The 72,089-nt window shown below is 42.1% G+C and overlaps 1 protein-coding gene across 5 annotated transcripts; it reads left to right on the top strand.

Moving 5' to 3' along the window:
- The first annotated feature begins 39,130 nt into the window (after positions 1-39,130).
- Positions 39,131-63,003, top strand: NUDT12 (nudix hydrolase 12). 5 transcript variants are annotated; one of them, XM_077817273.1, is made up of 10 exons: positions 39,131-39,181; positions 39,769-39,932; positions 42,388-42,601; positions 47,686-48,266; positions 49,722-49,889; positions 55,939-56,052; positions 58,331-58,375; positions 58,924-59,123; positions 60,049-60,141; positions 62,648-62,846. In XM_077817273.1, the coding sequence occupies exons 3-9, from the start codon at positions 42,396-42,398 to the stop codon at positions 60,103-60,105; spliced, it is 1,371 nt and encodes a 456-aa protein (XP_077673399.1). In that variant the 5' UTR covers positions 39,131-39,181; positions 39,769-39,932; positions 42,388-42,395; the 3' UTR covers positions 60,106-60,141; positions 62,648-62,846. The 5 variants fall into 5 exon arrangements, with proteins under 5 accessions (XP_077673399.1, XP_077673396.1, XP_077673398.1 ...); XM_077817270.1 differs by lacking the exon at positions 60,049-60,141 and having other exon boundaries at positions 62,648-63,003; XM_077817272.1 differs by lacking the exons at positions 58,331-58,375; positions 60,049-60,141 and having other exon boundaries at positions 62,648-63,003.
- The last annotated feature ends 9,086 nt before the right edge of the window (positions 63,004-72,089 follow it).

Here is a 72,089-nt window from a genome sequence, read left to right as displayed (position 1 = left end):
CACTGGTTAAAAATGCCATAGTACTAGCAGATGCTACAGAAGCTTCCCTGCAGAGCTCTGCCAATGTATCTCATTCCTGACCTATAACACTCCTGCTATTCCAGATCTGGACCTCTCCTGTGCAGAGACTGACATAAATTATCTGGTATTGTGGTTTTGTTATCTGGACAGATATTCACTAAGGAATAAATTGATATCACAAAACTCATTTTCACTTCTGAGAGAAGCCATATTTATGCCCAGATCTGCATTGCAAAAAGGTAATTACATTAACATTCTACATTACCTAGCCACTTATGGCAAGGCTGATCTACATGTGAGAATATTTTTAATAATGATTGTTTTTCACATGAATAATGGTATTTTTAATTAAAAGTGCAAAATCCAACTCTCATGTGGTGAAACCCATCATGGGCTGAAAGGGGGTAAAGAGCCAATTAGTTACACCTGCTGCACCTGTGCTGTAATTAATTAGCTGCTTCTCCGCTAAAGAGGCGGGATTAAGAGGCAACAGGTGATAATTTAATAGACACTTCGGTCCCATAGAAGGGAGTGAATTCTGTCAGGAAGGAGGAATTTCAGGGAGCAGTGGGATTCCTGTGAATGGGCTTGAGATGGGGCCTACAGGAGAACAGACACCACAGAGAGCTGCAGTCTGAGGAGCCAGTTCTCTAGGCTAGAGCTGGGGAAAGACTCTGGAGCAGCTAAGGAGTCAATTGAAGACACAGCCCAAAAGAAGGGCAGAGAGGTTGAGATACTTACTGGACACTTATTTGAAGTTTTTGTTGCCTAGACTTAGATGCTTCACTCAGCCCTCCGAGAGGGCTGAACTGTGCACAAAGACAGATTAGAGAGACAAGATAGGTGAGGTAATATCTTTTATTGGACCAGCTTCTGTTGGTGAGAGAGACAAGCTTTTGAGCTCACACAGAGCTCTTCTTCCTGTGAAAGCTTGTGCCAATGAAAGATATTACCTGTCACAGAGTGTGAGGGAGTCAGGGCCCTGCACCCCCAACTTCCTGCGATTCACCGTGACTCTCAGCCAGCCAGTAAAACAGAAGGTTTATTAGATGACAGGAACACAGTCCAAAACAGAGCTTGTAGGTACAGAAAACAGGACCCCTCAGTCAGGTCCATCTTGGGGGGTCGGGAGCCCAGACCCTGGCGCTAGGCCTCCCTCCATTTCCCCAGCCAGCTCCAAACTGAAACTCCCTCCAGCCCCTCCTCTGACCTTTGTCTCTTTCCCAGGCCAGGAGAGAGGGTGCCAGCCATTCTCTGTGCAGACAGCATCACATTGGCCCTCTCGGGCTCTGCAATGATCACGCACCCTTATTCCACCATCTAGGTACTTAAGAAATGCAGAGGGGAAACTGAGGCACCCACACAGTATTCAGAGAAAACATTAAGAATATTCCACTTCGTCACATTACCTAACCCACCTTTCCTTTCTAATATCCTGTAGACCCACTCAGCGACAACAACATTGCATACACAAAGGCAGATGACAAGCAGGAGGTATGGAAAATGAATTTCCTCCAGCATCCTGCCCTGTTACCAAGGGGTGCTCGAGTGGTTACTGTGGACCATAACATTGTCCTAATAAGAAATTCTCCTATTCTTCCACTGTGTGGATCTTTTCTGCACATTCGGAGCTCAGAAGTCTCATGGAGCTGTTCATCCTTCACAGTGAATAAGTATGTAATTGGGCTTGCCTGAGGGGTTGCTGAAGCGCTCTGGTGTATCAGATCTTATAAGCTCAGCTCCAATTAAAAGACTGTTTATTAGGGATAATAGAAAGAAAAGGGTGCAAGTACTCTAGCTACAATGGCTTAGTCAGTTACAATAGATGAACACCATAGTTTCTAATTTAGGCTCCAGGTGGCAGTTATATAGATGACAATAAGGGTAACCTCACCTCCAGGGGCTCCTCAGGCCAAGCACCTGTATTAGGATGCAATTACTTTTTTGCCTGTATGTCCCCTGCCTAGTTTCAATCCCATTGTCTGTTGTGTTACTGGGGGAGTCTTGATGTTGTCATCTAGCTGTAGCAGTTGCCTCACGCTTCCTACTTTCTGGCTGCATCTCTTGGGTGACAATTAGGTTACAATACCTCCTTACCATCCCGGTGTATTTATAACTACTCCTTTAACAACCCTTCAATATCTCTCCTTTGGGCCTAATGAACCATTAGATCACACCAACCCCCTCCCCCTTGTTAATTCCCCTGTGTCTGAGGCACCTTAGCTGCAACAGTTTATTTCAGATTACTCCATGGAGAGCTGCTTTCTCAGGACTCTCTGTCCTCTCAGGCCTCCTGCACCCTGTCTCTGCTACTTCCCCATAGGTTCCGTTCAGACTAAAATCCTGCTAGTTCTACCACTTCCTAATCACCTCACTGCTTCTCACTTGGCCTCTTTGTCCTGACTTTCAGGCTGTCTTCTAGCCTACTTGTTCCAGTTCCAGCTGCCTGATTCCGTTGCTGGCTCACCAAAGGAAGTTGTGGAAATCACATTATGTAAGACACTCAAAACTAGATAAAACACTAAAAAGTATCTCATAGGAAGCTGTGGTCCATTGGTGTAGAAATGGAGTGGATGACCTGATAGGTCCTTGCCTCCTCAGACTTCCCTGATCTTATGATATAGATCAGGGAACCTCTGCAGACTGTATGGGAAATGAACAAAAGCAGACAGATCTTCAGTTTGTATAAACTGTTGTAGTTCCATTGACTTCAGTGGAACTCTGACAGTTTATTCCAGCTGAGGATCTGCCCCATGTTTACCTATAGATAAGGGAACTATCATGTACATCAGAGGGAAGACTATGTCCCTTCAAAGTTTATTCTTCTCTCTATGTGCATGTGTATTTTACTTTTAGAAATGCAAACTAAGAAGACACCTTAACATAAAAAACATACCTTTTCCCTCCTGTTTTACTGTCATAAAATGGCAGATTGTTTTAGCATCTGAAGCCATTCCATTTCAAACAAAGGACTTCAAAATCCTTAATGAATGAGCTGACTCATTTCTGAAAAAACATGTTCCCAAGCCTATGTCTTCAATGCCAAATTTCTTTCCAGAGACTTTTTACAGCTAAATTATAAACCTATGAAAATAAATATTTACCAATGAAATATCCACAGATTTTAATTTATAGTTATGTGAATAGTGCCACTGCAATACAAGTTATTATTATAAATACACTAGATACAGGAGACGTTAGACAGGGACTAAACAGACACTTATAGTTAATACATATATACATAGAATAATGGGTTCAACATTGGCCAACAGACAAGATGCTTAATTTGAATTCACTGTCAATTACTACAAGTTCCACAATGAAGAAAGTTAATCCAGCAATTATTGTTTCTGGTTAATCAGTACAAACCAAACAAATATTATGAGACAACTCTCTGAATAAATGTTTATAGCCTGTGTCCATTTCTATAGCAAATAATACATGTTATGATTCATAATAGTGCAGGGTAGAAGATACATTGATTATACGCTGATAAAAATGTCACCCTGATCTTGTATTCTTTGCACACCCAAAACTCCCATTGGGGTGTGCAAGGAATTCACAACTGAAATCTATTCCTTTGTGTAATAATTCACTGTTATGAATGCCAAATACAAACTGGGAATTTTTCAGAACTGTTCTAAAGCTATTTGTGTTTTATCAATAATGTGCTATGCATGCTAATACTTACGCTGATTTTTATGCTGACATATTTACAATTGGATATTTTTCAGCTCTTTGTGAAGTATTGCATATAATTCAATAGATTATTTAATTTTTTGAATTATGGATGTTCAGAAAAGATGAGCTCTGATGATACTAAAATTCAGCTCCAGTGAATAAGGCAGTGATTGTTTCTGTAAATCACACACTTTAGCTTGACAACCTTTGTTTTAACCTTCTGCTCCTTGCTTTCCTAAATCCGAGCCTGTCTAGAATGGTATGGCATTCTTATTCTATTCTGATTACAATTCTTATCTTTAAAGGGTATCAATATTTTTAATACCAAATAAAATCTCTGAAAACTAGCAGCATAGTCCTTCATAAATTGTTATGGTATCTGGACATAACTGGTAAGGCAGTAAATTAAAGCCAGTTATTCAAAATATTTGAATATTTCAGAATATTTTTTAAAAGGCTGGGTTACTACTGAACACTGCAAAAATTCAAGGAAAAATCATTTTGATCTAACACTAAACAAAAAGTAAAATATTAATATGCTGTTGGCTTTTTTATTTAATCAGTCTTTCCTTGTGAGAATACCTGCATCAACATTCACAATTAACCAAAGCCTGTCTGTATGACAGTCTTTACAAGTGGTGGTGATTCAAAACAAAAGGGGCTTTAAGTCCATTTTGCTTTAGGAATTCCACTGAGTTTAACCTTGAAAGCTTTTTGCATTTTTTTATGCCTTTGTTTGCTTTCAGGAATTTACCTCCATTTTAACTTTAATCTTTTTATATCTCCTCCTTCATCTTTGCAATCCATAAAGCATGAGCATCAGTTGGGCTCTGCACTTTCTTCTCTCAAAATCTCCTGTTTATGAAGGTAGATAACATATTTAGATTGAAAAAGTTGGCAAAAAAACCTATAATAGTAAGCATTTTATCCATTAGATTGAAAAAATGAAACTCCCATTGTTCAAGAAATACTTGTAGCATATTAAGCTGCTACTTCACATAGGATGCATAACACATATCAGTTTCACTAGCCTCAAGATGACAAGTTTTTGTCTCAAGAAGTGCATTCATTTCAACCTGCGTTCTTTACAAAATGGTAATGTGTATTGGAATTGTAACACCATAATTTTCTCTAAAAGACCTACCACCCAATACATATCCAGAGATATATCAGGAATGGTAAAACAACCGGTTAGGTTAGCCTTCCCCAAATATTTATTATATGGTAGATATTAATTGCTACATGTTAGCAAAATAAGAAGTACAAACTATAAAGCTCTTTATAAATTCATAAGCAAAAATGAAAATATACAATATTAAAACAAACTTGTACACTGAAGGAACTTTGAATCAGACACCAGCCAGTCCAATGGAAATTCTGTTGTTCCAAAGTACAAACCCTTCACATTCTGCCATTCATCTTATTCTTTTCTCATTTTCTCAGAAAAATTATCAGAAATACTATCTTCCTGAACTGACCATAAAATGTTTTATATTGTCCCTGAATTTATTACAGGTAGTTTTATTACCTCTGTAAAGGATTTCTATTCTAAATAATTTAAACTTGGCAATAGTACATCACAGAAATTACTACAGGGAGGTGTTCTCATAAGACAACTTTTTTTATTAACTCAGAGTGTTCTGAACAATATATGAAGTCAGTTAGAAGACTATGAAAAAAGTTTATTTGGCAAGAGGCTATAGTTTTCTCAGTTTAGTCCCCACTTCAGGAAAGCACTTAAATACCTTTTTAGCTTTAAGTATATGCTTAAGTGCTTTCCTCAATCAGGGCCCAAATTTGTATTTGTTTTCACTAATTTTTATTCTTTATTTAAAATTCAATGTGGTTTCAAGGCCGTGCCTTGTAATTCAGTGTCTGATTTGAAGCTGCAACAGTCTGATGTTGCTTCCCATTTCACTGACGAGCTAGGCCTATATAATCTCTGCCTTAAAATTATCTGATTCCAAGAAGTAAGACTGTTGGTTCATAGTCACAGGGCTTTAATGAGAAAGATTTCATAATAGCACTGTGACACCGCATCCCTGAAATATGACTGCTTCTGCCTCAGTAACTTAGTTTCAATGTGCAAGGGGACCTGTGACATGAAAAGCTCAAATCTCACTTGTATCTTCACTGATGGAGTTAAGAAAACCCAAGAGAAAGAGGAGCAACCAGTTTATTAAAGTCAAAACACGGAGTTAAGTCGCTTGTTAAAGCTTCTGAAATATAGCTAAATAAATAAGTGTATTTTAGAGTTTGTGAAAGGTGCTGGGCTGACAGCCCTGGAGATGAGTCATCCACAAAACAGGTACAACAGGAGCAACAGAAGTGCAAATTTCCACACACATCCCAACTTTGTCCTTGAGGAACCATCACTAGAAATGATGGGTCTTGATGCTTCATTGCACATTGGATTTGCTGAAAAAATGAGAACATATGACAGCAGACCATATAAAACTAACTAAGACAGGTAGAATTGGGTCAGTTTATTAAATTTAGAGCAATCTTAAATTCTCCTTTCTTATGCTGGATATAGAGCACTATTCAAAAACCTAAAATGTTGAGCCTAAAACCCTGGATTGACTTAATCTGGATAGGAGACTAAGGAAAGTGTGGGAACTCATCCATGGAGATCTTGATATCATGTCAGAAGTGATCATTTAGTCTTAAAGGACAAAATAGAACATAGAATCCATTGGACAATTTTCAGTAGCAACCAAATATTGTTACTATGTGTTGGCTGTCTGGTGGTCTTGGTCCAGTTCCTAGCTTACAGATGTCCATGTTATGAAACCAACCTTCACATTTGACACCCTCATCGATAACCTCAGCAGAGAGTTAAAGGAAGGGAGAGCCAAATTCACTGATTGGACTGTTTGTAGGTGCACACTCTACAATATATGGCCAAGCAGGGAACCACAGCTTACAACAGTCACACCTCACACTCAGTCCTCCAAAGAAGCCTGTGGAACTCACACTCTTCAGGACCTCTGTAGCAAAACTCACAGTTAGGGCACCATAAGCAGCCCCAGGGGCCAAACAGCATGGTATGCACATTTTAGCACATAGCCCTCTGATTCCCTGGGTTGTGCCTGCCCCTGGAGTTATTTGTATTCCTGTGTGGCTGATGTGCAGGTGCTCTCAAGCCAGCCCCAGTAGGAGAGTAAAAAATGCTACTTTCGCTAAACTATTTTGACCATTTTTAAAGGCATTAGCAAAGGTGTCCTGAATTTTGTAGCTCTTAACATGGTCATCTGAAACAAAGACTTTTTGCTGATTTTTACTACGTTCTGCAACTTCAGTAGAGATAGATACTCCCAATTCTTGATGAATGTCCTTTGTTACTAGAGAGTGTTTCAAAATCTTCCAATGGCAGAAACAGCAGCAGCCTCAGAATTAAGTCTCCAGGAGATGACAGAGATGACAGAAAAATCTGCTTTTAAAGAGCTGTGCCTGTATCTTTAGTTATATTTTGTTGCTGACTATCTTAAATAAATGTATAGGTAACAAAGCAAAAGATAATAATTGGTGAAAATAATTTATCACAAACCATCTATAGCAAGCACTATATTGCTGATTCCATTTGAGAAAGGATTTGTCTTGAAAATAACCTTCTTTTTTCCTTACTCAGTTTGCTGGTGCAGCTGGAAACTCAGATGAAAAATTAGCTAACAAATAGTCCTCGAGACACATTTGTTCAAAACCTGCTTCATCTTCAGTGGACACCTGAGGAGAAACTAGTTAAAGGCTTGACAGATTCAACACATGGAAAAGCATCTTTTGTTCGCAGTGCTTTAAATTGCTATGGGGAGAAGGTGTATCAGTGAGTTCGAGGTCAAAACAAAAAAAAAAGCCCCTGTTAGCTCCATCTTAGAAAAGAATGAGGATGTGATGGAGAATCTGAAAGTTCAGTAAACTATTGCATTTTCTGAAGATATTCAGAAAACAAATCTTCTTAAGAACTTATGTTTATATGGAAACAACTATATTTTAAAAGCTGCTTCAGTAGCAGCGATAGTTTTGTGTCATAGTGTAGATAAAGGGACAGATTCTCCAACCCTAATTCCCACTGAGCAATACTTACCTCTTCAAGAGATGTCAAAGGACTACTCATAAAGTACAGTTCAAGTACTTATGGGTTGTAGAATTGGGACAGAAGGGTGGTACGACTGGAACTCAAAAGAAATTGAATTGATGACATGAAAGAGTCAACAAACCACAGTACATTTGTCAAGAATTAAAAGCAGGATCTCCTTGAATGACCCAAAGTGCTCTAGCAATACCGATGAATGAATTGTTGTGTCTGTTTCTTCTCTCATCTATTATTTAGGAACATGGGTTCAAAGTGTAACCAAGCCCATCTGGGACCTTCAAGCCTGAAAGGATGAGCCTAGAGTTTAAGGTCAGTAGAGATCATTGGCTCACCTAGTCTGACCATCTGTATATCACAGGCAAGAACTACCCTATCCATTTTGCTGGCCAAGGTGGAAAATTGGTGCCCCCTTCTGTGGGGGCAAACAAAAAAATCCAACCAATCATCAGCAAAACAGAAAACAGCCAGACCATCAGAGCAGAAAACGCACATACACAAAATAAAATAAAGATGAGTAGCACAGCAGTCTGGAACCCCCTGCTCGCCTGCCCCAAGAACCACCCCTGATCACTAGTCAATTAAACATCAGCAGTACCTCTGTATAGTGCTCAAGTGTTTGACTACTTGATTTAAAAGACTTAGGCTAGGATTTTCAAAAGGACATAAAGGAGTTAGGTGCCCAAATCCCATAACATTCCTTCCCCTCCCTTCAGCAACATGAGCCCCTCCAGAGATGGAATAGCCACTTCCAAAACCCCTAAATGCTGCTTCACAGTGGAATAAAGAAGGCCCTGTCACGCTGTACTCCATTATGCACAAGGGGTGCAATAATACCTTTCTGAAACCTGCCCTTCCTCCTTCCGTTCCATATACCATTCTGGTTGCACTGTGATCTGGGATTTCCTCCTAATGGACAAGAAGTATAAACTTAGAGGATAGGAAAAGTCAGAATAGTTCTAGTGAAGTCAAAATTATCTTCTCCTAAGGGGGATGGGGAGAGAACTGAAGGAACGTGATGATAGAGGGAATATATCAAACAAGTCTTCCCATCTTGCATGCTTTGAGTTATTCTTGCCTTCAAGCTGTGTAAATATGTGGCCCTTCATGAAAGCACTTTAAAACTTTCAGAATGTTCAAAGTAGGGTTGCCAGGCATGCCTGGTCAAAAAGGAACCCTGGCGGCTCTGATCAGCACTGCTGACCAGGCCGCTAAAAGTCCAGTCGGCAGTGCAGTGGGGCTTAGGCAGGTTCCCTGCCTGCCCTGGCTCCGCATGGCTCCTGGAAGCGGCAGGCATGTCCAGTTCCTAGGCACAGGGGCAGCCACAGGGGCTCCACACACTGCCCCTGCCCTGAGCGCCAGCTCCACAGCTCCCATTGGCTGGGAACTGCGGCCAATGGGATCTGCGGGGGCGGCGTCTGCAGGTGTGGGCAGTGCACAGAGCTCTCTGGCCCCTCCGCCTAGGAGTCAGACATGCCAGCCACTTCTGAGAGCCACCTGAGGTAAGCACCGCCTGGCTGGAACCCACACCCCAAGCCCCCTGCCCCATCTCTGAGCCCCCTACCGCACCCAAACTGCCTCTCAGAGCCAGCACCCCACACTCCCACCTGCACCCCAACCCCCTGCACCAGGTCAGAACCCCCTTCCGTACCGTAACTCCCTCCCAGAGCCCGCACCCCGTATCCCTTCCCATGCCCCAATCCCATACCGCAGCCCTGAGCCTCCTCCTGAACTCCAAACCAATCCCTGAGTGAGGGTGCGGGAGAGCAAGTGACAGAAGGAGAAGAGATGGAGTGAGCGGGGGAGGGGCCTCGGCGAAGGGGTGGGGCAGGGCAAGGGTGTTTAGGTTTTGTGTGATTAGAAAGTTGGCAACCCTAGTTCAAAGACTGCTATATTTCATAGTCTGGAATCTAGTAATTACCTGTTTGGAAGGTAAAAAGCTACTGCAACTCTTTGGCTGACCTCATGTAATCCAGTTTAGTAATGCTCTTTTTTGTGCTATTAGGTATTTGTTAATTCGCAATATAGGCCCAAGCCAGTTTTCCCTGCACATGCAGAACTCCCATCTACATTAGTGTGTATAATGAAATATAACTGCAATGATAACCATAATACATCCTCATACCCCTAGGTTTGCCTAGGTTTTAATTATGAGAACAAACTTTGTATCTACTATTCATACTAACACTTCAGGTAAAATGTATTGTTGGTCTAACGCCACTGAACTCAATGCGATTGACTACCTGTGCCAGCAGCAAATTTTGTCTTTTGTGCACCTGTGCTTCTGTAAAATAAAAACCACTTAAAAGCTCCTTCCTGTTCCCCCTTTGTTTATGCTACTTGAGATGTTCTATTCTGCTTTATTTTATTCTTACAGAGAAGAGAAACAATGAACAATTACAACTGCAAAGAACACCCATGTTTTCAGAGAGCAAGCCTACACAGAAAGGTGAGTTTTCACTCCCACCAAAGAAAGTGTAACTACTGCTTTACGTGAGATGACTGGCAGCCTAGCACTGGAGAATGCAGGTTCCATCTGAAACCTTGACACTCAGGATCTGGGAGGAAAGGTTGGCTCCATTCCAGTTTCTTGATGTAGAGTTCATTTATAATAGCATTACATTTAAATTGTGCTGTAATAAGTTTTCAATGGGTAGTTTTAATACAAAAATGTTAAAGCTGTTGGTATTAGCAGGTTTAGTGAAGGGGGGGTGAAGGTCAAAAGTTGTTCACCTGCTTCTCCTCATTAATCATAATGCACTTTAAATATTTTCACCATATGCATGGTTAATAAAAATTATGAGCAATCAGTGAATGACCCTGTAGTTTTAGGCAAGTCATGGGTAATATGTACATTTTAAAAATAAAATGGATATTAAATGTATTTAGTAAAAATGTTATGACCTATTTTTTTACAAATAGTCTTGTAAATTGTGTTACTCTTTCAAGGAGCTATGGCACCACATCTTAATAGCTTTTAACACAGTGAAATTATATCAAACTCATTCACCAAAATCTTTTCCCTACTCATTAGCATTAATAATTCTTATTAATAGCAATCATAATAATACTTTGCACTTATATAACACATTACACCCAAAGATCTCAAAACATTTCAGAATAGTTTGCTAATTCATCCTGACAAAACCCCTGTGAGGTTGGAAAAGGATATTTAGGGATCGCTTCACCCATCGGTGAAATACATCTTCCTCTGCAGTGCAACACAGCAGCTGCTTACCAGCTCTCAGCAGAACAATACTTGAGGTCTGATCCTGCCAGGTGCTAAGCACCCTCAACTTATTGGTTATGGGCTGTTCAGTGTCTTGCAGAGTAAGGCTGTTAGTGCTTTTGGAGAGTAAATAAATTAGTGTAAATGAGGTCAAGAGACACGTATGGATTTCTGTAGAAGGCAGAGATTGAAAAAGTAGAAAGGTGGAATTAAAATAGGCTATAAAAGGGCAGGTATGTAGGCCAGATGGCCTTTACTTGTTACTGAAATGACTTTTGCTGTGGTGGTTGTCACTGCTATATTCCATTCCATTCCAATGCAATTTTCACACTAGTAATTTATCTGTTACACCATCTTGCAAATGCTAACTTGACTTGTTAGCACATGGTGATATCTATTGGTTTACAAATGGTGTGGTGTGATGAGTCACGTTTCTAACAAGTGCATTAAAAACAAAATGTGTTGTCATTATGCAGACATGCAGCACAGTTATTGTAAATGGGATTTTCTGCATGAAGTACAATAGTGCAACAGACAGTGTTCTCAAACCATCCTACTTTGTAATAGCACAGCAACTCAGCCAAAGAAGTCCCACACTGTCAGAGTCATGCCCCTTTCTCAGGGAGAATTTTAAGGTACCAGGAAAAGAACTACTCTTAACTAAACTCTGGAAATATAACAAAAAGAGTTTCCTGTCTTAGAGTTTGTTCTAAGCCAGACACATAGAGTCCAGCCTCAGGTTGTTCAGCCATTTTGCAAAGCAGCCACATGCCCTGCTGAGTGGCACACTTTCCTGCCAGGTGCAGATCTGATAGTATTTATGTAAGAATGGAGTCATAGATTTTGTGCAAACTCCTCACCCTTCTCATATTTTGCCCCCATTGGGGCTGACCCCTTTGGTCTAGACTCTATTCTAGCCTCTTGAGAGAGGCTACCCAAGGGTATGTAGGAAAGGATGGGTTTAGATCACCTTTAATCAGTCTAGATTCTGAGCTACTTTAACTTATGGCAACCTCCTAGGTTTGCCTATGAGCTGTGCAGCAGTCCAAATCCCCAGCGTAATTAGACACTGGTCCTCCTGCTAGTCCTGACCCCAGTCTGTCCTCCACACCTCCTACCAGGCTTGAAAGGAGAAGCATCTTAGGGTCCATTATATAATCTCTACTTTGCTCCTGCACCAATGGAATTCTACCACTTACTGTTCTCAGACAGTCCCTACACACCAGTGCAGAGTATAGGGGTCACAGCAGACAGTCCTTCAGTTTTCCAGGCCTTTTTAGCTGCTGTGCCAGTCTTTCCCCACTCTCAATCAGCATTAATGGAAAAATCATCTACTGCCTGCCACTGAAAGCTCTGCACAAGGATTCGATGACTCATCATGGCAGGAGTGAGAGAAACACCAATGGTGAGAAACAGATGTGACCAGATGAAAGGCAGAAAGGGGGCTATGAATAAAAGCCAAGGAGCAGAAGAGTATTCAGGTGTTCCTCCCGCCTCTTATTTTCCCTAAATAATTTGCCTGACAGCTGTTCTCCATTTTCTGTTATTCCTCATTCTCTAAAGCAGTTCAACTCAAATCATGACTTTAAAAAAAAAGAAAGAAAGAAAGACTGTAAGAGGACAGCCACTGATTCTTTTCAGAAGAGAACAAGAAATATTTTCTCCCTCTGACCTCCCAAATCAATTATCAGGAAATAAACAATGTCACAGCGAACAGGAATTTTCTTGATTCTACTTCAATCATTTTTTTTATGTTGAAAATGTGTGTCCTGCTTTGATCTTCCTTCCCCCCTCCCCAAAACTGTTTGCTCTGTACTCTTGATAAAATGGTGTGTATTATTAATAGTCCTTAACTGACTGTTTAATAAAAGCCTGTAGTTTGAAACTGGAGCAGGTTACAAAAGAGGGGGAACTGAAGAGCTCAGGAAGCTGAATAATTATATCTACTGCCTTTCTCCTCTAGGTGACAAGTTCAAATCCACGTGAGAGTGATAATGACTAAATGTCATTACCATCTAGTGTATGGTTGGGGTTTTATATTAAATGAATTTGGTGACCCAGGTGTCCATTCCATATCAAGAAATCCACCATGACTGGTGTGAGTTACAATTGCTGGCAGTCTCGGTAGCATGGACAAATAATTAATGCACTTGGGAGATGAATCACTCGCTCAGCCCTGGAGCTGGTGCCTTCAGCTCAGAGTTTAGGTACAGTGGTTGAGCAGTAAAGGGAAGCTTTCACTATGGCCCTCCTTTCTGTGGATGAATAGAGGGCTTCCTTCTTCAAGGATGTTATAGCATCTTTTATACCACTAAATTCTCACATGGGATATTTAAAGGTAACTTACAAATGTAATTAATTGATTAGCACAAGAATATTCCTATTGTATGAACTTTTTAAGCATTAAAAATGTGAAATCAAATTGTTATAATTTTTGTTGTTTTTTCTGAGCAGTGTAAGACATTTCTATCTGTCAGAGTGTTCAAGCATCTTGAATTGAGTCCCTAATAATTTATTTTTAAGTGTAACTGCAGCTGAATCATGACTTTATGTCTAGCACACATGGCGGTGTAACACTGCCTCTTCCCCAACTGAGTTCTCAGCATGATTCCCCCTCCCCTCCCGCCAAATATCACCTCTCCTATTCTAAATTCTCAGTTTCTGCTCTGGTCCTTTCAATGCACTTTGGCTTTGGAAGTCAAATGGGCAGCATTTACTTCTGCAGCAAAGCAATAGGCACCATGCTATATCTGAAGAAGAAGAACTAAACAGAGTCTGCCTCTAAGCTAGAGATAAGCAGATATTTTATAACCCCAATAACAACTGCTGATCCACCAAGCTCCTGCAGTTTGACTTTAATCCTGTTCTATTTATCCCTGTTAGAAGGCTCCCACCCTCATTCCTCCATCCATTCCCCAGAGCCAGATAGTGAACCCTTTCAGCATGGAAGGAGAAGACGGCCAACTCCACAGTATCACCCCCTCTTTCTTAGACTCTATCAAGATTTCTGTGCAGTGTGGGGTTCACACAAGGGAAGTCAGTGTGAACTGAGCTGGCCAGAGGTTGGAGTGCAAAGAAGAGGTGGGGCCCCAAAGAAACTAGTCAAAAAAGATAATAAAGTCTGCTGGTCTCTTAAAGTTGTTTACAGCACCCCCTCCTCCTGGGGTTAGCCACTTCCAGAGAAGGCCTGGTACCATAGCTCCCAATCTGCCTAAGAACTAGAGACGAAGGAGGCCAGTCATGGGTCAGAGCCAGTGAATAGGAAAGGACATCAGTAACTCCCACTGATCCCCAGGGGCCTGATGGATTTAGTGGGTAGGCTCTGTGGTAACCACCCCTCCCTGACAGGACAAAGTTGCGGGGGTGTTTTTCCATAGATATTTTCTCCCTTAAATCATCCCCTCTTGTAGATTTTCTCTGTGGGAAAGGATGATCAGGGCCCCAGTTTGGTTCCTGCTTCTCTCCCTCATTTCAGCCTTCTAGGCTCAGAGTACGCCTACAGTGCAGTGGTTTGAACTCAGGCTCAAGTCTAATCCTCCTTCCACCTACACACAAACTGCACTAACTCAGGGCTTGGACCCAGGGTCCCAGGATCCCACAGGCATGGAGGGTCCAAGCCTAAGTCAAGCAGGGACCAGGGTTCAAGCCATATTGCTTTGCAGTGTAGACACAACCCATCTGGACTCATGTTCTGGGAGAATGCCAAAAGTATTCCACGATCTCATGAGATGACTTTCTTTGTCCTCAGGTTTGAAGGACAATCAAGTTTTCCCACATTGCACCACTAACAAAAGGCTAGAGCAGTCACATTTTGAGAGGTCACTAGGAAATCTGGTATACGGGTAGTCGGACTCAGGCCTGCATAAGGCCATGTAGAGGCTGGACTCCAAGGTTGAGACACAGGGTTCAACAATTCATAACCTAGGACAGGGAAGCTGCAGCCAGTACGTCCCTCAGCCCACGCCACTTCCCGCAGCCCCCATTTGCCTGGAGTGGCGAACTACGGCCAGTGGGAGCCGCGATCAGCCAAACCTGTGGATGTGGCAGGTAAACAAACCAGCCTGGCCCACCAGGGGGCTTACCCTGGTGGGCCGCATGCCAAGGGTTGCCGATCCCTTACCTAGGGTTACAAATGAGTATAGACACTCAAGCCCTAGGTTAACAAACCCAGGGTCTGCTAACCCAAGTTCTACCAACCCATGGCTTGCATTACACTATAGGCATACTCTAAGAGGAAAATTTTACAGCTGATGCACCCAGTCCTGCTATTTTAGACACGTATGAGTACCATAGGAAAATGGCTATGTGACGGGATGTACTTGCCCCACACTGGAGAAGAAGGGGTTAACCCTACCTTGTGGGCAGAGGAAGCCACACTTGCTCGCCACTCCTGTGACTGCTGGGGAGAGAGGATACACATTGCAGGCTCCCTCTTGGAGCCCCAGATTGCAGAGGCCAAGCATGCTGAGACCCAGGTGGATACCTGGCTGCTTGCAGAAGCCCAAAAGGGGATGGAGTCATTAGGAGGTTTGCAAGCCAATGACCCCAGAGGCCCAGAAGGCTTGTGGATATCAATGTTGGAAAACAGGGTAGGAAGTAACCCAGGGGAACTAGACGTAGTTTCAGTTGTGGGACTGAGACAAAGGCAGTGTGTTTCAGATGGATCCCCACTGTCCTAGTAGTGAATCTGTTTGCTGCTATCAGGGCTCTGGGTTGCGATCTGGTGGAGCAGGGAGGGCCTGGGTCTCCTTACCCTGGCCTCCACCCACCCCTGGATGGTGGTCCACTTCCCCAGTGATTGTTTGGCCACACAGCCCTGACTAAGAGGGCAGCCATATTGACTCTGGGCACTAGGCCATGTGACCCTGCAAGAGAGGGCAGCCATATTGACTATGGCCTCAGCCATGGGGCTATAACACCTTTCCCTCTGCCCCAAAGGCTGATGGGGTGTACTTGCCCCACAACAGGGTACTACAAGAAACCACAGAATTCACACATCCTAGGGCTGGCTTGGGGTACCTACTTTATTTCTACCAACAAGAATTTCAGCAATCAAAATATAAAGAAGATACAAAACTGACATCTGCAGTGATCTGTAACAAAAATAAAAAAAAATAAGAAGGGAAATGCATTCCATAAGCCAACGTGATCAAAACCACCGTAATGCAACATGATATTTAGGGCCCGATTTATCAAATACTTAACAAAAGGATTTTTATTGTTTACATTTTAATCAATTAGCAACATTCTTATTCATTAAAGGTTGAAAGCAGATAATTTGGGGATTACCTTTTTACTGTGTTTTTTTAATAAAACAGAGAGATGTTTCTGGAACACAAATTATGTTCAGATAAATATTTAAAAGGATCACAGCACCTAAGCTTGTGTGTTGTTATTGGTCAAATCTGTACAATAGACTTCCCTGCTTAGACAACCTTATACTTTAAAAGTAGGGCTGCCAACTTTTTAATTGCACAAAACCAAACCCCGTGCCCTGAGGCCCTGTTGCTGCCCTGCCCTTCTCCAAGGCCCCAACCCCCACTCACTGCATACCCCCCTCTCTGTTGCTTGCTCTCCCTCATCCTCACTTGCTCATTTTTACCAGGCTGGGGAAGGAAGTTGGCTTGCAGGAGAGGGTGAGGGCTCCAGCAGGGGGTGTGGGCTCCAGGGTAGGGCCAGAAATGAGGGGTTCAGGGTGTGAGAGAGGGCTGTGGTCTGGGGCAGGTGGTTGGGGTGTGAGAGGGGGTGAGGGCTCTGATTGGGGGTGTGGGCTCCAGGGTGGGACTGGAGATGAGGAGTACAGAAGGGGGCTCTGGGCTGGGACCCAGGGGTTCAGAGTGTGGGAGGGGGGCTCCGGGCTGAGACAGAGGGTTGGGGTTTGGGAGGGGGTATGGGCTCTGGGCTAGGGGTGCAGGCTCTGGGGTGAGGGGTTTGGAGTGCAGGATGGGGTTCTGAGCTGCAGCAGGGGGTTGGGGCACAGGCGGGGGGTCAGAGTGAGGGCTCCAGGAAGGAGTTTGGAGTGGGCTCAAGCCCCAGATTAACAAAGCCAGAGCCTCGTAACTCAAGTTCTACTAACCCCTGGGACCGGGGGATGGGATGTGGGAGGGGGTGCAGTTTCTGAATGGTGCTTACCTGACTCAGGTGGAAGCAGCAAAATGTCCCTCAGCTCCTAGGCGCAGGGGAAACGGGGACTCTCTGTGCTACAGTTCCTGACCAATGGGAGCTGCAGAGCCGGTGCTCAGGGCAGGGGCAGAGTCCCCCTGGCTGTCCCTCCGCCTAGGAGCCGAGGGACATGGCACCGCTTCTGGGATCCATGCGGAGCTGGGTAAGGAGCCTGACAGTCCTGCATTAACTGGACTTTTAACAGCCCGGTCAGCACACCAGAACCACCAGCCTCCCTTTTCAGCTGGGTGTTCTGTTCAAAAACCAGACACCCGGCAACTGTAATTAAAAGACTGGCCAAAAGCATCCTCAATGGGAGTTTCTGGGGTCTGAGCTCTTTTGAAAATCTGATTCTTCATCATTAAGGGCACAATCCTCTGAACATTTACTATCAGATGAAGTCCCACTGAAGTCACTTGAAATATTCATGGTAGTAAGCACTATACTTGGTAAGCTGGAATTGTTGGCAAAATTAACATCTATTTGTTACCTACTCCTCTGAATCCAGACCAGTATGTCAGAAGAATGAAAAGTGGGTTATTTTTTAATGTATCTATTTTGAAAAATAGATATAATTAAAGCCTAGAGCTAATGGTGAGATTCTATGGTGCCCTTCTAAGAGTGTCTACACAGCTGTTATGAGTATGCCTCACAGAGCATACTAGCCACATGCTAGCTCTGCTTAATTTAGTGCATGAAAAATAGCAGCGTAGCTGGGAGTAGCTCAAGTGGCAGCTTCGGCTAGCCACCTGAGTACAAACATGCTCCCAGCTGCAATGTAGACACACCCTATGAGATGCAGCACTGAACGTGCAGCCTGAGGGAAGACAGGGCTAAGGTAGCTTTAAGACATGATCCTGGGCTGCTCTGGGGGATGGAGACAGCCTTTAGGGCTTGTTTAAGTTACAGAAACCTCCTCCGGCTGCCCTATGGACCACAGCACTACTTGGAATCACAGCAGTGCTGTGTGATGCAGCCTCACCCCCGACACATGCTTTCTGTATCCAGCTCCACCCCTGGCAGGCTCCCATTGCTAGGGCTTGCAAGAATGTTTTCAGAAGACAGCCTAATGGCTATCCCCCCACAATTTCTGCACTGGGGGAATCCCCACTCTACAGCTGGACATGGGGCTTTTAGGGCCTTTTGAAAGGTCTCCTGACTTTTGCGCAGCACGCAGGATCTGGAGCAAAGATAAGGATTTCACCCAATAGATTAAAAACTAGACTGAATAATCCAATCTTCTCAGTACTTGAAAATTTCAAAGCAGAAATTTTCATGGTACATAATCTTCTGCCTCAATTATTATATTCTTTGATTCCCAATGCTACCAAATGCTCCCTGCTTCTATGGTGCACTTAATCTCAACTCCCCAGGGGAAGTGAAGTTCTCGTTAAAGCTTTCTTAGGTTAATGGTATAATATGAAATGTAGGTGAACTTTCTGTGATTACTTGTAGTTCAGCCAATAATCCTACAAGGTTCAGATTGTAAGAAGGAGCAATACCTGAAACTATCAAAGTGTAAATTGAACTCTTTATTGACTCTACAATCTTAAAGAGTTTCAAACATATTTGTTAGTCTCTAAGGTGCCACAAGTACTCCTTTTCTTTTTGTGAATACAGACTAAAATGGCTGCTACTCTGAAACCAAACATATTTTAGATTTGCAAGAATGAACACGATGACAACTTGTTTTTCAGAAGAAACTGTGAAAGAAAGCTAACATTAAAGTTGCCCTGAGTATACTCTGCTGTAGGCTCAGACAGATGCTCAGAAAAATTTTCTAGAAACCTTTGAATGCCCCTTGAAATGTTAAACATTTAGGGTTCCTCAGACATGGTTCTCTCAGCTCCTTACAAAAATCCAAGGAGCAATGTTTGTTCTTTTCTGCAATACCTGGCCAGTGTGCACCCTCTAGTGGTAAATTTATATTTCTAGGTATTCAAGAGGACTTGTGCAAAGTGCACATAGCAATGCTGAGCTTTTATTTAACATATTTGTGTCTTTTCGTATGTGTTATAGCTCTACTATAGTTCATGCCATACAACAGCTGAGCACATTTAGAAGAGGAATTTTTAATTAAGGCAGCAACACTTTAATATAAGTAGCGGGTCATGATAGTATTAATGTGCAGATAGTGTGCTTTGGTAAGAATGGTTGCTGTAATGGAGGTCACAGACTCCATTTCCACATTAACATAATATTTGCTCATCTATAATCAAAGAAGAGCTTTCTTAGTCACTTTTCATCTCAAAGCCTAGAACATTCACTGAGGACATGCTACAATATGCCCGAATTTTTCTGTAGCTTGCAAAGTAGAATTGTGGAATGTGACTCTCCTAATAGGTGAAACAGGTAATCTGCTCGCTTGGATTTTCTGACACATCTGGAATACAAAGCTAGTTAATCATAGGAGCATATAAATCCATCTCAGAGAAAGAAAATAAGGAACGAAAGAGAAACTATAATTACTAAACAAGAAATACTAATTCTAAAACTACTCATTTAGTGAGATTGTGTGTGGTGCCTCAGAGGGGCAGCGCAAACAGACAGAGCCCAGGTGGTGGTGAAGAAGAGGTGGCTACAAGCCACCTTTACAGCCTCAACCTGGTCAGGGGCCATTAGCGGAGGCAGCCCAGAGAGCTGCTGTAAGTTACAGCAGTCCTGCAACCCAAAGCTGCCCAGAATGGCCACATCAGAATGTGTTATGGTATCACTGTCCACAGGTATTCCCCTAAAGCAAGGAGGACTGTGTAGAACAGCTTAAAGTTGTCCTATGTTGAGCCTGAGCCTGAGCCAGAGAAATTCTCCCTCACTGGTGGAGGAGCTTTTAAAGCCTCTGGAAAAACAGTCCCTATGATGTACAGCTATCATAACAAAGGGAAGAATGCCTCCCAGTAATTTTTAGTTAACAATGAATAATCACATTAAATGGCCATGTTGCACCTTTAGTTTACACTACTGAGGCTTATGCCACAGATGCCTTATTTTCAGCAGTGCTAGGTACCCAGAATGACAGTAAATGAAGATATCAGGTCTGAATACAGGGTTCCAAATAAACAGACTTTGGCATGGCCAGGGTAATTCTTTATGCAAAGATTAGCAATCCTTCAAAAGATTCATACCATGAATTCTGTGCAGTCTGGTTTCCCTTCTACATCAGTAATCATTTCATCCTTTACTACATATTTTGTTCTTGAACCGACAGCTCAACTGTGTCCACAGCGAGGAAAGCCTCTGTTTTGAGTAAATCTGTTTTCCCCAAATAACTAACTGATCAGGTTCCTGTACTATACTGTAGCTAATGTGTGCTTGGTTTCAAAGGTAAGCTATCACACTGCCAGATGCATGGCATTTGAACAGAATGGGCCAGATTTTAAGATAGTGTAAATTGCCATAGCTCCATTGAAGTCAGAGAAGTTATGCTAATTTAATTCTACTGAGGATCAAGTCTGCACATAAATCTTAATGTCCACTGAACCCTTTGCATTGTATTAAGAAACAATGAGGTAGTCTTTATCCATATGTAATACCAGCAATGGAAATGGTTGGTTTTCTAGTATAATGTGGGAGCAATGGTTCAACAAAATCTATTTCTACTAATATCCTAAAAACTACTGCTTTGGTATTAGCATATAACTAGATACTGGTTTACATGCAACAAAATGGTAAGTTTCTCTCCTGTGCTTATTATAATCCTGAAAGTGATGCAGGCCAGTTTTGCAATTGAGCAAAGCAAGTGTTCAAACCACTGTGTCTACATTGTAGAGGATCTAGCATTTAATCTCTTTTTGCTTATAGGAAAAATTCTTCCCCTTCCATATGAAGCTTTTCTATTTCCATCGTTTATCAGGCACCTGATGACATTTTTCTCTGCTGTATAACAATACAATGTAATGGTCTATAAAACAAATATTTAGTAATTAGTGTTTATGCAAATATTATTTACCAAGTACCTCAGCTTCCTTAGAACATTCTTACATTCTTGTTCCAATCAATGCAAATGCATGACTTAAAAATCCTTACCTGTTTTAAACACAGCTAGAGATATTCACAGAGAACATTAACTTATTTTACCCTGATTTTTTTCTCACTGTCTTCTAAAAGGGCTCTTCATAGTAACTATTAAAGCAGAAAAAGTTTTCCTATAGTAAGTACTCTTTTGTGTCTGTTTTTAGCTAAACAAACCAGACGTTTTAAAAACAGAATATATTATAGTGTTTCCTGTGAAATACAGATTCTAGTACAAAGTCTCAGACAGTGTAGACATCAGATTGTGTGTGAGTAGGTATGTTCGAGATAGTGATACTAATTACAGATGGTCAGTGTACCTATTGGGTTCCGGGAAGGGGCGGGGGCGGGGGCGGGCCCACCCCTGAAGGACCCCCACCACCACCACCACCACCACCCAGCCTAAGGGGAGGATCTGTACAGGACCTGGAAACCAAATGATTTTGGGGGACAACTAATGAAATAACAGCGACAGGAGTGCGGTCAAAGGGTCAAAAGAAGGGAGTCTGATGGGGACACCGTGGACAGCACCCACTGCTCCTCGAAGACGTCAAGGGAGCCAGTGGACGCCACCCAGAGGAACTCTGCCTGGATACGTGAACGGACAGAGGATCGGAAACAGATGGTCAGTGTAGCAGGGTGGTCACCCGCTCCAGCCTTCAAGGGTTTAAAACAGCCCAGGAGAGGGCTGTGACGGGGCTAAAAGCAGCCTGGGCTGACTGGGGGAAGCAGGCTCAGCTGTGGCCATGCCCCAGTCAGGGCTCAGCTGGCCCTTATAAGAGCACAGTGGGCCAGGAGCAGTCTCTCTCTCTCTCTCTCTCTCTCTAGAGGGAGAAGGGTCTGGATGCTGGGGAAGTGTACCTGGGTACCTAAGGTGGAGCAGGGCTGGGGGAAGGCCAGAGGAGCTGGGGAGCTCCGGCCTGGAAATCCCCCAGGCTGCAGGCCTAGTGGAAGGCCAAAAAGGGTACTGAGGTTGCAGGGGGCAGCCCACGGGTAGGCAGAGGCAGCAGGTCCAAACCCCTTTTGCCTGTGATGATTGGCTTATACACTGCAGCCCACCCCAGTGTGCGGGGGCTCAATGGTGACTGCAGTAGCCAAAGACTGAAGAGAGGTAGGGATAGTGGGTGGGGGTTCCCCAGGGAGGGGAGACTCAGAGACTGTGGGGGTACTGCCAGGAGGCAGCACCCTGGGTAAAAGGGCACCAGGCTCCAGGAGGGACACGGGGGCCAGCGGCAAGCGGGACATGGGCCTGCAGAGGGTACTCCAGAGGCTGGAAGAGCTAATTCCCTGAGAGACCAGCAGGAGGCGCCGCAGGGGTGAGTCCCACACTGTGACAGTCAGTGTATATGTATATTGTTTTTTTAACTGTTTCCCTTTTTCCCAACTTTAATGTTTCTTATCTTCTGGGGAACAGGCAAAACAAACTTGATAAAAGTCAATTAACTACATATGTGCCAGTCATCCTTTTGTTTGCATGTAATATCCTGGTCCACCTTCCTTTGCCTGTTCTTTGTTTTCTTAAATTATAAGCACTTTGGGGAGGGGGGCATCTCTAAAAATGTGTTTTTTACTGTGCGTTACACAGTGGGGACCCAGTTCTGACTGGGTCCTCTAGGCATTATTAAACACAAATAATAATGCTGAAGGAGTCAGATTCATAAGTTTATTAACAGATCAGACACTTATCCAGGTTTTGCCTTAGCAAAGCTCTGATAATACTGACCATTGATTTTGGTTCATACCAATTCATAGTCACCCATATCATCAGATCCTATGATTCCTTTTACCCCCACAGAAGACCAACACCTAAATCTTTCCGTAACCCCAAAAAGAGAAGTCATCCCTTTACCATCCATTGTTTATCCCATAGTACTGTGTAAAAATTGCATCACATTACCACACAATGCTACATTTCTAAGCAAAGGCATCACTACTCAAAAGGAGCCTGAACTGAAAGATGCTGAGCACCAGAACAACAAAATGTCTGTTTGGGCACCCTGGCAATTCCATTGAAAGAGGCTCTCTGATCCATTGCATCCAGACTTGAAACAGTTAAAAGAGTTCTAGCAAATTAAATCAAAACACAGGATACTCCTTTTCCATCTTTTATTTTTCACAGAAAAAAAAAATTACATCCATGCCTTAAAAAGAGACTAAATAATGGGGGTGCATAATTTTTGCTTTACCTTACATTTCTGCCTTTTAAAGTCCATTTCAACTCAATGAAAAAGCCAACAAATATAGATTTAATTATGCAGAAAAGATGCTTTAACTGCAGTGCACATTCAATACTCAAAATCCAAAGAAAGCAGTTCTACTTGAAATGTGTACAAATCAATTAATTATATTGATTTGGAATGAGCTGTGCTTTAATTTAAAACGTAGATTACCACAGGCCGAACTTGATAAAGTCAGACTTTTTGAGGCATGGTACCTTAGTTTTGAAGATGACCTGAGCCTCTTTATGAAATAGATTCATAGATTTCATCGATATTAGGCCAGAAGGGACCATTATGATCATCTAGTCTGACCTCCTGCACAACGCAGGCCATAGAATTTCACCCACCACTCCTGCAAAAAACCTCACACCTATATCTGTGCTATTGAAGTCCTCAAATCGTAGTTTAAAGACTTCAAGGAGCAGAGAATCCTCCAGCAAGTGACCTGTGCCCCATGCTACAGAGGAAGGAGAAAAATCTCCAGGACCTCTTCCAATCTGCCCTGGAGGAAAATTCCTTCCCAACCCCAAATATGGTGATCAGCTAAACCCTGAGCATATGGGCAAGATTCATCAGCCAGATACTACAGAAAATGGTGACTTGCCTGGCTTTTCATTTTACTTCTATAAATGACAATCACATACAATCAATCAGGGGCTTATTACACTGTTTACCATTCATAATAATTTTTAACAAAACTTATGTGAAACTGAATTCAAGATGAATATTAAAAAACTTTAAAAACCTGCTGATACCTTGTTGAAAATCTCCTTGAAAGATTTTCAATTTAGAAACTCTTCCTCTTATATAGTATGCAGTTGTTACACTTCTTACCATACCCTATTACCAATTACTAAGATAGAGCTAGATCAAGGTATAGAAACTATTAGTCCATTGCTGGGCCTCTGGCTTCTGTAGTTAGTTGATCACATTAGAGAATCAGTTTTCAGTTTTTAAAAAGGAATTAGTCCTCTTGGTTGTAACTTATAAAAGGGATGTCTGCCTGTGTCAGCAGAGAGCATGAGACATCAGGTCTGAGAGGAATGAACTGCCCCATGCTCGCCAGCGAGTGTTAACTCTACTCACAGTGGTGTAACACCATCGAATTATTCCTAGTTTACACCAATGTGAGAAGCCCATGACTTTCCTTGTGTGTGCATAGAGAAGCAAAAAAAAATACATATTTTAATTAAAACAGAAATATATTAGTAATTCCCATGCATATAATGAACCAAGGCTGTAGACACAGAGGGTACATGTACATCGCAAAAAGAAGAAAAAAAAAGCCCAGGGCAGCATGTCTCAGAGCTCAGGTCAACTGACTCAGGTTCCTGGGGCTCACTTACAGGGTTAAAAACAGCAGTATAAACATTCATGCTTAGGCTGGACGCAGGGCTCTGAGACCCAAATTTCAGAGCCCCAGCTCTGATTATTTTTGATACTTCCTTTAGAGTTAAAAATCAATTATACTTTAAAAGCAAGCAACAAACCAAGCTTGGTATTTTATAGATACAGCTGATAAAGAAAAACCTGTTGGAAGAACTCAGGATAAGAGTCTTGAAAATATATGCACCTAACCTTATCAGTTTAAATTTTCAGCATTGAATAACTTTTGAAACAACTGCTGTAACTAGAGTCTGGTTAGTCATTTACAAAGATGTCACATGACTTTGGCTCTATGCAAAATAAATTAACTCACTTCTGGCTTGAGCTGTCATATTCCCAGTCCTGGCTGATTACACATAGAGACACAACCTTTGCTCGCACTGCCACCTGCTGTTGATATTAATTTGGTTTCCAGCTGACTAGTTTTTGAACACCAATATTGTATAGTTAAACTGGCCTAATCAATAAGGAACAAGTATCATCTATATTGATTTTTTTCAAACCTTTTAAACATCACTCATTGTTTCAGATTCCACTGGCAGAAGCTATGTGACAATCTTTGTCTCTCCTGTTGTTTTTGCAGATGATTAAACAGAATAACGATATTAAAAAGCCCCTATTTTCTGGTATTTGTAATTTTATGTGGTTCTTGTGTATATATATATATATAAAACAAATAAATTAAAAGTTTTAAAGAGTAAGGCTTCAAAGTAATAAATAACCCTTAAATTATAGAAATTATAGACGTGACTAAATTATAGACGTGACTAAAGCTAGCCCTGATAGAAGTAAACAAATGTATTAGGAGGATATAGTGGGATTTTTATTATTTCTCAGGCCATATCCTTGGATTGTTAAACTTTTTAATGCTAATCTAACACTGAACAATTCATGCAAGAAGTGCGCTGTATTTAAAACTTAAGCTGAAATGCTTCTTACCCACCTAAAATGAGTTTGAGATTAATAGTTTCCCCTGCTACTGTCTGTCCTGATTTCTTATACAGGCAATATTCTGCTAAAATCAAGAATTAGTTTTGTTTTAAAAGTTCAAACTTGGCACATTCATTGTCATCACAAAGGAAAATATACTTTGCACATATACACACACCTCCCCCCCCAAAAAAGTAGATCTTCTCTTCTTGAAGTCAGGAGTATGGAAAGCAGCAGAGACTCCATGGCCTATTCACCATCCTCCACCAAAATCATTGGTTTGTAGGAAGGAGAAGGGGCTTCAACTGAAACAAGGAAATTAAGTACAATTATTAAAATCTGTGCAGCATTAAAGATATTTTTGTCAGATGAAGTCAGAAAATTAACTTCTGATTTCCCCAGCAACACTGGCTTAACCATACTGTATCATAGAGGCAATTTTTTTTCCCAAAGGACACCATAGTGGAGTCCATTGTATATCTATTATATCACATCCATAAGCTTCTCAGGAAAATTATTTTTAAAAAAATGCTGTTGCATCTTTCGCACCCATACAACTTGATACGTGCATGGACAAATCAGATAATTAAGTAGCTAATGACTCATTTGCATGCACAATTTCCCATTTTTACCTCCAATGTCAGCCTGTATGCACCAATGCAGGCATAATATATACTAGCATACATCTGTAATTGCACTCACTGTACCCTTTTTGAAAATTTAGCATATGTTATGTATTAAGGCAATATAGAGAACAATGAAATACTGTTTTAGGTTTACATAGTAGAGGCATAAACTGTATTAGGGCAGTATTAAATTTGCTCAGCTAAGCAATCAGAAGCCTAGAAATACAAAAGCTAAGAGTGCTATGCAAATAGTCTGGGTTTGTTTGGGTTTTTTGTGCACCTCTAGTGGCTAGATCACATACAGAGGTTATGAATCAGCTACTGTCTCCAAGCTAGCAGAGCTGGTCCTTTAGCTCTAGCAGGAGGGGCCCACACTTTTAGATCCAGAGAGCCCTGGTTTGACCATCAAGGACTATTGTCACAGGCATAATTATGTTCCCTTGTTCACATGCATTACAATACAATGTAATTGTAATCATATTCTATTACTCTTTTACAGCAAGATTTCGGAGTTAATACAAACCCTGCATAAGAGACCACTTCTGTATGAGTACAAGTCACAGACTGACAGATCCAGAAGAGTACCCAGAAGTCACCTACTATAGGACAGCCCCAATAAAGAAAATAACAGAACGCCACTGGCCATCACCTTCAGCCCCCAACTAAAACCTCTCCAACGCATCATCAAGGATCTACAACCTCTCCTGAAGAATGACCCATCACTCTCACAGATCTTGGGAGATAGGCCAGTCCTTGCTTACAGACAGCCCCCCAACCTGAAGCAAATACTCACCAGCAACCACACAACAGAACCACTAACCCAGGAACCTATCCTTGCAACAAAGCCCGTTGCCAACTTGTGTCCACATATCTATTCAGGGGACACCATCATAGGGCCTAATCACATCAGTCACACCATCAGAGGCTCGTTCACCTGCACATCTACAAATGTGATATATGCCATCATGTGTCAGCAATGCCCCCCTGCCATGTACATTGGCCAAACTGGACAGTCTCTACATAAAAGAATAAATGGACACAAATCAGACGTCAAGAATTATAACATTCAAAAAACAGTTGGAGAACACGTCAATCTCTCTGGTCACTCGATTACAGACCTAAAAGTGGCAATACTTCAACAAAAAAACTTCAGAAACAGACTCCAAGGAGAGACTGCTGAATTGGAATTAATTTGCAAACTGGATACAATTAACTTAGGCTTGAATAGAGACTGGGAGTGGATGGGTCATTACACAAAGTAAAACTATTTCCCCATGTTTATCTCCCCCCCTCCCCCAACTGTTCCTCAGACATTCTTGTCAACTGCTGGAAATGGCCCACCTTGATTATCACTACAAAAGGTTCCCCCCCACCCCACCCCCGCTCTCCTGCTGGTAGTAACTCACCTTACGTGATCACTCTGGTTACAGTGTGTATGGTAACACCCATTGTTTCAAGTTCTCTACGTATATAAAATCTCCCCGCTGTATTTTCTACCGAATGCACCCGATGAAGTGAGCTGTAGCTCACGAAAGCTTATGCTCAAATAAATTTGTTAGTCTCTAAGGTGCCACAAGTACTCCTTTTCTTTTTGCAAATACAGACTAACACGGCTGCTACTCTGAAAGTTGATATATAGATTGTTCAGCAATCTAACTGCTGCATCATCAAGGATAACAAGGTCCACCTTCCCATCTAATTGTGCCCTCCTCCACCACATTCTTGACCATCCACATTGCTGCCCTACAGTCACACTGTGAAGATTGGATTAAGCCAAATTTCTGCACTGTTGCAACCACTCTGGCTGGTCCAGTCTGCAGCCTATTGAGCCTAGTCCAGGGTCTGCATTCCAGGCTGGAAACAGGGTGGATGTAATTTAGGGCCTAGAGAGCTGAACTGCGCCAGGAAAGGCTGAGACTGGCAATTTTGGGTGAAGCAGATTGGCACAGAAGAAGAGCTTTGTATGTGGCAGAAGAACTAGGTCTGAGTGTGAACTTTTGTGTTCTGTTTGTGTTGGGAATCTGATGATTGTCTGAACCATTTCTGTTATTAAACTAGTCCCAGGTGGGGGCACTGTTAGCCTCAAATTAGACTGTGTGGAGCTTGTAAGGAACCTGCAAGAGGGGGCTAACGGGGAAGGATGCCTGTGAAGTTACCCCCTACCATGAGTGTATGACTAGAAGGTAGCTAACTCTGGTACAGAACATAGTTGCTGGAACGAGAGGTGCTGGGGATGCAGACGCACCCCATGGTTTGAAGTGGTTTCCATCATATAAAAGGTTTACAGTTTGGTTAAATGGCTCTCAGCACCCAAACTGTACAAATTGTTTCAGCACTTTTGGTACAGAGAGTACTGGGGGGACTGACACACACACATCCCATACAGGGGATTAAGTAACCATACTACCCTGCACAAGCACATAAGGCAGCTCACAGCGAAGCCTTGAATGGTGTTCTAGAAAGTGACAGGGACTACGGGTTAAATCATCATACTGAATATGCTTAGGAGTATTTCATAGGAGTCCTGTGGCAACAGTAATATAATAGGCAACACTCAAATAATGAAAATTACTTTAAAACACTATAAAAAGACAGCTAATTTCCATCAGGTTGCATGAGGCGAATGTGCATACATTGTGAAGGAGCACTAGAATGTATGATAACCCTCTGAATTTGATAATTTATTATGTATGTATTTAGATTTAACAAAAAAGTTACCCATACGAAAAGTTCTAGGCACTAACAGTTACTTAAATGTATGTTATCATACATTTGTATCATACAAATGTATGTTATCATACATTTGTACTGATATACAAATAACATGTAAACTCAGTCAGCAGCTTAAAAAAGATATACAAATAACACATTAATTCAGCCTGCCAGTAAATCAAAGTTACAACAAAAATCTGATATGATGAACACAATACAAGTGGATAGATATAGGTAAATAAAGTCTATATTAAATGAGCAATAATAGTATATGATGATAAATTATAAAACGGCATAACATTCACAAGTAAACCTTTACATTGTTAGCTTTGAAGACTAATTGTTGCATTTTAGTCAAATTTCTTTTAATTTTGAAGGCTTATTTTTATTGTCCACTATAACTCCACTTTTGAGAGCTGCTAGTCGTTCTTTTCTCTTATTTCAATGTATAACATTACTCATTTATATCTAGTATAATTACAAGCTACAATTTTAGCACTTCCTTGTTCATTATTAATATGCCCTAGCACTTTCCATGTTTTCAGTTGCTTATAGATTTCCTAAATGTTAACTGCTTGGGCTAAAAAAAATTCCATCATGGGTGTCTACCTCAGGCTGAGTATTTTTTGGAAGCTTCAGCCAAAACAGTTCAGCCATTTATAAGAATGAAGCTGAGGAAAAATGTTTTGTAATGTTGTGACTTTTTTTCTTCGAGAAGCTTTAGTGCCCCCATGTTTTGGAGCAAGGATGGAAGGAGGTGGATCTCCTGTTAAGAATGTGCCTTTTGCTGTTTCTGTGAAAATCTGCCCAGTTTTGGTCAAGTTATGCCTTTGTGTATGTGCATAGTGAGATTTTTTTCAGAGACTTTGCGGAGTTTAGCAGCTAAACTCTCCAAAGAATCCATGCATACCGAGCATCCTCCAGCCCCTAACACTTCCTATGTGCAACCAGACTACACGTGCCATCCCCACAAAGTGAGTATACTCTAACCTATCGCTACAGGGACAAAGCTGGACTTTCCCTGTAATTGGTGCTCCCGGTTGCTTCAGGCCAGGATGGGCCAGGCACTGGAATTAAGAGCAGGAAGACTGTTCCTCCTCTGCTATCAGTACCCCCACTTTCCTCCTCCACACACCAGCAGGGACCTACCTGACTCAAATGCAGAGGGGGGGCAAGAGCTGGATGGGGAGGGGGTGAAGGAGAAGATTGGGACACAGAAGCTGGACAGGGGGATGAAGGGAGACTGAGACTGGCTGGACAAGGATACTTCTAAGAATGGGAACCACGGATGGGAGTCTGGTGACTGGCTGGGCAAGGGGACTGGGAACCAGTAGGGGGAGAACACTACCAGGAGTGGAAAGGTGAGATAGATCTGACAAGGAGCTGGGATGGGGACTGGGACTGGCTGAGCAAAGAGTCTAGGACAAGAAACCAGGGAGGGATGAGCCTTGGAAAAGGAGCTAGAGAGGGGATGACTGCATGAGGGCTAAGTTAAGGTTGTACAGGCAATATTAATTCTGGCATTTCTTAACGGTTGAGTGCTTGACTTCGCAACCTTAATAATCCTTTTAATGTAGTTTTGGGTGTGATACTGCAAATATTGAGTATTCTAATAATGTATGTAGGTTGCTGATATGATGAATACTGTAATGACAGAGGTGCCACTTTGGGGAAGTAGGTAGACTATGGTATCCCAACAAGTACCCAAAGAAAAGAGATGGTATTTGGGTGAGGGGGGTATTAGGAAGGGAGCTTGTTCAGGCATTAAGGAAAGGCAAGGAATTTTTAGTATCTACCTTCTCTCTAATTTTTGGCTGATGTTACAGTACTGGATACCCCCATATGATTGGAACTTTGTAGCCAATACTCATGCAGAAATTACAGATATTTCATTGGTGTTGCAGTTTTTCTAAATCTGAATATTTCAGAAGTAGATAGACATTCAAAACGCTGAGTTTTTCTCAAACATTATGACTAATGGCTATAGTTCACAAATAGGTTTGCCTTTTAGCAACTTTCATGCCAGATGCTGATCCTCTAATTACATTTCAAGTTCAGCACTTTTACCTACTTCCTTTAAAATAACAATACAATCAAATATGTGCAAGTTTTAGGGTTAATATTTTTGTTTTACACTCCATTCAAACTATTTATTAATCGCAATCTTTTTAGGAAGATAGGCAGGGCTGGTAGCTTCTAAAACTGTAGTACCTATAGAAGTCAAATATATTTATCATTATTAAATAGATAAAACAGTCAAAAGGCCAAGGTTTCAACACAGCGATGCCTTTCATGTAAAGAAACAAAGACATAACCAACTCAAATGATATTTGATTCCTTCTATCTTGTCAAGAATAGAACGTCATGGTTGTGTCAAAGCTAACAAAAAGCCTTCTATTAATACCACTTAGTTGATTGAGGGAATAAGAAGCTTTATTGAGTACATCCAACTTTGCTAAAGATCTTCCAGTGAACTAACTGAAAATCTCTAAGGACCTAATCTGAACTCAATAAAAAGATTCCTGTTGTCTTCAGTGGGCTTTGGATTAGGCCCTACATGTCATATGCCAGCAAGCATCAGTTCTTAGGATGGAGTCTGTGGGGACCGTGTCTAGTTTGATTGTAGCACAGTCATGGTTAGAAACACTGAGAGGATTATTCTGGGGCATTACAATCGCTATTCAAGAATCCCCGTCCGATCATACTGATTTCCACCTGCCTCATACACCCTTAAATCCCTAGGTATGCCTTACAGTTCTGAACCGAAGCAAAAGTGGTAAGATTAATCCATTATAATGCACTGTACAAAAACCAAAATGTTTGGAACATACTCCTTTCCCAGATCCATCGTTATTATTTTTCTTCACTTTCAATGAACAATTTATAATGAAAGCTGCCTTTTAGACTTCACCGAGTGTGGTAACCCTTGGGAAAAATGGAGTTGCTGTAAAACATGTTAAAATGAGGTAATAAGAATGCAATACAGGCACAAATGATGAACTTCTATGACTTTGCTGCTGTTTCAGAATGAGTCTGAATAACTTCAAAAGAAATTATTTTTGTCTGTAATCGGACTCCAACTCTAAGACTCTATTCAGGCTAGAATGTGATTTATCCATCTTTTCCTCTTTCTTTTATTTTTTTGTTAGACAATAAATATCACATTTCACTTCTTCTAATACAAACTCTGAATCTACGTAATCAGACACATCACACAATTTGTTGAAAAAACTGTCTTATTTATAAAACAAATGTGTTCTACCCACTTGTGTATATTGTTTCCTCACTGCACTAGCAGAGGACAAGCTTTCTCTCCATAATTTGTCTGACTCTGGAGTACTGGAAGATAATACAGTGAAACTCTCAGGCTGCCAGGTACCCTTCAATCAGCGTGAAGAAATCTCTTTTTAAAAAGTTATTTCCAGATATACATTCCCACATTTACTTCTGTAATGTTCTCTGATTCAGAAACACATTACTGTTCTCTAATAATAAATTTACCAGTACCCAAAACTAGAAAATACATAGCAAGGCAAAAGCTCTGTGGGTTTAAATATTATCTGTCCCTACAGTGCAGCAGGCATGGATTCCATCCATTGCAGAGTGTAGAAGACTCAGAGCTCTCGACCACTGTGTTGAAGGAATTAATGTGCATTGCAGATATTCACTCAGTATAGGGTCACTGACTGCATTGCCTGGGCAACATTTCCTACCAGCCAATTTAGAGAATACACTGAGCGCTCACCGCTCTTGAAAGGAACTGCTTTATGTCTCTCCAGGTGAAAGATTAGGTGTTGTGATCACACTCAAATCAAAGGGAAAAGCATAGGCGATCAAAAAATACATATTAAGAAAATGAGAGAAAATGTACTCTGCTTTTGTGTGCATTCAAAGACATACTGTATAGTACTTAAAACTGCCTGAAAATATTAACAACTAGAGATAGGAGGATGCAATTTGCATCTGGATTAAGTGTAGACTACAGGATTTGTAATATATGAAATCATAAAATTTTTGCAATATTTTTACCAGCATAGGACATGTCTGATCAGATCCAGGAAAGAGGCCCCTTCTGGTTTGGATACAATACAGAACCAAAAGTGCAGAGATCGGTATGTAGCCAGAGAATTTAATCTAACCTCCCCTAAAACTTCATTAGGGTGAGTGGGTAGTTTTGATTTTCCTGTTCAGGTCCATATCTAACAATAGTAATAAAATAATTATTTTAAAGCCTCAGTGTTTGGAGCATAAACACATGATTAAATAACATTTTTAAACCCTCATTAAAACTCATACACATATAAATAAAGAGAGTCTAATGTAAAAAGAAGTGGGGAATCAAAGCTTCACATGGGTAAATGGTATAGTATTTGGACTAAATATAGTGACTCAATTTGAATATGGTAACTGAGTGCTACAGTCAGTTCTGTAATACTTTACACAAAGTGGATTAAAATACAATAAAGCCACCAAAGAGCTATTTAGCCCAAATATTCAGAAGAAGAAATCAAGCCAAGTAACTGACATAAAATGTGAACAACTCAATGATGACTTTATTGTATCAATTAATCTCACCAAACCCACAAAAATATTTCAAGTAATGTTAATTTTGTTCCATTTCAGGCACATTCCTGTGTCATGTGGCTAATTTATTAAATACACAACAAAATGAAATGTCATTATCTCTATAGCACTACTGCGGTACATAGATTCTTACAACAGCTAAGATACTACTCATAACTAACAGCAAAAACTCCCCTGGGTCTAAGGCTCAAATCCTGCTAACTACCCCTATATAAGTAAGGAAGGCCCTTAATGACTGTACAATTGCCACAGTTCCTTTCTATTGGGGGAGGAGATTTGTCCATGGAGAGGTCATTCAGGGAAACTGTTCCACAGCAGTTCTCTTCAGCAAGACAGAATAGGGGAGTTCAGGTAGACTATGGGAGAAACAAAGGTGTGAGTCTGCAATTATAAATCAGGGAGAAGGCCTAGCAGATTTTGATGAGCATTCCATACCCTTTGGGGGGAAGGATTTCATAGATGCAGTTCCCACACAGATCTATAGCTCAAGGCCTATTTATTCAGGTTTCACCCAGGGGCCCAGAATATGGCAGTTTGTCTAAACTGTCAACTGAATGACAAAACTTTTGTCTTTCAGAAGTGTTAAAAAAACACACACACACACCCGAAAGACAAACGTTTTGCCAATGAGAAGAGCTGGTGTGAACCGTGCTTTCTCAGCAGGAGCGCTCTCCTGCCAACAAAGCAAACATGGAAATGCCACTCATTGGGGGTTGAAGTTTTTTGTCAGGAGAAGAGCTCTCTCCTGCTGACAGACAGCGGCACGGCTATAGCGACACAGCTGTGTCACTAAAACCTGCATAGTGTAAACGTAGCCAAAGTAACAAATTATAAGTATTTAGAAATAAACAAACTGATACTGGGGTAGTTTAATATATATAGGTATATTAGCATGCACGTGCAAGAAGAAAAATCCTAAAACACATAGTAAAATAAATTCAAGACTCAGATAAAATTACCATTCACATGAGTGAGTGATTTGTGTGTGTGTGTTTGTTTGTACCCTAAGAGAACATAAACCAGCTATTTTAAGAGCAAGAGAAATGTAGAGTCTCACAGGTTACTGGGTGTTGAGGTGAATTCGTTTAGCTATACTCCCATCACAAATACTATTTCAAGTTGCCATGTGCGAGGGATAATAAAGGTATAGCCAAAAGGAACATTAACAACTCAAAGCCTATTAAACTGTGCCTAATATTCCAAGCTATAGTATTTGTTTGATATTGCTGCCACTTTACCAACCGCAGAGGAGGAGCAGAATTCAGTGCCTTGCAAATCAGTTTCTGAGTTGGACCATAAATCAGTGATGCAGTCAGATATTTTCATAATGTACTTTTATTTATAAAATGTACAAGTCCTGTTCCCTTGAACAGAGGCGGTAACAGACAGCACACAGCAACTCCATCTTGTAGAAACATCAGGTAACATATATGCCCAGAAGTCTTGCACCTGTTTCTCTCCGCGGTATCAATCATATCTCCGCCTAATACACAATATTCTCTTTCTACCTCAGTGTGAGACTTTTACACCTGGAGAATCCCTATTTCAAGGCTGCTCATCAAGACCACATGGCCCAGTCAAGTGCTTACCCTCCTTTTGCACAGCTGCTTTTCAACACAAAGGAACCTCAGAGCTTCAGATGCCTGACAAAGGAGAGTGCTTTAACCCACATAATTCCCTTATTGACTGAGTGTACTTATTGCAAGGCATTCCAGCTCTTTCTGTAGGGAGTTTCATCCTGGGTGCTTATATGTCAAAGACCCCTAATGGGCAAGTCAGAACAATGTACAACTTCCAAATACGGTAACTCCTTACTTAACGTCGTAGTTATGTTCTTGAAAAATGCGACTTTAAGTGAAACGATGTTAAGCGAATCCAATTTCCCCATAAGAATGAATGTAAATGGGGGGGGGGTTAGGTTCCAGGGAAATTCTTTTTTGCCATATAGTACAGTACTATAGTTGGGAGGTGCCCCCGCCTTACCCCACACAGGCACAGCGAACTGGCACGGGAAACAATGAGGCAGGCAAGGAGGCTGAAGGTGCTGTAGGCTAGGAGAAGCACATTGCACAGCAGCAGCTTCCCCTACTCTGCAAGCACCAGGGGCTGGGGGCCCAACCCTCGGCCCGCCCACTCCACCCCTTCACCCACCTTTAACCCGCCTCTTCTCCCCCCCCCACCCTTTACTCTGCACACTGCGTCCTTGCTCCTCCCTTAGCCCTTCCTCCCCGCCTCCTGGCCTGCCAGTGGCAATCAGCTGGCTTGCGGTGTTCAGGAGGGAGCGGGGAGGAGCGAGGACACAGCGCGCAGGCTCCCCCTCCGTTCCCTGCCTCCTGAACACCACAAGCCAGCTGATTGACTTAGAGGAGAGGAAAGTGATCAGGAACAGTCCGTATGGATTTACCAAGGGCAAGTCATGCCTGACTAACCTAATTACCTTCTATGATGAGATAACTGGCTCTGTGGATGAGGGGAAAGCAGTGGATGTGTTATTCCTTGATTTTAGCAAAGCTTTTGATACGGTCTCCCACAGTGTTCTTGCCAGCAAGTTAAAGAAGTATGGGCTGGATGAATAGACTATAAAGTGGATAGAAAGCTGGCTAGACCATCAGGCTCAACAGGTAGTGATCAATGGCTCCATGTCTAGTTGGCAGCCGGTATCAAGCGGAGTGCCCCAAGGGTCAATCCTGGGGCTGGTTTTGTTCAATATCTTCATTAATTATCTGGAGGATGGCATGGATTGCACCCTCCGCAAGTTTGCAGAGGACACTAAACTGGGAGGAGTGGTAATTACACTGTAGGTTAGGGACAGGATACGGAGGGACCTAGACAAATTAGAGGATGGGGCCAAAAGAAATCTGATGAAGTTCAACTAGGACAAGTGCAGAGTCCTGCACTTAGGAGGGAAGAATCCCATACACTGCTACAGAATAGGGACCGAGTGGCTAGGCAGCAGTTCTGCAGAAAAGGACCTAGGGGTTACAGTGGACGAGAATTTGGATATGAGTCAACAGTGTGCCCTTGTTGCCAAGAAGGCTAACAGCATTTTGGGCTGTATAAGTAGGAGTATTGCCAGCAGATTGAGGGACATGATCATTCCTCTCTATTCGGCATTGGTGAGGCTTCATCTGGAGTAGCGTGTCCAGTTTTGGGCCCCACACTACAAGAAGGTTGTGGAAAAATTGGAAAGAGTCCAGCAGAGGGCAACAAAAAGTATTAGGGGACTGGAGCACATGATTTATGAGGAGAGGCTGAGAGAACTGGGATTATTAAGCCTTCAGAAGAGAATGAGGGGGGATTTGGTAGCTGCTTTCAACTACCTGAAAGGGGGTTCCAAAGAGGATGGATCTAGACTGTTCTCAGTGGTAGCAGATGACAGAACCAGGAGTAATGGTCTCAAGTTGCAGTGGGGGAGGTTTAGGTTGCATATAAGGAAAAACTTTTTCACTAGGAGGGTGGTGAAGCACTGGAAAGGGTTACCTAGGGAGGTGGTGGAATCTCCTTCCTTAGAGGTTTTCTAAGGTCAGGCTTGACAAAGCTCTGGCTGGGATGATTTAGTTGGGGATTGGTTCTGCTTTGAGCAGAGAGTTGGCCTAGATGACTTCCTGAGGTCCCTTCCAACCCTGATATTCTATGATTCTATGATTAATGTTGACTATTAAAATAATTCACATAGAACTGGACATACTGCTCTGTAATTAACTCAATTATTATTTCAGAATAAACTTTGCTTTTACATCTAGCTCTCTGTAATGTGAAGCAAGGTACCTAAATCAGTTTTAGACACCACTGAAATTGACAAAATCCCTGCTCAGCTGCCACCTAATCCTGTAAGTGCCTAAACTCACTTGGCACCTAAATTTCCATTGTAAAAATTCCCCAGGTGCCTACATATTTGCCCCTGAGCATGTGCAGTGCTGTCTCACTCTAGGTGTCCGGATCCCTATCTCCCCACTAAATCCCACAGTAATCCAGGAACAAAGAAAGATAGGCAGAGAAGTGCTTATCTCATCCATGGGGCCCAATCCGGTGGGCATGTTTAGAGGCCATATATCAGATCAGGTCCCATTCAAAATTAACCAGAGGAGAAGACGGTATCCACCTTGCCACTTTCAGCCCAGTGGTTAAAGCAGTCATCGGGCATGCAGGGAAAAAACTTGGGTTCAATTTCCCTCTCTGACTGATAGGAAGATGGAGAGCTGTTGCCCAACCTCTCAGGTGAATATTCTAACCATGGAGCTATGGCTAGTCTAATGTTGGACACTCTCGGTCTCTCCTGGTGAAGCTGTTGCTCCTTGAATAAATACTTAAGAGTCATTAGGCCAAAGACAGTCATTAGAGAGAGAATATGAATCTGTACATTTGGGGTGAGCATGACCACTTGTAAAGTGCGAGATGCAGGGTCCAGCTCTCCTGCACCAGTGACTCTTTCATTATTTGTACATAGTGGAACAGTTTTAACAGGAGAGAATGAGGGGCCCTCATCAGAATAATCCATAGCTCAGTGCTTACAGCACTCCTTTAGGATTCCCACCTATTTTCTTCTCATAAGACACAAGGGAGAATTGACCTGAAGTCTCCCAGGTGAGTGCTCTAACTACTAATCTAAAAGTTATAAGGTGGGCAGCAGCATCACCTCTTCATGCCTCTAGCCATTTTGTGTGGAGCAAGGCAGGCATATAACTCATTCTCACAAAAAATGGCTTAGGTGCCTAAATCATCTGACTTCAATAGAAGGGTTCCCAGTCTGTGGATGGTTAGCAGAGACAAGCACCTCCTGCCATTGCAACTTAGGTGCCTAGCTCAGTGCAAGAGGAAAGGCTTGTCATGGGCCCCTCTTGCCAGCATCTCCCCTTGGCTAGTTGAGGCAACTCCCAATCTAGCATGCTGGTTTCTGTTAACCCCATTCTTAGTATGGTTGCCATCCCTCCAGGATTGGCAGGGAGTCTCCAGGAATTAAAGATTATGTCATGTGGTTAAATCTCCAGAAATACATCCAAACAAACTTGACAACCCTATTTACTAGGTGCCCAGCTCTCCCCATGCGTTGTATGGGGGGGAGCCAAGGCTCCCAACTGAAGCTTTGCCGCTAACAGGACTGTTCCTCTGACGTTTTTCTAAGCCTAACGCTCGGCGTTGCAACCCCGAAAGCCCTGTGCAGACCCAGGCCCCAGTGCCCAGTACCGGCTTGCGCGGGGCAAGGCACAGAGCTGAGCCCGGCTTGAGCCAGGCGCTACCCACGCTCGGCCGGCGTGTTCTCGCCAGCTGGCAGGGCGCAGGGCCGGGCCGGGCCGGGCGGCAGAAACCAGGCTCGGGGCAACCAAGCTTCCACACCCGGGTCCTGCACTCAGAGCTCCGACTGAACAGACCCGGGGCCTGCCGCCGTGGGCAACTAGGCGCGGGGGGCTCGGCAACGCCCCCCTCCGGCCGGCCGGGGCGCTGCCGCGCGCGCCGCCGGAAGTGTGGGGGCTTCGGTTCCGCCCGACCGGAAGCGGTTGTTTCTCTTCCGCCTGCGCCCGCCTCCTCCAAAACGGTAACGGCAGCGCGCCGGGGCTTGCCCAGCTCCGGCAGGTCCCCAGCGCCCCCAACCAGCCCCCTCTGCCCTCCCCCAGCCCCCGCCCCGCCTTCCTGTGAGCCGCCGCTTAGCAGGGCGGCCCTTCGCGCCGCTGCAGGCCGGGTGCGCCCCCTCCTCGGGCCCCTGTGGGCTCGCAGCCGGTCGGTTACACCTCAGCGGTTGTCAGACCAGAAACTGCCGAAGGGAAACCGGCGGCGGCGGGGGCGGCTGCTGCGGCGCGGGCACGTGGGTTTCCCCTGCCCTGTTGAAAAAGCCGTTGTTAGGCAGCTGCCGCCAGTGAGGTGCGGCTGTCACCTCTCCAGAGCAGCCCTCGCAGGCCCAGGAACAGACTGTGTCCCCGTGGTTCTCCACCTGCTCTAGCCCCTCCCTGGTGGGAGGAAGCACAAGTCCTCTCTTCCATCTGTAAGAGTAAGGGGGTGGGGGGGTTAGCACCTTCCATTCGCGATTCATTGGCCTGTACAAAGGGCTGGGAAGGTGTGAAAGCGGGAGAAATCTACAGTTTAATAGAAACTGATTTTATAGGATATGTCTATACTACCCGCCAGATCCGCGGCCAGCGATCGATCCAGCGGGGGTGGATTTATCGCATCTAGTCTCGACACGATAAATCGATCCCCGAGCGCTCTCCCCTCCACTCCAGCGCTGCAAGAGGCGGAGGCAGAGTTGGGGGAAGTGGCAGCAGTTGACTCAGCGCAGTGAAGACACCTTGGTGAGTAGGTCTAAGTATGTCAACTTCAGCTAAGTTATTCACCTAGCTGAAGTTGCATAACTTAGATTAGTCACCCCACCCACAGTGCAGACCAGACCATAGAAACGTGCCCAGAAATATTTTTCATAATCTACAGAGGTTGATCATGATACACAATTTTGATTCTGTGCTCTTTCCTGAAAAAGTACATGTATCAATATTTCCATCTTTAATGTTTTTGAAATAAATTTTTTAGACTTAGTAAAAAGTTTATCTCAAGTATATTTTTTCTGGGAGTATTCCTTTTTTTCTCTCTTCATATTGTGTGGCACACTAGCAAAATGAAATTAGTAAGAATCATACTATGTGAAGCGGACAGGACTAGATGACCTTTTGAGGTTCCTTCCAGTTCTAAGATTCTAAGCCTTGGTCCATGGCAGTTTATTTTATTCCATTATACTTCACAATTGGTATCCAGGAGAAAGCATCCTCTGTGGGCTGTCATTGAATTGAGCCTTTTAAAATGGCAATGAACGTATTTCTTAAAAAATATATGTATATACTAGAGACTACACGCAATTCTGAACTTTATTATTTTCATTTAACATGTAGAGAATCTAGATTCTTTATTGGTAAATCTGAGGCTGAAACTTTACTTTTTTTCTTGGGACTGTAAAACTGTATATATAATAAATGTAGTGCTTGTGAGAGTTGCTAGATTAGCTATTTAGTGCTCTGAAAGTCCAGCATGTTCAGAAGGAGGCGGTGGTTGCGCAAGCTTCCAAACTGACCTGTGAGTGTGCCTTTCTGACAACCTAAATAAAGGGGACCACCTCTGAGAGAAATGGTTCCATTTCCATGACCATCCATGCATATGTGGGTCCCCAGGCCCCCCCTTACCCCCCCACCCCCCGCCTGCTGCGTGGACCCTGGAATACCCCCTGCACTCCAACCTGCCCTGCTTCCCCTGCCAGCAGAGTTGTCCACAGCCCTGGCTGCATGGGACAGCCCCTTTGGCCACAACAGACGTTCACAGCCTGATTGGGGGCAGGGTGGGAGTCAAGTCCACAGCCAACTCTCCACCTCCCACCTCAGCTGCTGGGGCTGTGGTGCCAGCAGGGGTGTCACTCCTGGCCTGGGCCTTTCAGTGTTCCTGTCCTGGGCCTTTCAGTGCTGTGTCTTCTGTCTCAGCTTCCAAGACGGTCAATAAGCATTTGATGGTGTCTGTTATTTGAGCACCAGTGTTTACTTTCAATTTACTGTATCTTCAAGCCTCTCCTGAAGCTAGTTTTCTTTCCTGGAGGAAAATGTGTGAGGAAAGATATTTTGTCATGTGAGTTTTGATATAAAGAAACTTGCTTGGTGACGACAATTTCATTTGAAATTAATGGCCATGCTTGGTCAGACCAGTGGTCCATCTAGATCAGTATCCTGTCTTGTAACAGTGGCCGGTGCCAGATGCTTCAGAGGAAATGAGTAGAACAGGGCAATTTATCAAGTGATCCATCCCATGTCATCCAGTGCTAGCTTCTGGCACTTAGAGGCTTAGGGACACCCAGAGCATGAGGTTGCATCCCTGACCATCATGGATAATAGCCACTGATGGATCTATCCTCCTCCTTACCTAATTCTTTTTTGAACCAGTTATACTTTTGGCCTTCACAACCTCCCCTGGCAGTGAGCTCCACAGGTTGACTGGGTTGTATGAAGAAGTACTTTCTTATGTTTCTTTTAAATGTGCTACCTATTAATTTCATTGAGTGACCCTGAGTTCTTGTGTTATGTGAAAGGGTAAATAACACTTCCATATTCACTTTCTCCACACCATTCAGAATTTTATAGACCTCTGTCATATTCCGACTTAGTCATCTCTTCTAAAATGAACAGGTCCAGTCGCGTTAATCTCGGCTCAAACGGAAGCTGTTGCATTCCCTCTGATCATTTTTGTTGCTCTTCTGTGTATATTTTCCAATACTAATATATCTTTTTTGAAACGAGGTAACCAGAACTTATACAGTATTCAAGGTGTGAGCGTACCATGGATTTATATAGTGGCGTTATGATATTTACTCTATTATCTATCCCTTTCCTAATGGTTCTTAACATTCTATTAACTTTTTTGACTTGCTGCTGCATGTTGAGCAGATGTTTTCAGAGAATTATCCACAATGACTCCAAGATATCTTTCTTCAGCTGTAACAGCTAATTTGGGCCCCATTATTTTGTATGTTTAGTTTGGAATGTATTTTCCAGTATACATTACTTGACATTAATCAACACTGAATATAATTGATTTTCTTAAGGATTTCACACTACACATGACATTGTTACAATTGTATCATTTTCAAGGTGATCATTGTGGGTGAGTTTTGTTGTTCTACAAGTTATATATTTTTTCTTTATCCTTTCTTTTTTAAATAATATAAAATCCAAATTTCAGACATATTTCTGTTTTGTTTGTTTTTTTTTAACATAGCTGAGACAATGACAACCACCGGAAGGAACCCCATGCAGCAAATGATTTCTCAGCTGCACAGTTTTGCTGCTACTGGAGACAAGATCAGGTTGACAGCGCTGTGCACTCATTCTCCATCCCTTATCAATGAAGCTGCTGAGAATGGTTGGACAGCCTTGATGTATGCTGCCAGAAATGGACACTTTGAGATTGTGCAGATTCTTCTTGAAAAAGGGTAAGAAAGTTAAAGGATCCTTTACTTAGGATCTAATCAGGCCCTTCCTGCCCCTTTGATTAATGTCTCTGAATGACCACTATATACATATATACTTATGAACGTCTTTCCTCTCTGAAGTTACCTTCTGTGTTGGGGTCTCAGTCAATTCCTCATGCCAGACTGGTGGAATTCTCCTATCTCTTAAGGTTATTTTCATTCTTGAGAGTAGTGGTAACAGGGTAGAGCATGTGCCATGCCCTAAACTGGCCATTGCACACCTCCCCTTGCATGTATAAATTGAATATGTTAACTGGAATATTTAGATTTATTAAATTTATTTTTTTTCCTCAAAGCCTTAACTCTAATCCAGCACTGCCCTTTGTATTGTAGTGCAAACAGTTTTGTTTCAGTGCTTTTCTTGGCACAGTTGTTGACTAGTACCTCAGTACTTCTGCAGTATTTTCTTTTACTTGTATGTCTTAGTACTCCAGTGCTAGCACTGTTCTCACTGGCAACTGAGTTAGGACACTACTGTGCCACACGTTTTGTTAGAGGATCTTAATACTACTTGATGCTGAATTTCTTTGTTTTGTCACTTGGCACTTATGTCTCAGTTGGTTCAACTCTTACCTCTGTGCACCACTGCCTTACTTCTAAGTGTGGCTTCTAAGAAGAGAGGAAGAACACATAGTATCTTCATACCATGTCAGCACACCAAACCAATGTCAAAGACTGACCACCACGTATGTTGTGTTGTCTGCCTTGAAGTCAACCACAGTACTGTTAGATATGGCTAATAAAATTGTGAGCTTTGAAGGAACATAAAGATTGCCTCAAAACTCTTGTTTAGACATCCCAGGCAAATCCAACACAAAGCTGGACTGGAATGCTATGAAGTATAAAACCCTCAAAACTAAAGCCTGAGTAAGGGATAAATTTTTCTAATGTGATTGAGCTGTGCTTTGTGTCAGAGCAGAGGGAAGCAAAGTTGACTTTGTCACCTTTTTGCTCCCCCCATTCCTGGAGTCAGCCATACCTGGTCCAGTCTCTGGCTAAATAAGTCATCTGGTGGCTTCTATAATTTGCACAAAGCTATCCACAGCCCCAAGGGACCATTCTGGCAGCCACAAATTGGCCAAACTCACTGGTGGTCTGTCCACATCTTCTTTTAACTCATTACACCCTCTTTGCCCATCATGGACTGACAAATGAACCAGTACTGTGACCCTCTCCTACTACTGGATTACCTCAGGCGGTGGGATTATGTGTGCTTTATGATGGGAAACCTTACACCTGCCTTAGAGTTTGGAGGATACCTTCTTTGAGGTAAAAAATGACAGGCAAGATCACGAATACTGAGCGATCTGGATTGATTGATTGATAAGCTGGGGACAAACAATGTGTTTTAATGTAGCCAAATGCAAAATCACATCAAGTCACAAAGAATGCAAATCATATTTACAGGATATGGGACTGTATTCTGCAAAGCAGTGATTCCTTATGTTAGATAATGAAATGAATATGAGCTCCTAGTGTATTGCTATGGCTAGAGGTACTAATACGGGGTGGGCAAACTTTTTGGCCCAAGGGCCACATTTGGGTGGGGAAAATTGCATGCAGGGCCATGAAAGTAGGGCTGGGACAAGGGGTTGGGGTGCGGGAGGGGGTGCGGTGTGCAGGAAGGGGCGCAGGGCAGGGTGTTAGGGTGCAGGAGGGGTGCGGGATGCAGCAGGGGGTTGGAGTGCAGGGTGCAAGAGGGGTTTGGGGTGTGGGCTCCAACCCGGCGCTGCTTACCTGGAGCAGCTCTGGGGTGGCAGTGTGGCGAAGGCAGGTTCCCTGCCTGCCCTGGCCCTGCGCCACTCCCGGAAGCAGATGGCACTGTGGCTCCTGGGGGAGGGGGAGGGCAGAGGGCATGCGCTGCCCTCGCCTGCAGGCACCGCCCCAGCAGCTCCCATTGGCCAGGAATGGGGAACTGCAGCCAATGGGAGCTTCGGGGGGCAGTACCTGCAGGCGAGGGCAGCGTGTGGAGCCCTCTGCCCTCCTGTCCCCCACAGGGGCCGCGGTGCCAGCCTCTTCCGGGAGTGGGGCTGGGCTGGCAATTCTGTGGGCCGGATGCAAAGCTCTGAGGGGCCGGATTCGGCCCGCGGGCTGTAGTTTGCCCACCCCTGGACTAATATGATCCTTGGATATATAAATGAGGAGTAAGGAGTTGATATTACATCTGTATAAAACATTGGTGAGACCACTACTGGAATTCTGTATCCAGTTTTGTTTCCACAAAAAAAAGATACTGAAAAATTAAAGGGAGTTTTAAGGCTACAAGAATTATTTTAAACATTATACACAAACAAAAACACCTTACACTGAGCCTCAAGGAAGTTCAGTCTAATTATCTTATTAAAGAGAAGGGTAAGAGGCAACTTGATCGCAATCTACAGATGCCTACACAGGCAGAAGATGGGGCTCTTTAATCTAACAGACAAAGACAAAACAAGATCCCATGGTTGGAAGTTTGAAGCTAGAAAAAATAAAACTGGAAATATGGGGCAAATTTATAACAGTGAGACTAATTAACCACTGGAACAGATTACTAAAGGATGTAGCTTAGGGTTGTCAATAGGTGAACCGTGGGCCAAAATCTGGACTGCCAGAGGCTTTTGAATGGTCCCCAAAATCCTTTTATTTACTTATCATTTTTATTATTTTCTCTGGAGTTTGGACCTTGACTGTACCTTGACCAAGAAATTTGGACCTCAACAAAAAATAATTGACTACCCTGAATGTATATTCTCAATCATTTGAAGTCTGAATCGAGATTGGATGTCTTTCTAAAAGATGCTTAAATTCAGCCACAAGTTAATGAACTTAAGGCAGGACTCGTGGGGTGAAATACTCTGGCTTGTATGTTAGCCTGGATGATCTTAATGGCCCTTTCTGGTCTTAAAGTCTACTAAAAGTATTTTTTCTTCTACTTTTATTTTCATTTTTGTGGGACACATATTTTCATCTTGAATTGACATTTTTCTCTGGAGCTTTGCTTTCCAAGCAGTCAAAGGAGTTTATTGAAATATTCAGAGGGGCAGCATTTGTGCTAAACATGATAAGTAGGGGGCTTACCTCTCACTCTGCCCCATTACCCTCAAGGGTAAAAAACCTTAAGAGTTAGGGAAGTTTTGTCAGTCTCTTGGTAAGGAGCTAAAACTCAGAACTGAGATTCCTGAAAGGTGGAAGCTTCAAGAAAGTAGAATTACAAGATGAAATCATTTTCTTTTACATTTGTTTAAAAAAATATTTCCCAATCCAATCTTTACTATAAATTTTCCACTAATTGTTATAAGCAAGCATCAGTACCAACAGAAAATAGCTCATGGAGAAACACAAAGCAGTAGGAACATACAGGTGAATCTGACTCAATATCTACTATTTTTTTAAAAAAGAAAAGGAGTACTTGTGGCACCTTAGAGACTAACCAATTTATTTGAGCATAAGCTTATGCTCAAATAAATTGGTTAGTCTCTAAGGTGCCACAAGTACTCCTTTTCTTTTTGCGAATACAGACTAACACGGCTGTTACTCTGAAAACTATTTTTTTTGTAATTTATGGTGATGCTGTTGTCCATAATCCACCGGGCTTTGTATTTACAAAAACAAATGCATTCTTTTCCTGACTTCTTGAGTTCTCAATTTCAGAACCTTCTGTTTACCAAGACTGCTATTTTCAATATAAGAATTCACAGCATGCTGTTGCTCCGTGATTTTAAAATTGTTTTATAAGAAAATATTTTAAACTTCAAGCATTTTACAAAGTGAGGGTCAGATTTTCCCTATTCAAGATGATTCGTAGGGCATGTGCTTAGCTCCCAGTTGAGAAAACTGGTGTTGCATGTCAATGAACAAGTAATTCTAATCGGAAAAGGAAAATTCACAAGTCAAATTGTATGGGAAGATGGAATGGTTTCATATTATTTATGCTTGTAATCTTTTCCTCCTAGTCTGAAACAGATTATATGCTTTGCCCACTACAGCTGCATGAGCTCCCTCTTGCAGCACTGAACATTCGGAGCCAAAGCAAAAAAAGGGCAATGTGGTCCACCTGCCTTAGTTCTTTCCCTTCTGCAGAGGAATCTGTTCTCTCTAGGCATGGAGCAATTTCTGGGTTTTGATCCAAGACTTCCTTAATTTCTGGTGTTGTATTGCATTAAAGTTAATTCGGTATTTTTGAATTTTTTTAGTGTCCTACTGTCCTGTGACACGAGTAGGAGTAGAGAAGTTATTTTACCTCTGTATTGGGCATAGATGTGATCGCTGCTGGAAATCTGTGTCCAGTTCAAGAAGGTTGTTGATAAATTAGAGAGGGTTCAGAGAAGAGCCACAAGAGTGATTAAAGGATTAGAAAAACCTGTCTTCATAGACTCAGGCAGCTCAATCTGCTTAGATTCACAAAGAGAAAGTGACAAGGTGACTTGATTACTGACTGAGTGCCTACATGCGGAATAAATATTTGATAATGAGCTTTTCAGTCTACCAGAGAAAGTTATAACACGATCCAGTGGCTAGACAAACTCAAAACTCAAACATTGTACATTTTTAACAATGAGGGTAATTAGCTATTGGAACAATTTACCATGGATCATGGTGGATTCTCCATCCTGGCAATTTAAAAATAATATTTGGATGTTTTTCTAAAAGGTATGCTATAGGAATTATTTTGAAGAAGTTCTCTGTCTTAGTCTCTGGTTAGTCTCTAAGATGCCACAAGTACTCCTTTTCTTTTTGCGAATACAGACTAACACGGCTGTTACAGAAAGTCAGACTAAATGATCATAATGGTCCCTTCTGGCCCTGGAATCAAAGACTCCAAAAGTTGGATTTAGCAGGAGAGAATGAAGGTATTGGGACCATTTGGTCATTTTATGATCACATTTCTAAATGTTCAGTGCTGTGAAAGAGTACATACATGGCCCCAATTGCCACTACTTTTCTAAAGGCCTCCAAAGCTCTATGGCAGTGTGGATGTATCTCACCGTGAGAATATGCTCCAGCAAGACTCTTACAGAATCACAGTCACTATGGTAACCATCATTTTTCTTTTCTGTTTATAGGTGTGACAGGTCCATTGTCAATAAATCAAGCCAGACTGCACTAGACATTGCTAAATTTTGGGGGTATAAGCATATAGCTAATTTACTAGCAAATGTTAAGGGTGGACAGAAGCCTTTTTTCCTGCCAAATGATGCAATAGAGTATGAAAATTATTTTAGCAGGACACTTCTGGATAGAAGGAGTGATAAAAGAACAGATTCTAAATGGTTAAACACAAAACAAAACCATCCAGCCACCGTATACATCCTTTTCTCAAATTTAAACCCATTGGTCACTTTGGGTGGAGGGGAAGATGGTTCCCAGCAGCCTGAAGTCAGGCTTTGCAGGCTGTGCCACAAGGATGTAAAGGAATACATGAGCCAGACTGAAGAAGTCACCTTGATTTTTCTTGGAGTAGAACTTCAGTTGGCTACTCTGAGTGGAGGAGTTCTGAAGGAAGATGAAGAAGATGGACTGGTTGCTTGGTTTGCCCTAAGCATAAATGCTACCTTTGCTGAACAGTTTAAACAGAAGCATGAAGACTGTTATTTTCTTCATCCTCCCATGCCTGCACTGCTGCAGTTGCCTGAAAATGAAGCTGGTAAGGTGTCCAAAATGTAACTTTTAGCAATTGTCTAATCAGAAAAGAGTGGATGGGAAGTGGGAGCAGGGCCATGGAAGGGCTCCTGTATTGGCTCCTATTTTCCCTTCTCCTTCTGATTAGTTGCATGATCTTCAGCAAATCCTTACCCAATTTGTGTGCCTCCGTGATGCCCATAATAAGCTGTAATAATATGTATCTTCCACATAGAGTTTTGTTGTTTAATTGTTTGAAGTATGTCTTGAGATCCTCACATAAAAGGTACAATGTTTTTTATAGAACGATTGAATTAAAAAAAGAGAGCCAACTAGTACAGGCAAATTCCATTGTTTACAGGGGTTTTAATTAAAAGTCTATGACCTGATTTTTTCACTAGCTACAACTGGTTTTATAAAAATTTGCACACACAGTTGAAAGATACTAATGTCTGCAAAACTAGGCAATAATATTGTAACTGTATGCAATATCTGTGGGGAACATGTTGTGTTAAGTGTATGAGTGGTTTTTATAACACTGGCCCAGGGATTTTATTTACCTCTAAGTGGGGATGGTTCCCTACTGCTCCACCAGGAACTAAAAACAATAGGGGGTGATTAAGGTGAATCACTTAATGATAAATACCCCCCAGAGAAGTACTGCCCCCTGGGAAGGCTTTCATATACTGGTTTAGACTGGGTTTTCCAGAAACCAACAGACAAAGAAAGAGCTTTTAATATAAAAAGACTGAGTTTAAATTAACTCAGGACCATCTTTCTGAACCAGCAAACAGGCAGGACCTTCTATCCAAGATGGGCCCCAACCCTTTCAGAAGGATTAGAAAGTCTGGCCTGCTAGGGCCCCATAAGACTGATTGGTGACTCCCTAGTATGTTTAATGTTTTCTTTGTTTTCTCTGTAATGCTTTTACCTTAAGAATAAATGTGCTTGCTTAGAAAAATCTGTTATAATTTGTAGCTGCTAGCTATAAATACACTGTTTATAGCACTTGGAGAGACAGCAAAGCACAGGCAATGGCCTTTAGGCAGACTGGCTTGCTTGGGATATTGCAGTGTAAGGCAGGTTGCTGTGCAGTCTTAAAACTCCTGGTCAGGAAGGAGAGAGACACGGGACTCCCCCCGGAAGAGGTGCTTGCTAGGCGCTGAAACCTATAATGGGTCCCATCTAGAGACCATGGGAGAGGGAATACAGTTACCCTGAAATTGTTATGTCCTGCACTAGTGTAAATGACTGCACAGAGTTCAGGACAATGCAGCTCTTAGATTAACATAGTTAGGGAAAATAGATAAGGGAATTTGAACAATATGAGATTATCAAGAGGACATTTTATACGGTGGTTTTAGTTTGATTTTCCTGTTGAATTACGAGAATTTTCTTGTTGTGCTATATATTTTAAAAGATTAGAAGACTTGTAAATTGATTTTATGTGATTCTATCATTTTGGTGCATTCTTTTAAAGGAGTAGTAGCCCAGGCTAGATCTCTTCTAGCATGGCATAACCGATACCAATTCTGCCCAACATGTGGCAGTGCAACCAAGATTGAAGAAGGAGGCTACAAGACGACCTGCTTAAAAGAAGACTGTCCCAGTCTTCAAGGTGTTCACAATACATCGTACCCAAGAGTTGGTAAGAATATCATAAAAATAAACAATTGACTGAAGAAAACTGGCTTATATCATAGAATCCATCTAGTCCAATCCCTGCATTGAGGCAGGATTAAGTATTATCTAGACCAGTGGTTCCCAAACTTGTTCCACCGCTCATGCAGGGAAAGCCCCTGGCAGGCCGCGTTGGTTTGTTTACCTGCCGCGTCCGCAGGTTTGGCCGATCGCGGCTCCCAGTGGCTGCGGTTTGCTGCTCCAGGCCAATGGGAGCTGCTGGAAGCAGCGCGAGCCGAGGGACATACTGGCCGCTGCTTCCAGCAGCTCCCATTGGCCTGGAGCAACGATCGGCCAAACCTGCGGATGCGGCAGATAAACCGGTGCGGCCCGCGAGGGGCTTTCCCTGCACAAGTGGTGGAACAAGTTTGGGAACCACTGATCTAGACTATCCCTTATAGTTGTTTGTCTAACTTTGTTCTTTAAAACCTCCAATGATAGAGATTCCACAAGCTCCTTACGTAATTTGTTCGGTGCTTACCTGCCCTTACAGTTAGGAAATTTTTCGTAATGTCTCATTTAAATCTTCTGTGTTGCAATTTAAACCCATACTTCTTGTCCTGCCCTTAATGGATTAGAAGAACAATTTATCACCTTTCTCTTTATACCATTCTTTTACCTATTTGAGACTTCTTATGTGCCCTCCTCAGTCTTCTCTTCCCCGGATTAAACAAACCCAGCTTTTTCAATCTTGCCTTGTAGGTCGTGGTTTCTACACCTTTAATCATTTTTGGTATTATTCTCTGGACTTTTTCCAGTTTGTCCACATCTTTCCCAAAGCGTGCTCAGAACCAGACACGCTACTCCTGTTGAGGACTTATCTGTTGAGCAGAGGGGGAAAAATTACTTCTAATGTGTTTCTTACAGCACTCCTGCTATACATCACAGAATGATGTTTGCTTTATTTTCAACAGTATTACATTTTTGACTCTCATTTAGTTTGTGATCCGCTGTAGCCCCCAGATCGTTTTCTGCAGTACTCTTTAGCCAGTCATTTCCCGTTTGGTATTTGTGCAACTGAGTATTCTTTCCTAACAGCAATACTTTGCATTTGTCCTTATTGAATTTCATCTTATTTATTTCAGACCATTTCTTATTCCAGTCCTCGAGCCCCTCCCAGCTTGGTGTCATCCACAAACTTTATAAGTATACTCTCTGTGCCATTATCCAAATCATTTCTGAAAAAATTGACTAGAACCAGATCCAGGACAGATCCCTGCCGGACCCAACACAATATTTCCTTCCAGCTTGATTATGAACCACTGATAACTACTCTCTGAGTACAGTTTTCCAGTCAGTTGTGCGCCCACCTTATAGTAGGTTTGTGTAAGCTATATTTCTCTAGTTTGTTAATGAGAAGGTCAGATGAGACAGTTGTCAGCATGCTTCAGTGGGTCACAGCTGAGAATACCAGGTTCAGGACAAACTGCTGAGAAATAGGGTAGACTAACCCCAAACTGGTGGTTATTCTATTCTTATACCACGCCAGTAACAAAAGTAAACTTCTGTCTCACCACGTTTGTTAACAGGAAGTCAAAGATGCAGTCTCCTTAGGCATTCCAGCCATTGTCTTACCACCCAGACACTGGCCTCTATGATGAATGGTTACTGAAAATCAATTTAATCACATATAGAGTCCTCTAATCCCAAGAGGTCAGCCACATAGCCAGGTCAATATATAACTCAGATCTGTCACAATAATCATGTTGCTGCCAATGCTTTAGTAAATAAAATCTAAGGGTTTATTAATAAAAGAAAAAAAGAAGAGAGTTAAAAATGGTTAATAGATCATATACATACAAATAGTTGCAAAGTCCTTTTATTATGTTTGTAGCAGTGAATGGAATAGACTGCTAGTTTGTAAAGTCTCCCTGGTAACTTCCAAAAGATTGGAAAGTCCTCAGTCCATAGTTTAAAATGCTCTGTTTTGTTGTAAGTCCATACTCCAGAGAATCAGGGTAGGAAAGGAAAAATGGAGATACCTCAGGGGTATTTTACATTCTTTGCCATATGCCTGGAAAGTTACTGGCTCAGAATGGAATCCAGAGTCACATGAGCATATCACATATCCTTACCTGCTTTGATGACTCACATGGGTAGCCATTACCCATATACTTGCTGAGGTATCCTCAGGAAGGCTTATTGTGCGCAATGAGTTTCTTCTGTGGCCCACTGTTAGAGTGAAGTGTCCTTTATGGGCCATCAAGCTTGACTAGTCCACTCACAATGGGCTGGCGAGAGTGAATGTAAGCTACCTTGTTGTTGTTACACCAGGAGCAAACACATTTGAGATAGAGATACATAGCCAATATTCATAACTTCACATGGATTTAAACAGGATAATCTTATTTAGCAAATCATAACTTCTGCATTGACACCTTAAATGATATACTTTGTACAAGATTTGTTGCAAATGCGTAACAGTGGTATATATGGTCATATTCAATCATGCAGCATCAGAAAGGTATCAAAAGCCTTACTAAAGTCAAGATATATCACATCTATTGCTACCCCCCCCCCCCCATCCACGAGGCTTGTTACCCTGTCAAAGAAAAATGTTAGGTTGGTTTAACGTGATTTGTTCTTGACAAATCCGTGTTGCCTGTTACTTAGCTGATTATCTTCTAGGTGCTTACAAATTGATTATTTGATTTTTGTTTGCTCCGTTATCTTATTCACATTATATTATTATTCACCACTTACTTCACTGTATTCATGTATCTTAATCCCTTTTAATTCTCCAATCCTCTTCACTCAGTCCCTCCAACTCTTTTTTTTAACTATCTCGCCAGACCTCACTCTGTCAGTTTTATTCAAGATAAAGTAGTCCAAGCTTCTCTACCTTTGAGTTGTGCATGACAAAAAAAAAAGTTTTAATTCAACTTCAGCCTCTTGTGTTTCAATGCAGGGCACTAGAAATCCTATGTTACAACAATGTAAGCAAATTATTAACATAACATTATTAACATTCTCCTCTTCATTCACAAGCATCCAAGCCCTCATCATCCCAGGTCTTGATTATTGCATCCTCCTTCCCTCTGGCTTTGACAAATCCTATCTATCCCCACTTACGTCCAATCCAAATGATGGTGCAACAATCATTTTTCTGGGACATTGTTTTGACCACCGTCACGCATCTCTCTGTGTTCCTCCACTGGCTCCCCTTTCTCCACTGCATCAGTCATAATCTAGTTGTCTTTACTTTTAAGGGCCTTCATGACCTAACCCTGCCCAACCTGTCTTCTGTTAGATGATATAGGGACATTGATTCAAGCCTTCATTCTGCAAAAGATGCCAGTTTTGGTTGTCCCATTTTTTTAAATTTTCCAGCAAGCACCTTCATGCTTTCTCTCATGCTGTCTTTCATCATAAGAAAGGCTTGCCATAGATATCCACAAAGCCACCTCATCATCCTTCTTCAGATCTTTCTAAAAATTCATCTGCCATTTTGTTTACAAAAAAAGTTCTACAGTGCTTAGGCGACTGTTATTGCTGCCAACACTCTTTTTAATGCTTTTGTTTCATGCTATTATTTCCTTGTGCCATCTGTTTGTTTTATCCATCTGTTGTCTGTGGTCTGGTACTTAGATTGTAAACCCTTCAAGGCAGGGGCTGTCTTTGTATTATATACTTGTTCAGTGCCTCATACAAAAGGCCTCAGCCTCTAAGTGCTACTCTAATACAGAAAATATTACAGTGTGGCATCACAATGTGCTTACATCTTACAGTCTTAAATAATTTTTAAGACAGTAAAATGATTCTGCAATTAGTGTGTAAAGGCTTGCCCCAGAAGAACTGCAACAGTTCTAGAAAATCCATGATAAATGGTGACCCTGGCAAGAGATCTCATAGAACTAGAATCTTTTCTTTTGTTATCCATGTAACATCTGCACTTGGAAAGTTGTTTGAGAATTTGTTGTCTTAAGCTTGTGCCAAAATCCATAATCTAGCGTCTTTTTACTGTAAAGGTTAATTTATAGAATTGTTTTGCTTGGCATTCTGAATGTCGTACATATTGTACAAAAGGTAGTTATTTCATTTAATTGAAAAAAGATATTTAGATCTGTACTGTGAACTAGAATAGGGACAGCTGTGCAATAGAGAGGATACTTACTTCAAAGACTAAAAAAACTATTTTAAGTAGCAAGCTTTTGTAACAAACAGGTAAAATTCAGGGGGGAAATTGCTTGCTCCTGAACCCTTGTCATGTAAAAAGATATGTGCCCATAGGTAACAAATGAGAGAATTCTATCCTTTCTCTCCAGTTACAGAGTTCTGGACTCTCTGCCAGGGAAATATAAAACATTTGAAGTAACATGAATAAATTAAACAAGTAAACAGCTTTTCTACCTATGCCTTGTCATCATATTTTTCCTGTCTTTCCTTCTTAGTCTCTCTCTTTCCCCCTTGGCCCTTTACCATATGGATAATATATTTTCCACATTTATTTTCTTGAAATCTATGCTTTTTTTAAATCCATTTAAGTTAGTTAAAAGGCCCTCATTACCTTAGAATCTAAGCACCTCAGAGTTTTTAAATCCTCACAACACCCTTAAAGGAAGGAAGTACTGTTATCCCTGTTTTGCTGGTAGAGAACTAAGGCACATTGAAGCAAAGTGACTTGCCCAAAATCACACAAGAAGTCTGTGGTAGAGCAGGGACTTGAACTGTAGTCTCCTAAGTTCCTGTCTTAATCACTGGACCATCCTTCCTCTCCTTAGCCTTTCAAAAGCTTGAGTTACTGCATCTTTCCTCTCATTCCATTGTCTCCCCATCTTTTTTCTTGTATCTTCACCCTTTGACCTCTTTTCCTTTCCCCTCACTCTGTAGTATGTCCCTCCCAATCATAGTATGTTGTATGTCTGGCCCTTCTCTCTTGCTTTTTGTCTGTTGCTTCACCTTTTTGTTACTCCTACCTGCTCCACTCGTCTCTTGTCCTCTGTGGACTGTGCAACTTACTAAAATCATTAGTAATTTTTTCTTTACAGTCTACAACACAACACACTAAGAAAAGGAGTAAGATAAAATGAAAGATTGCTGAGCCAGCATTTGATGGTGATACCTTTTTCTAATAAAGCTGGCAGCCAACAAGACTTGAAATTCTGCCATGTGCTCCATGGCAGGTACTTTTTGAATAAGGCACCAATCTTTGAGAAGCATTTGCCTAATGAGGTTGATAAATCAGTCATTCTAACAGAGGGGAAAATACAAGAAGGAGGATCAGTGAGGCAGGGAAGATAAAGCAAGTAGGATGAATACCAAGGCAGAGAGAGAGAAAGGGAAGGCAAAAAGAAAACATAGATTTTAGGATGGTTAAATCAGGGAGAGGCAACCAAGAAGGGAAAGAGATGACTGAAGACTGGTATAGAAAAAGGGGAGAGGCTCAATGTAAATATGACTGATGGAAAGTGGAGAAAATAAAACAGAAAATTAAAAGAAGGAAAAAGACACAAAAAGGAAGAGGAGAGGGAAATGGATAAAATCCAAAGGAGAAAATGAGAACTAGAAACCAAGAGAAGGAAATAAAAGGGTAAAAATGAAAAAAACATGACAACATTTAGATCATTATAATAATAATATCTAGCTCTTTTATAGTACTTTTCATTTGGAAATACATCCCACAGATCTGTGACTGAGGAAGAGGTGATGGCTTATCATCCTTGCTGCTGAAATTGTTGCTTTCTGTTGGATGTGTAACTAGGTTAAAGCTGTGGGTATTTCAAGAAATTGCATGCAGTTGCAGGTAATTTATATCCTGGCTCTCAAGCCTGGGCTAGATAAGTACACCTATTAGGCATGTGTATTACAAAAATAGGTGAATAGAGATCTCGTTAAAAAACACATCTTGATAATACCTGCATTGAGGCATCTACGGAATTGGAATTTCAAGCTCTTAAATAAACTAAATCTGTATTTACACCATGAATATTGAACAAAGGATTATACATGCCTGCAATTTGTTACTATATTTTGAGCCCCAAAAAAGTTTAAATATATTTCTTTCATGTGCATTCCAGATCCTGCAGTGATAATGCAAGTCGTTCATCCAGATGGGAACCAGTGCCTTTTAGGCAGGCAGAAGAGGTTTCCTCCTGGCATGTTTACCTGCCTTGCTGGATTTGTAGAGCCTGGTGAGATTTTTTTTCATTACTTTAATGTCAATTCATTTTATATTTCTATCCCAGCTTACACTTGAAATTGCCTGGAGCTTTTCAAAAGGATTTTCCTGCAAATTGATTTTAAATAGCACTGTACTTTGAAAAGAATGTCAGAAGTTTGGTCTACATTAGGTCAACTAAATGTGTATATTATCTATTAGGTGTGTTTTATAATAAACATTCCACACACCTTACATATTGGCAGTTGGGTTTTTTTAAGGAACATGTGTCAACTTGAATATTTTTTAAGGTTAATTTCAAAAAATTCCATTTTATGATAGAGCATCCCATGCCCTAAGTTAAAAAAAAAAATCTTTACGCATCTATATAAGGATGTTTTTCTATTCCCCCTCATGGTATTTATGAGAATACTTTTGGCCAGGAAGAAACTGAAATTGAACTCAGCAGGACTACTCATGCTTAAAATTTAGCATGTGCTTAAGTTTTTGCAGGATCAAGGCGTAAATGACTGTGCAGAGGAACAGTGAAAGTTCAAAAAGCTTTGTAAAATGCACAAGGTAAAGTGAAGATACTTTTTTCTGCTAGCTGTTTTCAGCAATAATAGTCTCAGGTAGTAACATAATTATAGTGGGTACAAAATTTTCAGACAGAAATGAGATTTTCAGTTTGTTGGCATCCCTTTCAGCTGAAATCTCTTTTCCTTTATTGTCTAGAGAATTTAGTACAAATAAACTGTACTCATTCACTACTATGAGGTTTTGGCACAAATGAACAGCAAGGGAGAAGGAGGGCACTTGGCTGCGCATGTTAAGGACAGAGATTAAGGCTTAATATTGAATTACTTGTTTTTTTGTCACTATCTACAACTATGATTTAAACATAGTTTTTTGTATTGACTTTTCTTTGTTTTGGAAAAAAGGAGTAAAAATTATTTCATGAAACACTTACTCTAATGCATCTTATTCACTAAAGAGACCATAATGCATAGCTAGGTCCAAAAATTATCTGTGTGACTGACTTCTGCTATGTAGTTGAATGAACTGGTTCAGATAAAATAAGAATTGACTCAAATATTATTTTAGAGGTAGAAAAAGTTTGGATTTTTTTTTTTCACTTCCTCACTTGTTCCACCTTCCCTTGTGTTTTTCATTGTCGTATCTCTTTGCACTTTTTCATTTTGAGTGGACATAAAGTTCTGAAATACAAGGACACCTGTTATCAGAGTATTTCCAGGCTGAATAAGACTGTATTATTGGAAATCTCATGAGCCAGCATATTTTCATGCTATCTTCATACCAGTTTTGCTTATCAAAGAGATTTGGCTAGTTTGGATAAACAACCAATGAGCTTCCCAACTCTTCCAGGTTCACCCGTGAGCTATTTATTTACTTGAGAAACCTTATAACAATCAAGTGTTGGAGAACAAACATAAATTATGAAAGAACAGCCTGTTATCTGGCAGCTAAGCGCCTAGTTGGTTGAACTCAACCTTCTGCATTAATGGGCTAGTCTCTTACTAGTCAGAATAGAAAACATAAAAGATGCACAGTATATTAAGATCTGCCTGAGAGAAATTCCAATGACTGCAGATCCAGTTTAAACTTCAGAGAAGGGAATTTTGGAAATATCTGTAGATAAGGCACTATGTTGATGCATGGATTATCTACTTTAAGGAGCCTTTGACCACAGAATTTAAGGAACAGGTTAGGAGTTATCTCATGTAACAGTAATGCCTATGTTGTAATTTAATTCGGCCAGGGAAGATGTCACTTGCATATCTAAAGCAAAGATGGAAGAAAATAATTGGATATTATCCACAAAAGAAAAGTAGCAAGAGGCACTGTCAGGATATAATAGCGCTAGAATTCTGAGTTTCATATTACTGTACCAAGGGGTACTAGTCACCATTCAGTTTGGCAGAAGAATGGTGTATTTCTTTATGCTAGAGATCTTCCAAGATAAAGGTGACATTTATTCATGTTTTAGTCTTACCTGACAGCTCATCCTTTGATGAACAAAGCTTCTTCTTTTATGGGAAATATGTAGGGTACTAGAATCCTAAAGAATGTAGGCCAAGATTTTCAAAAATAAGGGCCAGAAGGTAGGAAAATTAAGGAAAAATGTAACTGACTTCAGCCATTTCCCATGTACAAATAATATATTATAAACTTATCCAGTGCACGTATGCCCACAGTATATAAATATGAATGTTCCTGAGGGTCGAGTTAAAGTTTTCCATTATAATTTGAGTTAGAGGAATTTAGTGTCTGTTTTGTGTTTCTTTATATTGTGAGGTGCAAAGGAGGCTCCTTGAAGAGAGGAAGAATGTGTCAGAGTGGGTAATGTAGGCATCTGTTTGAGTGTATTTGAATATCTACCATCTTTTTACTGTTGATTGTCATACTTCGAAAGGCTTTGTTAATTTTTAAACTGTAACATTCCACACTATTATAGTCATAGTACAAACCTTAAGTTAAAGTTAACAAAATTATTTACCTGTTATAATGAGAAAACGATTATTTGTTTCAAAGTTAATTTGAGGTAAAGTGTGTTAAATTTTCTGTACATTTCACATAGCAATTTCAAGGACTAATGGTAGCTTTACATAGGATATATACATTATGATGCTGGTATTCTGATATTTTTATAGTATTTATTTTATTTTATTTTTATTCATTTTGAAAATGTTGCTTTGGTGCCTGCCTTTCTTTTATTACACTGCTGATTCTCATACTTCAGATCTGTGTGCTACCCTGGGAACTGGATGCCTGTAGATAATTGTTCAAGGCAATTTTAAATCTTTTGAGTCAGTTCAAAGCACAGAATGTAATCCTTGCTTGGAGAATTTTCATCAGATGCTTGTTCTTTGCCCTGTTTGATTAGGGGAAACAATAGAAGATGCTGTTCGAAGAGAAGTAGAGGAGGAGAGTGGAGTCAAAATTGGCCATGTTCAGTATGTCTCTTGTCAACCATGGCCAATGCCCTCCTCCCTAATGATTGGTTGCTTAGCTGTTGCAGTGTCTACAGAAATTAGAGTTGACAAGAATGAAATAGAGGATGCCCGTTGGTTTACTAGAGAACAGGTAAAGTTCAATTTAATTTCTTTCTCTCATTGATTGTTCTGTGACTGTATCGGTTCTGGTATACAATAGGGATGCGCTCTTTTTCAGCAAGTTGAATAGATGTTTATACGCACCACATCATACAGTGATTACATTGTAATTGTAAATTACACATAGCCAGAGAAAGATAGTTACTCATAAAAGACTGCGTGATGAATGCTCTGCCCACTGCAAGCCCATTTGAAGACATTCTTGCCATTCTTAACTATTCAGTCCTTCTCTTGGGGCAGTATTTATTGTTAGTTATTCTAGTACCTTTCTATTTACTTCCTTGAGTTTTGTTTGGATCTAGATTAGAGAACGGTTAAGTAGCATTCATTTTTGAGCTTTTTCTAAAAAAAAATTTTTTTTTTTAGAAATACTTGTACTATTTTTTAAGAGATTAAAAAAGAGGATTTGTTATTTTTTGACATATATTTTTCATACAGTTGTAGGCCCCAGTCATCCAGTTCACTGTGCATGGGCATGCCCTGTGTACTGTGCAGCACACTCCAGGTCAGAGTCTAAATGGGTAAAACTAGAAAACTAATAAAAAACACAATGGATGGAATTTTAAGCATAAGTATAAGACAAATTACACAAGGCTTTTTTGTTGTTGTTGCTCAATTCCTTCCCCCACCTTTTCTGTCGGTTAACATTTACATTGTTATATGTACTTTATATACTTTAAACTGCAGTAGGGTCCTTAATGTCTTATATAAGTGAAGCAAATGTGTCTCTATACATTTTGTATAAGTAACAAACAAAAACTACATTCAGCAACAGTGAAGATGGCATCAGGCCATATCCTTCCACCTAAAACCTTAAAAGCATGGAAATAAATTATGGGGAAAGATATGTGCATTCTTTTCCACGTTCATATTGCTTTCACTTCCATCTCCTACAGATCCCTGCACTGTTCTTATTACAGAATTCTTCACTATCTGAAGGAAAGAGGAGTTAGTGTGTAGCATCAGTGCAGCATTTATATGCTATGCAGGTGTGCATTTTATTAGCATATTAAAACAGGACTTTTTGTGGGGGGGCTGTATCCTGTATGGTCATGATAGAAATTAAAATAAAGTTTATTGAAAAACACATGTATGCATCCAGTTCAGTCTGAGTAATACAGGAGTACCCCAGTTATCTGAATCACCTACTCATCTGCATTTCAGTTTGAATAATCAGAAGTTTATTATATTGCGATTCTCCTGTCTTTAGACTGTAAATTTCCTTGCTGGTTTCAGTCTTCTGTATGACGTAAGTTGTGCTGGAGTGAAGCATGCAGCTCCACTCCCCATGTACTGAAATCCTATGTGAACCTCCATTTTTACAAGGCAACATGCTGTAGTTTAGTGAATAGGCAAATTAGGGTTATCAGAGTTCAGTAAATTAGAATTGTACGATACATAGGGCCTAAACCTAGCCTACCTGTGCATTACTTTTTTTTGTTTCTCTGTCTAAATTTGTAATGGAAATGGAGAATAATTTATTTTCAGATTTTTCAAAAGGGAGTGTCTAAAATTAGGTTCCTAAACCTGTATGTAGGCACTGAATAAGAGTAGCCTGATTTTCAGAAGTGCTGAGCTCCCACAAATTTTATGAAAGTCAAGGGGAGGTGCAGGTGCTCAGCACCTTTGAAAATCTTTTATTTAGGTCACTTTTATTTAGAAGCCTAACTTCAGGTATCTGTTTGCCAATTATTTTCATAAAGCAGAAAGTAGGATGAACTGGATACTTTAAATACAGTAGAGGTTTCTCAAAAGATGATTGAAAGATTATGGGGCAAATGTAAACTTTCAGTGAAGTTTCACAGCCTTACACCAGTTCTGAATTTGGCTTTACATGTTGTAAGAGATTTGTGTATTATAAATAAAGTTAAAATTTTGGTCACAATTATTTTTAGTAAAAGTAAACAGTGACCTTTTACTAAAAATAATGGGGGGGGGGGAGGGCTGACAGCTCCGGGGCCCCCGCCACCCTAGGGCACGGGGCTGAAGCAGAAAATGTCACAGAAGTTTCTGAAAGTCACAGAATCCATGACTTCCATGACAATAGCTTATCCTTAATTATAAAGAGTCTACCAGAAACTAGTTTTAAAATAGTGTAAATATGTTCATAGCATGTAAATCACAATTTTATAAGGTGATGGTCCTATGTGAATGTCTTACTGTAATTGCAAGGTAATAATGCACATTGGGAGGAGTAATTTTACCTAATGTACACATTTCTGGGTTTTAAATTAAATGTGACCACGTTGTAAAAGACCAAGGCATTGTTGCAGAGAATTCAGTGTAAATATCTTCTCAGTCCTCATCGGAGGTCAATGCCCCACACTCCAAATGGTAGAAGAAAAAATGAAATGGAAAATAATAATAAAAATATTATAATGCCACTATAGGTATATATCAAAGATGCACCCTCAACTGGACTGTGTTCAAGTTCTGCCATTCCACCAGAAAAAAGATGCAACAGAATAGAAAGTGATCCTAAGACAAGCAATGGAAGTGGTTAGAAGAACAAAAAGACTTCCATGTGAGGAAAGATTGAAAAGGATTGTTCAGTTTAAGGAAAATACAAATAAGAGAGGTCACGATAGAGGTATAAATTAATGAATGATATAGAGAAAGTAAATTAGGAGCGCCTCTTTACTGTTTTTCATAATACAAAACCAAGGGAGCCATTCATAAAAATAGACAGCAATTTTAAAATTGATAAAAGGAAATGCTTTTAATAAACACACCATATAATCTCTGCAGTTCATTGCCCCGAGGGACCGTTAGGCCAAGATCTTAATAGGGTCACCCATCTTTCAAAGCAGTAGCAAATGTTGGGACTTTGAAAGTCAGTTTCCCATTAAAGAAGAAATCACTGGCGTAGAGTCTGGGTATATTCTTAGAGCAACTTGTTTATTTTAAACGATATGTGCAGGTTTTAAACACAGATGTCATAAACAGCATGTGGGGTAATCCCTTTTTGTAGGGATTTCAGGCACCAGACACCAAGACCTGCTTTTCAGGAGCAACTCTGCCTCAAGAATTTAATTAGTGAATTCCATTACTGCTTACCACAGCTCCCCAAAAATATGTATCAGAAAAATAAACAACACAACATTTTCTTCCGAAACTGGAAGCTTGTTCACACACAAAGAAAAAGAACTTGTAAGATAGTGTAACACCAGGAATCTTGTGATTCCTGCCCTAGCAATCAGCTACACAAAAAGATTAGACATTTATATGGTTAGTGAGAGTGTACACAGTTACTTTAGAATAATAAGCTTGCAGGCTTTAGGACATAATTCACTTGCTACCTGATGGGTTAAAAAGCCTTTCCTCTTGTTTCTTGCACCTTCCTCTGATGCATCTGGTAATGGCCTCAGTCAGAGAAATGATACTGGACTTGGAGAAGACCACTAGATCACTCCTGTATGGAAATTCCTACGTTCATGATAGATTCCATGTGTTTATAAGATTAATTTACCAAAACAAAATCTGTATGTATTGCAGGTCGTGGATGTTCTCATTAAAGGAAACCAGCGTTCTTTCTTTGTGCCACCGCGTCAAGCTATTGCATACCAGTTGATAAAACACTGGATTGGAATGAATGCTCACCTTTAAATTCAAGGAACTGAGTTCTTTGTGTTAAATTACTGTTTCCAGTGACTGCTAACGTAAATAAATTAAAAATAATTGGGCATTTAGTAAAGTGTGTGACTACAGTAATTTCTGAGTTTCTTAGTCCTTTGACTCCTAAGATATACTTGTACTCAGTGATCCTTTTCAGAAATTTGTTGGAATGGGACAGTGACCCACTGATTACCCCAAACAAAAAAGTCAACATTAAAGTATCATTTTGAAGTTTTTTTTATAATCAGGTTATTATTCTGCCCTTCGCTATCCCTCCTTTTATTTTCCAGCACTTGTCTGAGCTCTTCTGGATCTACTATTTTTGTTTGAGACATTAGGTTAAAATCAGCCCTGGTGTAAGTTGTGACAACTCCGCTGATTATGCCTGCTGTGACTGAGATTCTTTTCCTCTTTGTTTACCTGCAGTTTAGTTGTTTGTTTTTCCTTTTTCTCTCCTGTTTCCTCTTTCTTGTTCTATACCTTCCTCACTTTCCCTTTTCCACGCTCCCCCTCACTTTGGCTGTTCGTCACTCCCCCCTAGCCCAAGGAACACTTAGCATTAAATTTTAGCAACAATGTTAGCATTTAATTCTAGAAGCTCTATTAGCAACAGGTATCACATGCTGGTAGTACATTCATTAGAAGCTAGATGTGTAATGCTTTTTATATCTTACATGATTAGTGTTGCTTATGCTAGAGTTTGAGCCAGCAATCTTATGTGGATCCTGTCAACCCACTAATGTATTGTCCAAAAATTATTTTAAAGACCTTTTGCAATATTGTGTTTGCAACAAATGGGGGTGCTCCATAAGCCTAAATATTAGATACTGTTATAAACAGTCACAGACTTGTTGACTGGTAGACAGCAAACAAGATTGCAGTTGATTGGCTTCTTTGGTCAGTGCAAATTTGTGTAGAGACTTCAGAAGATAAGTAGATTAAACTAAACAAAAAAGACACAAGAATTAGTGACATTTCATCTAAATACAAAATAGTGTTTTCTAAAATTGGAGGCATTAAGGAATGCTGCATATATAAGTAATGTATCATCAAAAATGTTAGGTAACTTAAATATACCAAATCTAAATGTAATGAAGAGAAGACACATTTTTGAAAAATAAAATATTAATTTATTGATGTATGTTTAAAGTTAGCAATTTACAGTACTGTTTCAGATTTTGTGCCTTAATTGTAAATTAGTGACGAGAATTCAAATTACTTTCTTTCAAAACGGAAGGCTATAAAGTATACACTTGTTTGCAGCAACACCTTGTAAGAGCAACATTTCCCCTGGGAACACTTTCCTTACTGCGATTTTTCCACTCGGTAACAACAACATAGCTGCTGCATAAGAGCAACATTTGTGACATCACATCCAGGGGTGAGGGAAGCATGTATGAGGGGAGATTGGGGGGGTGAGGGGAGCATGTATGAGCATTGCTCCCCTCCCCCGCACTGCCTCTTTCCACTCCCAACCCTGGCCTTTCACTGCAGCTCCAGAGTACACATCCCCATCCACTCGACTTGTCTGATCAAGTGTGCACAGGAAAAGCAGATGGGGTTGCACTCAAGGACTGGAGTCAGCAGCGGGCCAGTACTCATAGGGTGCATCTTTCCTCTCTTCCCAATTCTGGCCCTTCAGCGTAGCTCCAGGGCACATAGCTCCACCCACTTGCATGCCTGACAGAGCCTGCATGGAGAGCATGTGTAGAGGGCAGTTTGGGGGAAGGGTCTGGAAGAGGGATTTTTGGGGAGGGGGGGAAGCTGGGAAGGGGATTTTTGGGGAGGGGGGGAAGCAGTAGAGGCACAGCTGGAAGGTTTCCTCCCTCAGTGTCTGGCTTGCAGGTGGTGTGGGGACGAGTGTTGCTATTTTGTGGTGGGGATTATCGGGGACTCCCCTTGTACACTGAGTTGTCCCCACCATCTCTGTTGCCAACAGTGGGGTGTTGATGTGCTGTTTTGCACTGAGAGGTTGGGGGACCCCCCACACTACAGAACACTGACCTGCCCCCTTCCAGTCTCCGCTGTTCATGCTAGGAGCCCACCACCCTCCTTTGCAGGCTGTGCACAGTGCCCTCCCCAGCCATCCATCCCTCACAAAGGTGGAGCCAGTGGGAGCATCCTCAACTTGTCCCCAGCAGCCAGGCTCGCTCAGCCATGTTCCTGACTGAAGGGTCCCTGCCAAACCCAGGGTTCTTCAAATGATGTCCCTATGGGTGTTCCACTGCAGGTGCAGCAGCACCCTTTACACCTGGGATTGGAGATCTTCGGTAGCAGTGGCCATTGGACTGTGCCTGTGCTCCTCCCCTTCTCGCACTGTGAGCGGCATCTCTATATAGTGCTGTGCGGTCCAACCTTCTCAACCGCCTTTGGTCTGGGACGGAATCCAGAGCAGAGCCCTTCTATCCTCTGAGTCATTAGATAGCACCCTTATTTGTTAGGTTAGTAGTTAATCATTTCCTTTAACCATCCTCTTCCGGCAAAAAAAAATTTTTTTTAGATTGCATTTTCCTGCCCTTCCCTATCATGAAGCTCTTTCCCTCATACTTATGCTCAGATCACCTGGGTTTAAGAGGTGACTTTCATGCACCTGAGTGTCTCTGGATTAAGTTTAGAAGTGTGTGCAACAAGAGTGATGTAGTGGTGGGAGTCTGCTATAGACCACCGGACCAGGGGGATGAGGTAGATGAGGCTTTCTTCCGGCAGCTCACGGAAGCTACTAGATCGCATGCCCTGATTCTCATGGGTGACTTTAATTTTCCTGATATCTGCTGGGAGAACAATACTGCGGTGCATAGACAATCCAGGAAGTTTTTGGAAAGCGTAGGGGACAATTTCCTGGCGCAAGTGCTAGAGGAGCCAACTAGGGGGGGCGCTTTTCTTGACCTGCTGCTCACAAACCGGGTAGAATTAGTGGGGGAAGCAAAAGTGGATGGGAATCTGGGAGGCAGTGACCATGAGTTGGTTGAGTTCAGGATCCTGACACAGGGAAGAAAGGTAAGCAGCAGGATACGGACCCTGGACTTCAGAAAAGCAGACTTCGACTCCCTCAGGGAACGGATGGCCAGGATCCCCTGGGGGACTAACTTGAAGGGGAAAGGAGTCCAGGAGAGCTGGCTGTATTTCAAGGAATCCCTGTTGAGGTTACAGGGACAAACCATCCCAATGAGTCGAAAGAATAGTAAATATGGCAGGCGACCAGCTTGGCTTAACGCTGAAATCCTAGCGGATCTTAAACATAAAAAAGAAGCTTACAAGAAGTGGAAGATTGGACATATGACCAGGGAAGAGTATAAAAATATTGCTCGGGCATGTAGGAATGAAATCAGGAGGGCCAAATCGCACCTGGAGCTGCAGCTAGCGAGAGATGTCAAGAGTAACAAGAAGGGTTTCTTCAAGTATGTTGGCAACAAGAAGAAAGCCAAGGAAAGTGTGGGCCCCTTACTGAATGAGGGAGGCAACCTAGTGACAGAGGATGTGGAAAAAGCTAATGTACTCAATGCTTTTTTTGCCTCTGTTTTCACTAACAAGGTCAGCTCCCAGACTGCTACGCTGGGCATCACAAAATGGGGAAGAGATGGCCAGCCCTCTGTGGAGATAGAGGTGGTTAGGGACTATTTAGAAAAGCTGGACGTGCACAAGTCCATGGGGCCGGACGAGTTGCATCCGAGACTGCTGAAGAAATTGGCGGCTGTGATTGCAGAGCCATTGGCCATTATCTTTGAAAACTCGTGGCGAACCGGGGAAGTCCCGGATGACTGGAAAAAGGCTAATGTAGTGCCAATCTTTAAAAAAGGGAAGAAGGAGGATCCTGGGAACTACAGGCCAGTCAGCCTCACCTCAGTCCCTGGAAAAATCATGGAGCAGGTCCTCAAAGAATCAATCTTGAAGTACTTGCATGAGAGGAAAGTGATCAGGAACAGCCAGCATGGATTCACCAAGGGAAGGTCATGCCTGACTAATCTAATCACCTTTTATCATGAGATTACTGGTTCTGTGGATGAAGGGAAAGCAGTGGATGTATTGTTTCTTGACTTTAGCAAAGCTTTTGACACGGTCTCCCACAGTATTCTTGTCAGCAAGTTAAGGAAGTATGGGCTGGATGAATGCACTATAGGGTGGGTAGAAAGCTGGCTAGATTGTCGGGCTCAATGGGTAGTGATCAATGGCTCCATGTCTAGTTGGCAGCCGGTGTCAAGTGGAGTGCCCCAGGGGTCAGTCCTGGGGCCGGTTTTGTTCAATATCTTCATAAATGATCTGGAGGATGGTGTGGATTGCACTCTCAGCAAATTTGCGGACGATACTAAACTGGGAGGAGTGGTAGATACGCTGGAGGGGAGGGATAGGATACAGAAGGACCTAGACAAATTGGAGGATTGGGCCAAAAGAAATCTGATGAGGTTCAATAAGGATAAGTGCAGGGTCCTGCACTTAGGACGGAAGAATCCAATGCACCGCTACAGACTAGGGACCGAATGGCTAGGCAGCAGTTCTGCGGAAAAGGACCTAGGGGTGACAGTGGACGAGAAGCTGGATATGAGTCAGCAGTGTGCCCTTGTTGCCAAGAAGGCCAATGGCATTTTGGGATGTATAAGTAGGGGCATAGCGAGCAGATCGAGGGACGTGATCGTCCCCCTCTATTCGACATTGGTGAGGCCTCATCTGGAGTACTGTGTCCAGTTTTGGGCCCCACACTACAAGAAGGATGTGGATAAATTGGAGAGAGTCCAGCGAAGGGCAACAAAAATGATTAGGGGTCTAGAACACATGACTTATGAGGAGAGGCTGAGGGAGCTGGGATTGTTTAGCCTGCAGAAGAGAAGAATGAGGGGGGATTTGATAGCTGCTTTCAACTACCTGAAAGGGGGTTCCAAAGAGGATGGCTCTAGACTGTTCTCAATGGTAGCAGATGACAGAACGAGGAGTAATGGTCTCAAGTTGCAGTGGGGGAGGTTTAGATTGGATATTAGGAAAAACTTTTTCACTAAGAGGGTGGTGAAACACTGGAATGCGTTGCCTAGGGAGGTGGTGGAATCTCCTTCCTTGGAAGTTTTTAAGGTCAGGCTTGACAAAGCCCTGGCTGGGATGATTTAACTGGGAATTGGTCCTGCTTCGAGCAGGGGGTTGGACTAGATGACCTTCAGGGGTCCCTTCCAACCCTGATATTCTATGATTCTATGATTCTATGCCATACAGTCTTCCCTGTGAGCAACAGCCACCCATAGTGTATCTGCTGCCTTGGGGAAGGACACATCGCACAGAAGTGCGCTCACTGACACAACTTGGCTGCCCTGGCCCGAAAAGACTGAGACATCTGGCTGAGACTTTTCATGGAGAGAGCCTCGTGATCAGCTTCAGAATCCATTCAGTCCAGGCACTTCCCCTGGCGTGACTGTCACTTACTGTATCCTTCTAAGAGGAAATCCTCTCTTTCCTGCACCTACGGGAAGAAACAGGCTACCACATCGCCCTCTGAGGAACTGCCTGACAGAACACCATCTTCTGCAAGGTCAGTAGTCTCTATATCTTCAAGGGTGAGATGTAGCTCCCGTGACCAACTTATACCTCTGGTACCAGAGCTAAAGAGAGTCTAAGGACTCTGAACAGGTAGAGACACAGGTGACCACAAAGCAGTGAGAGACCTTAAAAAAATGATATCAACCGCCCCACCAAATCAACTTTGGGCACTGCAGCACCAACAAAACCATCACCACCACCATCTTTATTAGCACCGACCCAATCGGCCCCAACCAAACCTGTGGTACCGAGTAAACCCTCTGCACCAACACGACTTCCTGCACTGACAAGACCCTCGGCACTGGGTAAGCCCTCTACTCCATCTGCTGGCCATTTCAAAGAATGCATACCTCCCTCAGCACCGACACAACCATCAGTGTTGATGATGCTCCTCCCTCCTTCACAGGAGTTCAGATACCCTAAAGATGTGATGGTATCTGATATGCCTGATTCACTGCTACTCAGACACAAGATCCCTCCACTCATGCCTTTTCTCCAGAGTCACAGCACTGCTCCCTTTCCGCTTCGAGGACAGCACCACCTTCCCCCAGTGAGGAAGAGGAGGGGGAATACTCCATCCCACCCTCATATTCAGGACAGGCACAAAAAGCATCCTCTACGCATCCTCATTATTCACAAACCAGAACTGAACCAGGGCCCTGTTATGGTTGTGGATGCAACCATATGTGCCAATCCCTCCACATTGGCCATACTGGGGTCCATGGGCCATGTACGGAGCACAGTTCCCAAAGCCTCCCATAGAACAGAGCTGGAGACACCCATGCTTGCCATCTTCATCAGTCTGCCAATCCACTCCCAATAGAGGACCATGAAGAAGAATAGGAGTAGGAGATTACACCACCACTCCATTTTTTCTTCCTCTTCCCGCAGTGAGACTAGCATGCCTCCACCCCCTATGTCAGCAGACAATTTCAAACATTTCCAGAAGCTGTTTGGCAGGATCTCAGACTCCCTCCAGATCCCTCTGGAGGAAGTGAGAGAGCAACAGCACAAGCTGCTCAATATCCTGCATGCCTCAACACTGACAAAGGTAGCCCTCCCTATCAATGAGGCCCTCCTGGACCCGGCCAAGGTTCTCCAGTAGACCCCAGGATCCATCCTGTCAACTTGCAAGCAGGTGGACAAGAAATATTACATCCTTGCTAAGGACATGGAATTTCTCTTTTCCCACCTCACTCCAAACTCTCTGGTTGCCATGCAGTTCATGAGAAGGGACGCCAATACCACTCAAGGTCAACCCCTTATGACAGGGACTGGAAGTGACTGGCACTATTTAGTTGCAAGGCTTATTCCTGTGTCACACTTCAGTTCCAAATCTCCAGTTATGAGGCTCTCATGGTCAAATACAACTATGTATACTAAGATACCGGAATTCTGCCAGGATCTTCCCGACAAGGAAGAGCAACTCCAGGCACTCATATCTGAAAGACAGCTGTTGGCTTGTATGGCTTTACAAGCATCCTTGGGCTCTGCTGATATACCTGCCCATTCCATCATGACAGCCATAGTGATGAGATGAGCATCATGGCTACACCTATTCAGACTCCCTAAGGAAGCACAAACTACTGTTGAAGACCTACCATTTGAGGGCATAGTCTATGTATCTCACAGAGACACCCTTCACAAACTCCTATCCATGCCTATCAAAATAAAGGACTCGCTATTCTGATGGCCACAACCCAAAAATATCTGTGCCGGGGACCCTTTCCTTTAACCAGTATTGTCTCTGATACTAACAACCAACACCTCCCTAACTGATTGGGGAGCACACCTTCAGATCCATACCGTGCAGGGCAGGTAGTCCTTAGTAGAATCCACCCTACACATCAGCCTACTAGAGTTATGAGTTGTGTGCAATGGCTGCTGGCATTTTCTACCATTGATCAGACATTGCACTATAAGAGTTATGACAGATAATATCACCAGTATGTTCTACATCAATAGGCAAGACGGAGTGAGAGTTCACTTTCTGTGCTCAGAAGCACTGAAATTATGGAACTGGGTGTATCCAGCACAACATCAGCATTTCAGCCACATACCTACCTGGACACCAGAACACTGCAGCAGATTTATCGAGCAGGAGATTCTCCCAAGACCACGAGTGGTAGCTAGATACGCAAACCCTACACCACATATTCAGCCGGGGTTTGCTATCTACAAATCTATGCCACACCAGAGAATGCCAAATGTCTTCAGTTCTGCTCAAGAGCAGGCCTAGGTCTCAGATCCCTGGAAGATGTGTTTCTCCTCACATGGGATGCTCTGTTACTGTACACCTCCCCTCCCCCACCCTTTCCTCTCTTGTTCAGATTGCTTCATAAGATGCAAGAGGACTGAGCCTGAGTCGTCGTCATAGCTCCAGCATGGCCACAACAGATTTGGCATACTTACCTCCTTCACATGACAGTGTGTCCTCCTCTCACAGGTGTGGGTCAAATCCTCCATCCCAATCCGAAGCTCCTCCATCTGAAAGACTGAATCTTCCATGTTTTTGGGATTCAGAGGTGACCTGTTCAGAGGCAGTAAAAGACATCCTCCTGAATAGCAGATGTGATACAACTTGCTGCATTTCTCTCCAAAATGGACCTGGTTCCGATCCTGGTGCACCACCAATCACATCACAGCAATGAATGCTCCTTTACCGCTCATCCTAGACTATATGTTACATCGTAAAAGATCAGGGTTATCCACCAGTTCCATTTGTGTACACTTGGCCACCATCACAACATTCCACTCCAATATAGCCTGCCATTCCATTTTCACCCACCCACTCATGAAGAGATTCCTGAAAGATCTCCAAAACCTTCATCCTCACATACGAGATCCCACCCCAGCTTGGAACCCTGGCCTCACCTTGCACTGTCTCACCAGATCACTGTTCGAGCCCATGGCAACATACTCTTATATTCATCTGTCCCTGAAAACAGCATTTCTTTTCACCATCACCTCTGCCTGACAGGTAGGAGAAATTGGTGCTCTCGTGGCATACCACCACCCCCCACCTCCCCAGTTTTTCATAAAGACAAGGTCACATTATGTCCACATCCAAAATTCTTAGCCAAAGTACTGTCTTCTTTCCATTTAAATCAACCTATCTGCCTTCCCTGCTGCTTCCCAAAACCACATAGCAACCAGCAGGAAGCGGTTACATATATTGGATGTCAGGCAAGCATTAGCCTTTTACTTGGACAGAAATTGTAAATCTTTATGAAATTGCCACACTTATTCTTCTCAACAGCCAAAAGATCAAAAGGCACAATCATTTCCAAACAACACCTTTCCAAGTGGATCTCGCAATGTATACACCTTTTCTACCAACTACACAATCGACAACCTCCTCCTGGAACTTGAGCACGTTCAACACACTCTCTATCCACCGCGATTGCCTTTCTCAACAATCTCCCAATTACTGACATTTGCAAAGTGACCTCCTGGGCCTCCACAGATACTTTTAGCCAACACTATATAAATACCCATGGCACAACATCAGATGCCCTACTAGGATACACTGTCCTATCATCTGCATTAAATGCCGTTCCAGAGCCTCAGTCTTCCAACTAGAGGCACTGCTATATAGTCACCTACAGTGGAGCACCCACAGAGAAATCACTCAAAGAAGAAGAGAGAGTTACTCACCCTGTGCCATAACTGAGGTTCTTCGAGATTTGTGTCCCTGTTGGGGCTCCACGGCCTGCCCTCCCCTCTGCTTCGGAACTGAAAGATAAGCTCTGCAGTGGAGAAGTAGTGGAGGGAAGGGGGGCTTTGGACCACACAGCGCCATATA

Source organism: Eretmochelys imbricata, chromosome 5, assembly GCF_965152235.1.
Source record: "Eretmochelys imbricata isolate rEreImb1 chromosome 5, rEreImb1.hap1, whole genome shotgun sequence".
Taxonomy (NCBI): Eukaryota; Metazoa; Chordata; order Testudines; family Cheloniidae; genus Eretmochelys; species Eretmochelys imbricata.
Note: the sequence above shows the minus strand (reverse complement) of the source record. Positions and strands in the feature narration are given on the sequence as shown.

What these genes read in the sequence shown, in the direction of transcription:
- NUDT12 (XM_077817270.1), top strand. Translation starts at nt 42,396, where the DNA reads ATGACAACCACCGGAAGGAACCCCATGCAGCAAATGATTTCTCAGCTG. An exon ending in GAGAGGAAGAATGTGTCAGA is followed by an intron (nt 58,376 to 58,923) that starts GTGGGTAATGTA and finishes CTGTTTGATTAG; the next exon opens with GGGAAACAATAGAAGATGCT. An exon ending in GTTGGTTTACTAGAGAACAG is followed by an intron (nt 59,124 to 62,647) that starts GTAAAGTTCAAT and finishes TATGTATTGCAG; the next exon opens with GTCGTGGATGTTCTCATTAA.